General features: G+C 39.2%; 1 protein-coding gene across 1 annotated transcript; it reads right to left on the bottom strand.

Annotated features, from left to right (window-relative positions):
• Positions 1–49,587: 49,587 nt before the first annotated feature.
• LOC131619029 (uncharacterized) lies at positions 49,588–56,488 on the bottom strand. The gene is made up of 3 exons (XM_058890173.1): positions 56,191–56,488; positions 54,515–56,079; positions 49,588–50,604 (listed from the first exon to the last, which is right to left on the bottom strand). Exons 1-3 carry the CDS (start codon positions 56,486–56,488, stop codon positions 49,588–49,590), a joined length of 2,880 nt encoding a protein of 959 aa, XP_058746156.1.
• Between the last annotated feature and the right edge of the window lie 15,601 nt (positions 56,489–72,089).

The raw sequence follows: 72,089 nt of genomic DNA, 5'->3' as shown, positions 1-72,089 counted from the left end.
AAGACAGACGATGATGAATGAGACTCGACTATGCATATGCATGTGGTACCAAATCCGGAGTAAAACTCCTCCTTGTCATTATGACAAATACACCTGCCGAGCATTATGCTGGGACTTTATTCCACTCAGGAAGCCCGAAGGCTGTCGTCATCGAGCATTTAGCTCCCACTGATGACCTCTTGCCACTCAGGCTAATATACCGTTACCGAGCATTAAGCTCCTACTGGTAACCAATGCCCGCAGGCCATCTGTTAACAGCATTCCGCCATTAACGTATTGAAATGTTATGCTGTGCATACAAACGACTCGATTACATAACAACAACAACAATAATATAACTCGGTCACATATCCACATCACACCAGTTATATTAATCCACACGGATACATCACCAAAATTGCCACTCAGGCGTTCAAACTCACACAGCACACATATACCGTCAAAACATACTCGATTAGCAAATATCACTTCACAAAATACATTTATGAAAAATTCATTCAACCACCAATACACTCCTCTTTATCATAAAGCATACTCAAGGGTTCCCATAATACTTCAAACGGCGCGTAGAAACGACCTACGGTTCAAAAGATACAACGAAACGAAGTTTGGAAAATCTATATTTCGCTCAGTTCGCTTGAGCTCCGCTCAGCGGACCCAGACAGAAAATTATCAGACAAAAATGCAGAAACTCCGCTCAGCGGACCTCCACAGAGATTTTCCTGCAAAAGAACCTCCGCTCAGCGGACCCTAGGCCGCTCAGCGGACCTGCGTAAACCTAGAAAAATCAGTTCTGCAACAGTCCGTCTCAGCTCCCTCTAAACCATTCAAAACCCATTTAAACCTTCATCCCAACACCAATACAACACAAACATGCTATATATACACCTAATCTATGATTAACACATGGTTGAATCATCACATATTACCTTTGACCTATATTTCTTCATAAGCAAGGAAACATGGAGAAATGAAAAACAAACATGATCAATGAAGATATCTATCATCATACTACACATACACACCACAAAATCAAGTTTATAACTTGAAAACTCACAAAACACCCAATCCACCATTGTTGGTCAAACTTAGAAAAGAACAAGAATAAGAACAAAACAAACAAAACTACAAGAATCATACAATCAAGATAAACTAGATTCACCCCCTTACCTTGGTTAGATTCTTGGCTCTAGCTTGGTTTGGATTTCTACAACTCTCTTCTTCTCTTTGTTTTTCTCTTCTTTCTCTTCTCTTCACAAGTTTTCTTTCTTTCTCTCCAAAATATCTCTCTTTCTCTCTATAACTCTTTCTATTTCTCTACTTATCATTTTCACCCTCTTAACTCTCATTAATTCTTATTTTGGCCCAAATGTTACTAAACATTAATTCTAACCAATTAACACCCAAAACATAATAATTACACACATGGAAAGTAATAAGTAAAATATTAGCATAATTAATATTTACCGACTGACTCGACTCAAAAACGGTAAAATTTAGGAAAATGTAGCAAACATCACAATTAATCAGAAAAACACATTTACGGGCGTTACAACCCTCCCCCACTTAAGAGATTTTCATCCTCGAAAATAAAAATTACCTGCTACAAACAACTCAGGATAGGTGTTAGAACAAGATTTGTTCTGATCAATTATCTTAGTTTTGATGATAACAATAATATGAATTTTGCTTAAGATAATATGGTACTCTAATCCAATGCAATTTCCCTTTCAGGAAATATATAAAGAGTACGCATAATTCAGCGCTCAGAAGCTTTGTCTCAAAGGGTTCAGCATGCAACATCAGAACATGGTCTGGCAAGACATCAGAAGATGGTCGAAGCAGAATCAGAACATGGGTCTATGGAAGCATCAGAAGAACAAGAGAACAGAAGCACTGAAGTTCTGATGGTATCACGCTCAGAAGCACTTCAAGGTCAGACGATCAGAAGATGCTATGCACCAAGCTGTTTGACTCTGATGATATTCAAACGTTGTATTCACAAACATCAGATCAGAAGAAAGTACAAGTGGCAAGCTACGCTGACTGACAAAAGGAACGTTAAAGCTATTAAAGGCTACGTCAGTAGACACAGCGTGAACAAGGCTCGAGGTAGTTGACAAAAGCGTATAACATTAAATGCGATGCTGTACGGAACACGCAAAGCATTAAATGCACTCAACGGTCATCTTCTCCAACGCCTATAAATATGAAGTTCTGATGAGAAGCAAGGTTAACGATTCTGCACCAAAACAATTTATATCAAACTTGCTGAAACGCTGTTCAAATCAAAACTCAGAATCTTCATCTTCATCAAAGCTCACTACATTGCTTTTGTAATATATTAGTGAGATTAAGCTTAAACGATTAAGAGAAATATCACAGTTGTGATTATCGCTTTTAAGAAGCATTTGTAATACTCTTAGAATTGATTACATTAAGTTGTAAGGAACTAGAGTGATCGTGTGGATCAGAATACTCTAGGAAGTCTTAGGAGTGAACTAAGCAGATTGTAACTAGAGTGATCGTGTGGATCAGTAGACTCTAGAAAAGTCTTAGAGGGTATCTAAGCAGTTGTTCCTGGAGTGATCAGTGTGTGATCAGAAGACTCTGGAAGACTTAGTTGCTGACTAAGTGGAAAACCATTGTAATCCGTGCGATTAGTGGATTAAATCCTCAGTTGAGGTAAATCATCTCTGCGGGGGTGGACTGGAGTAGTTTAGTTAACAACGAACCAGGATAAAAATAACTGTGCAATTTATTTTTATCTGTCAAGTTTTTAAAGCTACACTTATTCAAACCCCCCCTTTCTAAGTGTTTTTCTATCCTTCAGTTGGCATCAGAGCGCCGGTTCTAAGGTGCAAACACTTAACCGTGTTTAGAAAAGATTCAGGAAGAGAAAAACGCTTCAGTAAAAGATGGTTGATGAAAGTGAAAAGTCTACACCTACACCTGCATCTACATCTGGCTCTGCTGAGCAATACAACGGTAACAATGGTTATACTAGACCGCCGGTATTTGATGGTGAAAACTTTGAATACTGGAAAGATAAACTGGAAAGTTACTTTCTTGGTCTAGATGGTGATCTATGGGATCTTCTGATGGATGGTTACAAACATCCAGTAAATGCTAGAGGCGTAAAGCTGACAAGGCAAGAAATGGATGATGATCAGAAAAAGCTTTTCAGGAATCATCATAAATGCAGAACTGTTTTGCTGAATGCTATCTCTCATGCTGAGTATGAGAAGATATCTAACAGGGAAACGGCCTATGACATATATGAGTCCTTGAAAATGACTCATGAAGGAAATGCTCAAGTCAAGGAGACTAAAGCTCTAGCTTTAATCCAGAAGTATGAAGCCTTCAAGATGGAGGATGATGAAGACATTGAAAAGATGTTTTCAAGATTTCAAACTCTTACTGCTGGATTGAGAGTACTTGACAAGGGATACACCAAGGCTGATCACGTAAAGAAGATCATCAGAAGCTTACCCAGAAGATGGGGTCCTATGGTGACTGCATTCAAGATTGCAAAGAATCTGAATGAAGTTTCTCTGGAAGAGCTTATCAGTGCCTTGAGAAGTCATGAAATAGAGCTGGACGCAAATGAGCCTCAAAAGAAAGGTAAGTCTATTGCATTAAAATCCAATATCAAGAAATGCACTAACGCTTTTCAGGCTAGAGAAGAAGATCCTGAAGAATCAGAATCTGAAGAAGAAGATGAACTGTCCTTAATTTCCAGAAGGCTAAATCAACTCTGGAAGACCAACCAAAGGAAGTTCAGAGGCTTCAGAAGTTCAAAGAAATTTGAACGTGGAGAATCTTCTGATGACAGAAGATTTGACAAGAAGAAGGTCATGTGCTATGAATGCAATGAGCCTGGACACTACAAGAATGAATGTCCAAATCTTCAGAAGGAAAATCCCAAAAAGAAGTTTCATAAGAAGAAAGGTCTTATGGCAACCTGGGATGAGTCAGAAGATGATTCAGACTCTGAAGACGAGCAGGCCAACTGTGCGCTGATGGCGACAGAAGATGACGAATCAGAATCTACATCAGAATCAGATTCTGAAGAGGTATTTTCTGAACTTACTAGAGATGAGTTAGTTTCCGGTCTAACTGAACTTCTGGAACTCAAGTCTCAGATTAGTCTCAAATACAAAAAGCTGAAAAAGCTATTTGAATTTGAAACAAAGAAGCTTGAGTTGGAAAATTCTGAATTAAAAGAAAAACTTTTAAAATTATCCAATAATGTTGGATCCCCTTCTGATTCAGAAAAATCCACTCCTAGTCTAAACCATATTCTGAAAGAATATGATTTAAGTTTCAGGAAGTTCTTATCTAGAAGTATTGGCAGAAGTCAGCTAGCTTCTATGATATATGCTGTGTCTGGAAACAAAAGAGTAGGCATTGGTTTTGAGGGTGAAACCCCAAACAAACTTGAACCTGTTGATGAAATGAAAATCACATACAAGCCATTGTATGATCAGTTCAAGTATGGCCACTCCCATGATATTAGGCACACTTCACATGCTCAAAGCTTTCACATAACACACACCAAAAAGCATGTGACACAACCTAGGAAATATCATGAAACTCACATTAAGAATTATCATGCTGTTCCTCCTATTGTTTACAATGTTAAATCCAAGTTCAATCAGAACTTGAGGAGAACTAACAAGAAAGGACCCAAGAAAATGTGGGTACCTAAGGATAAGATTATTCCTATTGCAGATATCCTTGACTGCAAAAAGGACAAAGCACAACATGTCATGGTACCTGGACTCTGGATGCTCGCGACACATGACAGGAAGAAGGTCTATGTTCCAAGACCTGGTGCTTAAGTTTGGAGGAGAAGTCAAGTTTGGAGGAGATCAGAAGGGCAAGATAATTGGCTCTGGAACTATAAAGTCTGGTAACTCTCCTTCCATTTCTAATGTACTTCTTGTAGAAGGATTAACACATAACCTCTTATCTATCAGTCAATTGAGTGACAATGGTTATGATATAATCTTTAATCAAGAGTCTTGCAAGGCTGTAAATCAGAAGGATGGCTCAATCCTATTTACAGGCAAGAGGAAGAACAACATTTATAAGACAGATCTGCAAGATCTTATGAGTCAGAAGGTGACTTGTCTTATGTCTGTTTCTGAAGAGCAGTGGGTCTGGCACAGAAGATTAGGTCATGTTAGTTTGAGAAAGATTTCTCAGATTAACAAACTGAATCTGGTCAGAGGACTCCCTAATCTGAAATTCAAATCAGATGCTCTTTGTGAAGCATGTCAGAGGGGCAAGTTCTCCAAACCTGCATTCAAGTCCAAGAATGTTGTTTCTACCTCAAGGCCATTAGAACTCTTGCACATTGATCTGTTTGGCCCAGTCAAAACAGCATTTGTCAGAGGGAAGAAATATGGATTAGTCATCGTAGATGATTATAGCCGCTGGACATGGGTAAAATTCTTGAAACACAAGGATGAGACTCATTCAGTGTTCTTTGATTTCTGCATTCAGATTCAATCTGAAAAAGAGTGTAAAATCATAAAGGTTAGAAGTGATCATGGTGGTGAATTTGAGAACAGATCCTTTGAAGAATTCTTCAAAGAAAATGGTATTGCCCATGATTTCTCTTGTCCTAGAACTCCACAGCAAAATGGGGTTGTAGAACGAAAGAATAGGACTCTGCAAGAAATGGCCAGAACCATGATCAATGAAACCAATATGGCTAAGCATTTCTGGGCAGAAGCAATAAACACTGCATGCTATATTCAGAATAGAATCTCTATCAGACCTATTCTAAATAAGACTCCTTATGAATTGTGGAAGAATAGAAAGCCCAACATTTCATATTTCCATCCTTTTGGATGTGTATGCTTTATTCTGAACACTAAAGATCATCTTGGTAAGTTTGATTCCAAAGCACAAAAATGTTTCCTTCTTGGATATTCTGAACGCTCAAAAGGCTACAGAGTATACAATACTGAAACATTGATTGTAGAAGAATCAATCAATATCAGGTTTGATGATAAGCTTGGTTCTGAAAAATCAAAGCAGTTTGATAATTTTGCAGATTGTGATATTGATATATCAGAAGTTGTTGAGCCAAGAAGCAACGCACCAGAAGCAGAGATTCTCAGAAGCAAAGAATCTGAAGATCAAGTATCAGCTTCTCTGGAGGATCTAAGCATTTCTGAAGAACCATCTGTCAGAAGATCATCCAGACTCATCTCTGGTCATTCAGAAGATGTCATTCTTGGAAAGAAGGATGATCCAATCAGAACAAGAGCATTCCTTAAGAACAATGCAGACTGTCAATTAGGTCTTGTATCTTTGATCGAGCCAACTTCTGTTGATCATGCTCTAGAAGATCCAGACTGGATAATTGCTATGCAAGAAGAACTGAATCAGTTTACAAGGAATGATGTTTGGGATCTTGTTCCTAGACCAGATGGATTCAATATAATTGGTACAAAATGGGTCTTCAGAAACAAGCTCAGTGAAAAACAAAACTTTCAAAAAAAGACAATACTTGGTATATATCCAAACAAGGATCATTACGAAGTTAAAGATCTTTTTTTCAAAACATCTTTCGAAAAACAAAACACTTTGTATACATCCGCACAAGGATCATTACAGAGTTAATTTGCAAAGGTGTTTTAAAACCACATACAAGCATTTAAAGGCAAGACAAACGATTCAAAGAAATGAGCCAAGCAACTAAGAGCCCATGGATAACCATGGATACAAAGGGTGCTAACACCTTCCCTTTGTATAACCTATCCCCTTACCCAGAATTTCTTAAAGGTCTTTTTCTGTTTCTTTTATAAACCTTTCCTTAATTGGATAAAATAAAAGTCGGTGGCGACTCTCTGATTTTCACAACTCAAAAAAAAGCAAAAGAAGAGTCAGTTTGCGTCTCACAAAACCGAGTGCATGACAGAACTGGCGACTCTGCTGGGGATTTCCAAAACAAAATGTTTTCAAAAAGGGATTACCTTAGAGATTAGGCCATTTCGATGTTTTCAATTGCTTGTCTTGTTTGCTTTATCTTTCAAAGGTTTGTTTGGGTATTTACTTGTGTGAAAGATTCTAACCCGAATCTCGAGATACCTTAAGTATGTGACAATAGACCAAGGAAACTGTACGACATGTACCGATACGGTTGATCTAGTAGTCACCGTTAGTGCGACACTTTGGTTTATACTGATGTCCCTTGAAAACGATCAAGGAGTATGTTAGGCTTCCGAAATGTCATTAAACACTAATTTGTCTTAGAACCTTTTAGTTGAACTTGACTTGTGGCCTATTAAGTGGCTAGCTTTGAAATTGATCGAAGTTAGTTATCCTCGAGGAATATTTTGATCGGCCGTCCGAGCGCCGTATTAAGATGTTGTCTCCAAGGATCATAGAATCCGAATACTATTCTAAGACAGGTTTTAACCAACTCAACTTCAGTTGGGAGGGTATCACCTATCAAACTCATGCAAGCTTTTGAACCTAAGGCTATTGTTTGATTTGTTTGTGTTTTCCACATGTTTGACATCATGACATCATAAGCATCATAAGCATATCATTTTTCACTAATCATTTCAAGGATCAAAGAGTTTACCTTTGTTATTTCAGGTAATGGCTCTCGCTACCAGAGATTATGTCTGAATCAACATCTCAACAGTGCCATCTGAGCTCAAGGACTTAAAATTAGAATTTCCCAGGAATGCTCAGTTCACCGAAAAGCATGGTCACCTACTCCATTTGGTTACCTCAAAATTTGAAGAAGACATGATACGGGTTTTGTTCCAATTCTTTGATCCCGAACATCATTGTTTTACATTTCCTGATTACCAGGTAGTACCCACTTTGGAAGAGTTCTCTGAACTGATTGGGTTACCTGTTCGAGATCGATTACCTTTCACTGGTTTAGAAAGGATTCCAAAACCTGAAATCATTGCTGCTGCCTTACACTTGCGAAAGTCAGAAATCGAGTCCAATTGGGAAACAAAGAGTGGAGTCGAGGGTTTGCTTGCTAAGTTCTTAATGTAAAAGGCTCGGTTACTACTAAAAAACAGAAGTTACCTAGCTTTTGAAGAAGTTGTGGCTCTTTTGATTTATGGATTGGTTTTATTCCCTACTCCCGACCATTTCATAAGTGTGCATGCTATCAACATTTTCTTAACCCGTAATCCGGTGCCTACTTTGTTGGGAGACATCCTACATTCTCTACACACTCGTACCATGAAAAAACGAGGAACTCTTATGTGCTGTGTACCACTACTGGCTAGATGGTTTACCTTACACCTTCCCCGATCAGTGTTGAGAAACGAACAAAGGATGCAATGGTCTCGTAGAATCATGTCTTTATCTCATTCAGATATCCGGTGGAACAACTTCTTTCAAAGAGACATCACTCTCATTGACCATTGTGGGGAGTACCCTAATGTGCCACTCCTTGGCATTAAGGGAGGCATCACCTACAATCCCTCTTTAGCTTTGCGCCAATTCGGATATGCACGGAGAAACGGTCCTCATGACATGATTATCCGTGGCATTGTGTTTGATTACGAGGATGATTCCCAAAGGTATCGACGAAGGTTTATACATGCTTGGGGCAGTGTCTACAAAGTAGAAAGCAAGACTTTAGGGCAGTGGAATTCAATTCCCGTGGAACCTTACCTCAAATGGGTGCGTACCCGTGCACAAAAGTTAATCATGCCATATCCCGCTATCCAACCTATGACTATTGAACCAGGAGTCGAAGGGGAGGAACCTCGAGTTATTCTACATCCGAACATGCCAACTGACCTGGAAGAGTTGCAGAAATCTTGGGTTCAGCTAAAAGAGGAAAGAGACACCTTCAAAGCACACTGTCAAGACTATGAGAGGAAAGCGTTGGAGCTCACCAGACAACTCCAAGAAGAACAGAAGATCAACACATTCCTGGGTGCAAAGAGAAAGCGTCCACGGGAGACCTGAGGGATCCTTCATTTTCTTTATTTTTCTGTTTTGTAAGCCCGAATGAGGCAAAGAAAAAAAAAGAAAGAAAAAGAAAAAAAGAAAAAAGAAATAATTGCTTAACTAACAAATGTTTGTTTTTTTTCTTTTTAACAAATCTAAACTCTAAGATCCTTGAAAACATTGCATATACATTTCATTCATAAACATTGCATATACATTTAATTCATAAACATTGCATAACAGGTTCACATGAGGGGTTTCTCATCTCTTCGCTGTTTATTTCAGTTAGAAGAGATGGAATCCGAAACAAGCATCAAGAATCTCGAAGCACAGAGCGCCCAAGTTCAGGTAGCAATTCTGGAATTAACAAAGGGGCAACAAGAACTGAAAGCCCTGATAATCAAGAAGAAAAAAAGCCCAAAGGATCTGTAGGCTTGAGTCACCTGAAAAGGAAGATCAAAATCCCAGTCAAAAAGCCCAAAAAGCCACCGATCCCTGAAATAGTCGGTGATGGTGATCAGGAAGACAATCACAGCAACCAGGGTTCTGCCAAACCCTTTCTCTCTTCTAATGAAGAAGATTATCATTCTGGAGACGAACAGGATGATGACAAATACCAGCAGTTGGAAGAACGCATGAAAGCCATGGAGATACAGAAAATACCTGGTTTAGACTTCAACGACCTTGGACTTGTCTCAGATATTGCTATCCCTCCAAAGTTCAAAGTTCCTGTCTTTGCAAAGTATGATGGATTCTCTTGCCCAAAGTAGCATCTAAGGTCCTATGTGAGGAAGATACTACCTCATACGGCAGATAACAAATTATGGATTCATTTTTTCCAGGAAAGTCTGTCAGGTACTCAACTCGAATGGTACTACCAACTGGAAAGTACAAAAGTTCACACCTGGGGAGACTTGGCTGCTGCTTTCTATAAATAGTATCAATACAATGCTGACCTTGCACCAAATCGTACTCAATTACGAGGCATAACCATGGCACCAAAAGAAAGTTTCAAAGAATATGCGCAAAAGTGGAGAGATTTAGCTGGAAGGGTTCAACCACCCTTATCTGATCGCGAGCTAGTTGACATGTTCATGGGCACTTTAACTGGCCCGTTTTATAGTCATTTGCTGGGAAGCTCATCATCAGGTTTCACTGACCTGATACTAACTGGAGAGCGTGTCGAAAGTGGCATTCGAAATGGAAAAATTCAAGTAGGTTCTTCCTCTGGTACTGCAAAGAGACCCATTCGTGGGAAAAATGAGGTCAATACAATGCAAAATTAGAAAAGTCGTAAAAGTGAACATCACCAATCTATAGGGGTTGTCTTGATCTCTGCATTTGCACCTCAACAAGATCAACCGCCGAAGTATACGCGTCGATGTAATAGCGTAGATTTACATTTCCGCATTTTACATTTCCGCATTTTAATTTCCGTTCATATAAAACTGCGTGTATGTCAAAGATAAAAAAATTGAAGCGTTAGGTCACTAACTTCAAAGATAAAATATCTGAATCAGAACACAATCACACTTGCACCTCTTAGGGTAATCCCTCTTTTACTCTTTTTAGAAATCAAAATCAAATTCTACTGTTTCAAATGCAAAAATCGAACTTTTGTTTACATCTGATAAAAGGAGAATTTTCTAAAGGAAATAGGAAAAGACCTTATAAATATAGGATAGACCTCCTAATTGCTTGCTCAAATCAAAACAACAAATGTCTCACATATTCACCATTTTTCAAAACAAAACTTTCAAAAAAAGACAATACTTGGTATATATCCAAACAAGGATCATTACGAAGTTAAAGATCTTTTTTTCCAAAACATCTTTCGAAAAACAAAACACTTTGTATACATCCGCACAAGGATCATTACAGAGTTAATTTGCAAAGGTATTTTAAAACCACATACAAGCATTTAAAGGCAAGACAAACGATTCAAAGAAATGAGCCAAGCAACTAAGAGCCCATGGATAACCATGGATACAAAGGGTGCTAACACCTTCCCTTTGTATAACCTATCCCCTTACCCAGAATTTCTTAAAGGTCTTTTTCTGTTTATTTTATAAACCTTTCCTTAATTGGATAAAATAAAATTCGGTGGCGACTCTCTGATTTTCACAACTCAAAAAAAAGCAAAAGAAGAGTCAGTTTGCATCTCACAAAACCGAGTGCATGACAGGATGCATTAAGGAAAGGCATTTTTGGCAAAATTCAGTCAACAGGTTAACGCACTAATACTACAGCTCAACCTATTGGTGGACTTAAGAAAAATTCTATGTTAAGGCAGAATGCGTCGACGCATTTCCTGTTCAGGTCGACGCATGGTACTTTGAGGAAATCTCGGGAATGCGTACGCCGACCCTAGAAGTCGACGCATGGAACTTTGGGAAAATCTCGGGTATGCACACGCCGACCCTACAAGTCAATGCATGTGTCACGTTTGCTCCAAAAACAAGTGCGGAATTGCAATAGGTCGATGTACACAGATGGACAGGTCGACCTATCGCTAAAATTACTGGTTTTTTACTGATTTTAAGTGGCAAATGAAAAGGGTGTCGTATATATTATCTTTGATAATTCTCAAGCAAAATAACAAGAAACGTGAAAGATATACTCAAGCTTCTTCTCATCTCATCCTTTCGCTTATTGATCGAAAATCACACATCATAATCTTTTTCGATCAAAGTAAGGAACGTGCGTTGATAAGGTTCTACGGTAGACTATTGTCTTGTTCGAGTGAACATTGTTGAGGCTGTTTCTTGTATAAAACCTTAGGGTTTTTCCTTCTACATCAAGGGTTTGATTTGAAGGTTTTTGACGATCGCTCCGCTTTGGGTTCAATTCAGCCGAGCATAAGGAATTGAGGGATTGTAGATTCGCTCATCAAATTTGCTACAACCGGAGGATTGAAAAGGAAGGATCGGGGTCTTGATCGGTGAAGATCATTGACATTGACTTGGTTCTACTTAAATCAAGGGGAGAAAAGAATTGTATTCAATTTTACTGCATGTGTGTAGTTGGTGATTGGTAAACTCTTTCCTTGTTAAACATTTTGCAATCAAATAAAACTTTCCTAGTTTCATTTGAAATTAGGGGCAGACGTACTCCTGCGAGTACGATAGAGGAACTGCCTAAATAAATATCGTGTTCTTTATCGTCTTTATTTTTATCTTTTCTATATTCGTTTTCGGTAAAAACTCATAGTTGAGCAAAAATTGAAGCTTGGTGAAAATCGCTCACCAAGTGTTTGATAAAATTACACATTCAGTTTTTGGTCAATTTGAGTTAAATAGTTCATTGCGAGTAGGACTCATTTAAGTGTGTATCCTAGCCAATTGATAATTTCGTTGAAGCGAGTAATTAAAATTCACCATTTTCATTCGTTTCGGTTATTGCACATATCCGGTCCCTGATAGTTTGATCGTTCAAGACGATAAGTGTGAATCTGGGGAATCACGTTTCAAAAGCTAAATTTTTCTTAAGTCGGAAAAGGTGGTCTATTCACCCCCCTCAAGACCATCCCTATCGTCTAACAATTGGTATCACGAGCGCCAGTTTATCTAGATCTTGGCATATAACTTTTTAGAAAATGGAGAACGGTCAAAAAGGGGCGTATAATAAAGCGCCTGTTTTCACCAGAGAAAACTAAAGTTATTGGAAAGACTGTATTTATCAATGAAAAACCTTGCTTTTATTTTATATCCTTGTTGAACTATCAATCGAGAGATAGGGTTTATACTTTCGCCCTAGGTTTTTACATTGACTTGTTGATTAATACTCAGAGATGAGGTTTTGAAGAAGTTTTCATAAATCACCGTTGTTCATTCCCTTTATCTTTATAGTTATTCTGAGAGATCGAATATCATACCAGTAGAGGTGGTTCTAGATTGATCATTAGACATAATATCAGTTTTGAGGATGAATGAAGATAATAACTTAGATAATGTTCACATGTGGATTAATTAATTATTGTATATGAATAGGTTGATGAACCCTAAAACTCAACATATTCATTCACCATTGTTATTCAATCTTTAAGCTTTTATTCATTTAAATCTTATTTTGTTAATTGCAATTCGAGATCACATAATCAAATCAATACTTTTCATGACTCATTATAAGTCAACTATAGAACGGCAGCAATATTACTCAGTCTCTGTGGATAAGATATATTAGAAAATATTTACCCAAAAATACTTTCAACAAATTGGCGCCGTTGCCGGGGACTGTGTCAATATTGCACGCATTGCAATAATTTTTATTTTGAGTAATTTCCATTAATCTGGTTGTTTCACGTGTTTGTTAGTTTTGTAGATTTAGTGTATGCGCAGCAAAGTTTCCAGCGATCAACTTCTTTTTGATCCTGAGATCGAAAGGACCGCTAGGAGATTGAATAGCAAAACACAAAAAAGAGCGAGCATATCAAAGGCAAGAGACAACGCAACTGCGACTTCGTCACAATCTTTAGAAACAATTGACAAGTCGTCTGAAGGACTTTATTTCCACGAACTGTTTGAAGAAGAGCAAGAAGCCATCATACAACACACTGTTGTTAACATGGCCGCCACAGCTCCTTGTGCAAATAGTCCGCATCTCAATTCGCAAGAACGGCCGCCAACGGGCGGACATCTGAATTGAAGACCAGTATTCTACAGCTCATCTGTGCAAGTCCTTTCGCCAGATTGGACCATGAAGATCCATACACTCATCTGACTCGGTTCTACGAGCTAGCAGGTACTACAGGTGTAGCCCAAGCGGAGGAAGAGACTTTATTCAAAATGTTGTTCCCACATTCTTTGCTATCAAAGGCTAAGGATTGGTATCTCGATCAACCTGAAATAGTTATGACTGATTGGAATACTCTGGAAGAAAAATTCTTGGAACGGTTTTACTCTCAAAACCGATTCTTTGATGCTAAAACAACAATTGCGGTATTCTCTCAAGGTAGTAATGAATCATTAAATGAAGCTTGGGAAAGATTTAAAGCCATGCTGAGAAAGTGCAAGGGGCACGGATTTGCGGAAGTCGATCAAATTCATATGTTCCGCAACGGTCTTACACCTACTAATAAGACACTATTGGATGCCACAGCTGGTGGCTCGTTAATGTTCAAGACAACTGCTGAAGCAATTGAGATAATCGAGAGAATGGCTTTGAATGACCGACAAAGTAATCATGAGCGTACTGTCAGAGATAAGAAACCAGGGTTGTTGGAGCTAACTAATAGTGATGCTCTACTTGCTCAGAACAAATTGCTAACTTCACAAGTGGAGCTTTTGACACAACAAATGTCCAAACTTCCACAACAATTCAAAAAGCTTAATGGAGTTTCAAATTCTTACCAGGTTGCTAAGTGTGAGTTATGCAAGGGAGATCATCAAACCGGATTTTGCCCACCAGTCTTGGCAGAAGAGGTGAACTATATGAACAACAACCAAGGACCAAGGCAAACTCAATACCCAAACCCTCCGCCGTATCAACAAAATTTTCCTCCAAGGAATATCAACCAAGGGTATCAGCAAAGACCTAACAATCAAGGGTACCAACAACAAACTTTTTAGCCTTACACACAGCCACCGCTGCAACAACAAGGAAGACAATCTAAGTTGGAAGAGACCATGAATCAATTCATGTAAATGTCAATGACAAGTCAGAAAAATCAGGAAGCAGCAATTAAGAATCTGGAAACTCAAGTCGGGCAACTGGCTAAACAAATTGCAGCTAATCAGTCAAATGCGATGTTCTCAGCCAACACTCAAGAGAATCCTAAAGAGCATTGTAAAGCAGTGGTGACTAGAACTGGTCAGAAAGGCGGTGAGAAGGAGATTGAAATTAATGATATCGAGAAAGAGGATAATAATCGTGCTGCGGAAGATGGGGAAAATGAAGTCATAGTGAGCGATATGAATAAAGAGGCTGAAAAAAAAAAGAGTCGCGGCACGCGAATACACAGTCGCGGCGCGCCAATGACAAAACAGTCAGCAGTGTGATTCCTAGTCAACATCTCCCATATCCACATGCACCGTCAAAAAAGGATTGTGCTAGGCAGTATGCAAGGTTTATGGAAATTTTTAAGCAATTACAAATCAACATTCCATTCTCCGAAGCCATTGATCAAATGCCAAAGTATGCGAAGTTTATGAAGGATATTTTGACAAAGAAGAAGAGACCAGAAGAAGAAGTAGTTGTACTTGATGCTCAGTGTAGTGCTATAGTCTCTCGTCTCCCTCAAAAAGCAAGAGATCCGGGACGAGTCACGCTACTTGTCACGATTGGTAACCAGCATATTGGTAATGGATTGATAGATCTAGGGTCAAGCATCAATTTAATTCCTCTATCAATAGTGAAGAGATTGGGAAATATTGAGATGAAGTCAACCAGGATGACCTTGCAACTAGCAGATAAATCCACCACGCTTCCTTATGGAGTCGCACAAGACAAGTTAGTAAAGGTAGACAAACTCTTATTTCCGGTAGACTTTGTTGTGATTGATATGGAAGAAGATAAAGAGTCAGCTATCATTCTTGGAAGACCATTCATGAAAACAGCCCGGATGATGATAGATCTTGATGATGGTATCATGAAACTAAGAGTCCAAGACGAAGAGGTATGCTTTAATCTCTTCGAAGCCATGAAACAACCTAAGGATAAAAGTGACTGCTTCCGGCTAGATGTCACTGAAAAGATAGCAATAGATGTGGCCAGTGAGATACATCTCTCTAATCCGTTAGAAAGATCCCTTGTTGATTCGTTTAATGTGCTGACTCAAGAGGAAGAACGGGAAATCGAAGGATTTGTGAAGGAACTAGAAAAGGGAGGAAGCATGAATGACAAGGATGGGAAAGTGGAAATATTAGACCCACCAAAAGAGGTGAAGGAAACCAAGATGGAACTAAAGCTACTCCAAACTCATCTGAAATATAGTTTTTTAGATAAGGAGGGAAAGAAACCAGTAGTTATTAGTTCAAAGTTGACTACACAGGAAGAAGAAAAACTACTTCAAGTTCTACAAAAGAACAAAGCTGCAATTGGATGGGTCTTGGCCGACTTAAAAGGTATAAGTCCAGCATATTGTATGCACAAAATCATGTTGGAAGAAGAATTCAAACTGGTAGCTCAACCGCAAAGGAGATTAAATCTAACTATAAAAGAAGTGGTAAGAAAAGAGGTGGTCAAACTCTTGGAAGCAAGAATGATTTACCCAATTTCAGACAGCGCATGGGTGAGTCCAGTACAGGTAGTGCCGAAGAAAGGGGGGATGACTGTCATCAGTAATGAGAAGAATGAACTAATACCAACAAGAACTGTCACTGGGTGGAGAATGTGCATCGATTATCGGAGACTTAATAAAGCCACGAGAAAAGATCATTTCCCTCTACCTTTCATGGATCAAATGCTTGAAAGACTATCCGGACAAAACTATTATTGTTTCCTAGATGGATACTCCGGATACAATCAGATTGTGGTCAACCCAGAAGACGATGAGAAGACATCTTTTACATGCCCTTTTGGAATTTTTGCATACAGAAGAATGCCTTTTGGATTATGTAATGCCCCGGCTACCTTTCAACGGTGTATGCAAGCAATCTTCTCCGACCTCATCGAAAAAAGTATTGAAGTATTCATGGATGATTTTTCAGTCTTTGGAAAATCCTTCGACATTTGTCTGGCTAATCTAGATGAGGCCCTAGGAAGATGTATTGAGACCAACCTAATTCTGAATTGGGAAAAATGTCATTTCATGGTAACTGAAGGTATTATCCTAGGACATAAAGTTTCCTCAAGAGGGCTTGAAGTGGACAAAGCCAAGGTAGAGGTAATCTCAAAACTTCCACCTCCTGTAAACATAAAAGGGGTAAGAAGCTTTTTGGGGCATGCGGGATTCTATCGAAGATTCGTAAAGGATTTCTCAAAGATTGCCAAACCATTGAGTAATTTACTCAACAAAGGTACGTATTTTACTTTCGATGAATCATGTATCCAAGCTTTTAATGAATTAAAAGAAAGGCCTGTAACCGCACCTGTGATCGTAGCACCTGATTGGAAAAATCATTTTGAACTTATGTGCGATGCTAGCGATTATGCCATAGGTGCGGTACTAGGCCAAAGAAAGGAAAAAATATTTCATGTCATACACTATGTGTCGCTACCGCGAAAAATGAATCAAAGTCGCCACTAATATATTTATCCCATCGAGGGAAAGGAATACCAGGAAACCTAACTCGAATAAGAACAAGGTCTTTCGACCAGAGAACAGGGTACGGGAGTCAGTTACGCAAGGGGTAGGTGCTAGCACCCCTCACGCCCATTGTACTCGATGGTATCCACCTATGTTTGTTTCTATCTAAAGGGTGTCTAATATCTAAACCTAAATGTGAATGAATGCAAAAGAAACACGGGGAAAAGAAGGAATTATTTACAAGTGTGCTCGCTTAGGCCCCGCGACCCAATGCCTACGTATCCCTTACAAGGAATCAGAGCTACCGTAGTTCGGCTCAAGATTTTCTGTTTGTTTTATGTTTTTTAGTTGAACAGAGGTTAAGGTCACAATCCACGATGCTCGACCTTTGGAGACTTATACGCCTACTTTTGGAAAGGACTTAACTTGTTCTTAGGCGCCTAACAAGGCAAAAGAAAAGAATCTTGGGTTTGTGTTTTTTATGTAACTACATGATGAACAAAACCCAATACAAGGTTTCGCACCACTTCATCACTTTGTTTTAATTCGAGCCTTTATTAAGTGTTTTGAATGTTTTTGGTTGGGTATTTTTTAAGGGGATTTACTTTGCGATTTGAATCACATAAAAATGTATAATGATTGAGAAACAGATTAGGGAATGAATCCCACTCATTTCTCTCCCATTATATAGTGATTGAGAAACAGATTAGGGAATAAATCCCACTCATTTCTCTCCCACTAAGTGAGTGAGAAACAGATTAGGGAATAAATCCCACTCATTTCTCTCTCACTTTTAGTAAGGTGTGATTCGCATATTTATTTATTAGTGATTTAATGTTGAAAAGAAAGAAGAATGAAAGAGGGGGGACTAACCTATTTTCTAGCCTAATTGTTATTTACAAGACTAATTCCTAGTTCAAGACTAAACTAGCATCTAAGGGGAATTACCTAAGAAAGAAGTTGCTTAAGTTGACTAAAGTCAACTTTAACAACTAGGGGTATTTTAGACATTTCTCAAAATATGAAAATATTCACAAAAATAAAGAATTAAAATCTAAACTGACCATGAAAATATTCACAAACAATTTTTATATTTTTATCATGTTTAAGACTATTTTTAAGAATTAAAACTAAAAACAATTAAGTATTTTTATTGTTAAGAACCAATCAAAATTTGAAGAAAATAACACTAAACAAACAATTAAAAGAACTAAAGTATACCTATAAAATCCTAAAATTCTAATTGGTAAAGAAATCTATTTTTATTATTTTTGTTTCATTTAAACTGGATTGTGAATTAAAAGTTATGAGGAAAATCAAAAATGGCAAATAAAAGAAATTTGAACAGGCAGGGGTGTAAAAGCAAAATCTGGCATGAGCTAATCCTTTTATAAGTAACGCTTGGGCCCAAATACAGGGGGTGTCGAAAGCATTGCGCCTGGGCCCAGCTCATATTCAATCGATTCTCTTTTCCAAATTTTATTTCATTCAGCATGTGGTTATTTGTAAACTATGGTTCTTTTTATCAGAATAAAATGTGACATTAAAAACCATGTGGATATGATATCAATTGGGCAATGCAAGTACATGAACAATTATGAACAGTTATATATGAACAGATATGAACAAGTATGAACAAGCACATATATATATGACAAAGTGTGTGTATATAATGGAGTTTATGAAGGAAATATACCTGTAAGCATGATCCATTTTGTATACACAGGGGCTCGGGACTCATACTCGGGGAGAGGCCCATTGAGTTTATTCAAAAGCTGTGTAAACAGGTATTTACAAAGGGCTTGGGACTTATACCTACATGGAGGCCCATGGTATTTTTTGGGAAGATTTAAAGAAAACCTTCATTTTTGGTTTGTTATTCAAAGTTTTTTTAAAAAAACACATTGATTGAGATATGTACAAAAGTGTGTGTACAATGAAATACCTAATTTCATGTACAGGAATGGGTATGTACAAAAGGGGCTTGGGACTTATACCTACATGGAGGCCCATGGTATTTTGAAAAGTTTTGAAGTTTCTTTGAAGTTTTGTTGTTTTGAAAATGATTTGAAAATTGTTTGAAAAGATTTTTGTTTTGAAGTTTTATTGTTTAAAGAAAAAAACAAACTGTACAAAAAGAAAAGAAATGGGACTTACACTCTCTAATATTCGAGAGGCCCCACTTCGTTTTGAAAATCAATTGATCAATTAAAAAAAGATTTAATCAAAAAGAAGTGGTTTATCGTTTTGAAAAAGAATGATCGTTTGTTTTAAAACAATTTGAATTTGACAAAAGTCAACTTAATTAAGTAAAAAAAATCAAATTTTAATGCTTAATTAAGACCTAAGTGATTAGGGTTTGATCACAAAAAATATTTACAAGTGATTAGGTTAAGAATCAAATGAAAAACAATATTTAAAAGTATTTAAAAAACTTAAAAACATGTCATTTTAAACCTATTTAAAAATGTATTAAATAAATCTTTTTTGATGATTTTTTTTGGTATTCATAAAATATATGTGTTAAATAAAGAGTGTACAAAAAATGAATGAAAAATGAATTAATTTGATGTGTTAATTAATTAATTGAAGTTGTAAAAGAAAATGAAAGAAAATAGTGTTAAAAAAAGAGGGTTTGGTCTCACAAGGGTTTGAACCCACGACCTGGAGGTTACCAACCAAAACACTTGCCAACTGAGCTGCGCGCGCAGCTTGTAAATAACACGCTTCCATTTAATTATATTTTAAAACGAACCATTTGAATTTCTGAACAAAAAATGGCGCCAAGAACACATCCCTAACTTGATTTTGAATTTTCTGAAAACTGAGTTGTTTTGATCAATCAAAGGGTCTATCTCACTCGGTTTTTCACGAGGAACATGATGGTGCCCTCATAATTCATTTATTTTCACTCTAAGGGGGTCAATTTTGTGATGAACACGAAGAACCCTAAAACTGAAATTCAATGTGAAATCGTGTATGATCATGATATGATGCAATTGATTGAGGGTTATTATTCAATGATGGTGCAGAAACAAGATGGTAACTCAGTTTTTCATTTATGATGCATGTATGATAGAGTTTGAAGTTCATGAGCACTTACCTCAAAAACGACCAAGCTGGAGATTGAATTTTGCAAAGGAGGTGTTCCAGTTGTTGTTTCTTGATCTGGACAGCATCAATGGACCTTATGGAACATGTTTGAATGCTTGGAACAGTTTGAATTCACTTGAGCAAGGCCATGGAACCCGATCTGCAGATGCTTTAAGAGTGAATCGAATTTGAAGATGGAGGTGTTTCAGATTGCTGGTGAGTGTTTGGATCATTCATATGAAGTATATGGATGGTGTTAGAAGTGTTAGTTTGGACAGATATAGCTTGGTATGGATTTTGGCATGATAAGGTTCAATATATGCAAATATGGAAGTGAGGTAGTGATTTTGAATTTTGAGGTGTTTTTGGGTGCATGAGTGATTCAAACACATCCCATATGATGTTTATGGTTTGCTAGAATCATCACTTTGGCCATAGCTTCAAGGATTTGGAGGTTGGGATTTCTACCTCACTTTGAAACATGAAACTTGCAATTCAAGAAAGAAAGAGAAAACCTATGCTTTGTGAGGTTTTGGTGTCATTTTGAATGAGGTAATGACCTCTATTTATAGGCCAAAGAGTCTGAACTCAGAGCTTTGCAACTTGCTTCAAGAAGTGATGATTTGGCTTAAGGGATAGAAAGGAATCTTTCACATTTAATGCAATGGTTAAAAGTAACTAAACCATGGTTATTTTGGCCAAGCTTCTTATCTCTTTCCTATCTGATCTTAAACCAGAAAATATCATTCAATCATTGCTTTGGTGTGTCATTACTTGCATTATTTGGCAAATTGGTTCATAACTTTGCAAAAATGGCTTGAAATTTCAAGTGAAATGGTCACTAATGTCAAAATTCAAAACCATAGCTATACTCCATATTTTTTCATGCTCTTGGACATTTTGGAAAGCTCATATTACATACTTCAAAACCCTAGTTGAAAGTTTCTTCAAGATCTTTAAGGAAGTGGGTGAAAAAGATCCATGAACTTTGAGAAAAATGAAGTTTCAAGTGAAATTTTCCAAAGATGCCAACTTTGAAGCTCCATATCTCTTAAATGGTTGATCTTATGGAAAAAAATTATATGTGTCAAAGTTGTTTATTGGATCAAAATCTACAACTTTCATGTTGGAAGTTTTTTTCAGTTTGTAGGTGAAATTTTGAGTTATTCCCTTCCAAAGTTTGGAAAAAACCATTGAAAAACACTTAGAAAATTTTCTAAGTATGAAAAGTCAAACTTTGACTTTTTGATTCTTGATTGATTTTCTTGATTTTTCTTGATCAAATGACTTCTCATATCATATATTGATGATTCAAAACTTCAAAAGTCATGGTTGACCAAAATTCCCAAAAGTCAAAGGTGTTCTTGTACAGTTGACTTTTTCAGACGAATCGCGTTTCTGGAGATCTCAAATGAAACAGGCTATCCTCACCAAATGAATGGTATGAATGGATCATATTGAGGCATTAGAGGATATTGAGCCATGGTTTGAGTTGTGGCACCATGTCCTGATTAAAAAGGCAGTTGTTCAGTGAATTAGGTCAAAAACCCTAATTGTCGACCTGATGAAATTGATGACTGTGGATCTTGAATTGAGATGTAATTTCCATTGGATATTGTCATAGGGATTATTTGAGGATGATTGAAACCTTTGATTGACTTCCTGGGGATTTTTAGGGTTTCCCAAATGTGATCCCTGATTTTGGTCCCTGATAGTTCAAAACCCTGATCTGAGGATTTGTCTGATCAACCTTTGTATAGGAGATGTTATGAGCCAATGGATTAGGTCAAAATGATGCACTTGTGGTCTTGAGGTCATGTCCCAAGTCATTAGGTCAATCTCTGAGCAAAAGTCAGGAGTATGCTATCTTCAGTCAAAACCCTAATCTGGTTGATTCAGAGCCTCTGAGCTTGTTGAGATGGATTTTGAGGACCAAATGTTAATTGTTGATTGAAGATGATTCATTTGAGATGAAGGGAGAACAAAACCCTAATTGATTGTTACTTGTACTGATGAGTGATTTCCTGATTAAATCCTGCTGAGTCACAAGTAGCAAACACAAGCTATGCGATTTGTTAGAGATGCAGATGATGCATATGCAAATGATATGAGGTGGTATCTTAGGTCAAAAATTGGGGTATGACAGATGCCCCTATTTAAGTTTCTTCAACCTGAGACATGAAGATTGAAAATCTTTGTTTTGATAGGGTGGAAGAGACTTAAATATCAGAAGACGCGAATTTTGGACCTAAGATACCAAAATTGCGAATGATGCAAAGATATTTTTACCGAGGGAATATCAAACTGACTCCACTGGGGACAAGAGATCGGGAAGGATGTCTCAATCCGTTTTAGGAAGAGAATCCGTTTTTTCAGGAAAGCAAGTGTATGCTTCACCTGGGAATGATAGCTTTGTAAGAAAAGCTTACCTATCGACATTATCGACTATCAGCATGGGGATAGACTCGTTTAATAATGCGAAGGTGAAAGGTATGAAATTGTGTGACCGACTACCAGCATGGTGATAGACTTGACAAGGTAAAAAGAGCTTCAAAAGTTTGGTTAATATTACCGACTATCAGCATGGTGATAGACATGTTTAATAATATAACCAGAACAAAAAGGTTATCGACTACCAGCCTCGTGATAGTGGTTTTAAAGACATGATCAATTATCAGCCGAGTGATAAAATGATCCCGGAGACTTTGTTAGGGGAATTACTGGTTATTCAGCCTTGTGAACAGTAATAAGGCCCTGATTTGTCAAATGGTCTTCATGATTGATTTCCTAGAGATGAAAAATCTTTTGAAAGAGAAATAAGCTGCTCAGACGATGAGGCTATTGCTTATTGTTTGTTTTTCACGACTCTGTTTGGTGGAATCGGAATTTGGATCTCTGGTAAAGACAAGGTTCTATCCAAGAATGAATTGGAAAGAGACAGTCAAACAGGACTTTGTACCCATGAGGAATGAACTCAAATGGGGATTTTCCCCTTTGTTTTGAGAGGAGAAACTAAAGCAACCTTCTTCCACGAGGAATGATCTCAGTGGGGAACTGGAGAAACAAAAGGTATTCTTTCTGCTTATGGGTGACAACCTACTTGAGAGATGACACGCCCATACTTGTTTCTTTTTCTTTTTCTTTTTTTTCTTTTCTTTCCCTTTTTTTTGGGATAGATATATCCTGACTAAATGATTTCGAAGCAAACATTGAAAAATGCAAGAATGCATAAATGGTGCAAATATGTATGAATGATGAATGTCATGAATGTAGCATGCATACTGACGATACTGACAGACAAAGAAGTATATACTGGAGAAGGACCGACGTCGCAATACAACCAGATACTTGGCAAATGTTCTTCAACACGGTGTAGATAACACGGGTGATGAATGGTGTTGTGTGTTTTAAACTTCTCTGGGGAAGATAAGCATCTTTTCTTATTGAGATGGAAGAACTTCTTCACTGGAGATGAAAAATCTTCGTCACTGGGGATAAAAGATCCTCTTCACTGGGGATAGAAGAGCTTCTTTACTGGGGATAGAAGAGCTTTTCCTATCATAATCTTTGATTCATCCTATGGGGATAACTGTTGATGTTCCTTCTGTTGTTCACAACTCAAAGGAAAGTTTCGCTTTTATTTTGAAAAAGAGAAGTAAATTCATTTAAAACTTTTTTTCTTTTTTTCTTTCAAAAATGAATAACATAATTAAAGCGTCATTTTGCAAGCTAAAAGAAATTAGAGATTGCAAACAAATGGGCACAAGGCTCAAATTTATTTAATAGGATGGTAATCAGCTAAAGGCGTGATTCCATAGAGTATTTACAAAAGTTGGAAATGGTAATTATGCGGAAAAGGCTACATTGAAAGCAATAACCACTATTCCCTTACAACTTTGAGTTCCAACTGTGTTTGTCGCTTCAGATTGGCGATGGTTTGTTCGAAGATTCTTCGATGAAGTACAGACTTTTCAGGTGACGAAGTATGGACTGATGCAGTTACTTTGTCATTAATCCTTAATTTTTGCCTAGATTGCCTTTTCAGGTTTTCAATCTACCAGGATGAATTTTTTCTGTTTATTGTCTCTAACTTTTGCCTGGACCGCCCTTTCGGGTTTTCAGTCCACCGAGACGCTCATTTTTGCCTAAGTCGCCCTTTGCGGGTTTTCAATTTACCGAGCTGTTCTTTTGTATTTTTTAGACAAAGTATTTCTTGACTGCATCAGCATTCAAAGGATATGGGAGTTCATCATCATCCATGGTCGCAAGAGTCATGGCGCCGCCAGAAAATGTTCTTTTGACAACATACGGGCCTTCGTAATTAGGAGACCATTTGCCCCTAGAATCTGGTTGAAAAGACAAGATCTTTTTAAGCACGAGGTCGCCTTCACGAAATTCACGAGGTCGAACCTTTTTGTTGAAAGCTTGTTTCATCCTTGCTTGGTATAACTGTCCATGGCATAGAGCAGTCATACGTTTTTCTTCGATTAAGTTCAACTGATCGTATCTGCTTTGACACCATTCAGCCTCTGATAACTTAGTTTCCATGAGGACTCTCATTGATGGGATTTCAACTTCTACGGGGAGCACAGCTTCCATGCCGTATACTAGAGAAAAGGGAGTTGCCCCTGTTGAAGTACGCACTGAAGTACGGTACCCATGTAAAGCAAATGGCAGCATTTCATGCCAATCTTTGTAAGTGACGACCATTTTCTGGACGATTTTCTTAATGTTCTTGTTGGCAGCTTCAACGGCGCCGTTCATTTTTGGTCTGTAAGGAGAAGAGTTATGATACTCAATCTTGAATTCCTCACATAATTCTTTCATCATCTTGTTGTTCAAGTTTGAACCATTGTCAGTAATGATCTTGCTGGGAATACCATATCGGCAAATGATGTTATTCTTGATAAACCTCACAACCACTTGTCTTGTAACATTGGCATAAGATGCTGCTTCGACCCATTTGGTGAAGTAATCAATGGCTACCAAGATGAAACGATGACCGTTTGAAGCTTTTGGTTCAATCATTCCAATCATGTCGATACCCCACATGGAAAAAGGCCATGGAGATGAGAGAACGTTGAGTAGAGTCGGTGGCACATGGATCTTATCTGCGTAGATCTGGCACTTGTGACATCTCTTCACGTGTTTATAACAATCAGATTCCATTGTCAACCAATAGTAACCTGCTCTTAAGATCTTTTTGGACATTGCATTCCCATTTGAATGAGTTCCAAAGGACCCTTCATGCACTTCATGCATTAACATGTCTGCTTCGTGTCTGTCCACGCATCTGAGCAAAACCATGTCGAAGTTTCTTTTGTATAGCACATCTCCATTCAGGAAGAAACTGCCAGAAAGTCTCCTTAGAGTTTTCTTATCTTTGTTTGATGCCCCAAGCGGGTACTCTTGAGTTTGAAGGAAGCGTTTGATGTCGTGGAACCACGGTTTATCATCGATGACTACTTCAGTTGCAAACACATAGGCAGGCCTTTCAAGGCGCGTAATTCTGACTTTAGGCATACCATTCCAGTGACTGACTTTGAACATGGAAGATAGAGTAGCCAAGGCGTCTGCCATTCGATTCTGATCTCGAGGTATATGATGCAATTCAACCTTGTTGAAGAAAGTCAACAGACGTCTTGCATAATCTCTGTAAGGAATCAAGCCAGGGTGGTAAGTTTCCCACTTGTCTTTGATTTGGTTGATCACAAGGGCTGAATCTCCATATATGTCTAGGATCTTGATCCTTAAGTCAATGGCTTCTTCGAGACCCATGATACAAGCTTCATATTCTGCGATGTTGTTAGTGCAATCAAATAGTAGTCTGGCGGAGAATGGGATATGAGTACCCTTGGGAGTGATGATGATTGCCCCAATTCCATTGCCAAAAGCGTTTACTGCTCCATCAAAAATTAGGCCCCATCTTGATCCAGGCTCAGGACCTTCTTCTGGTAACGGTTCGTCACAATCTTTCATCTTCAAGTACAAGACATCTTCATCAGGAAAGTCAAACTTGAGAGATTGATATTCATTAATTGGTTGATGCGCCAAGTGATCGGCGAGAATGCTTCCTTTGACCGCTTTTTGAGCACGGTACTCAATGTCATATTCGGATAACAGCATTTGCCATCGGGCAATCCTTCCTGTTAAGGCAGGCTTTTCAAAGACATACTTGATCGGATCCATTTTGGAGATTAACCAAGTAGTATTGTTGATCATGTACTGGCGGAGACGTTTTGAAGCCCAAGCCAAAGCACAACATGTTTTTTTCGAGCATGGAGTAACGAGACTCACAGTCTGTGAATTTCTTACTCAAGTAATAGATGGCATGCTCCTTCTTACCAGTTTCATCTTGCTGTCCAAGCATACAGCCCATGGATTCTTCTAACACAGTAAGGTACATGATTAATGGTCTTCCTTCAACCGGAGGAATCAGTATTGGTGGTTCTAATAGGTACTCTTTGATACTGTCGAACGCTTTTTGGCAATCTTCAGTCCATACAACCCCTTGATCTTTGCGGCGAAGCTTGAAAATTGGCCCACAAGTAGCAGTCATTTGAGAGATATATATGGAGATATAGTTCAATCGTCCGAGAAATCCTCTTACTTGCTTTTCAGTTTTTGGTGCAGGCATCTCTTGAATAGCTCTGACTTTGTCGGGATCTACTTCAATACCTCTTTGGCTGACAATGAAACCCAAGAGTTTTCTAGATCTAACCCCAAAAGTACATTTGTTAGGATTCAAGCGAAGCTGATATTTCCTTAGTCGTTGAAACAACTTCAAAAGGTATTCAATATGTTCTTCCTCTGAGCTGGACTTGGCTATCATGTCGTCCACATAAACTTCGATTTCTTTATGCATCATGTCATGAAAGAGAGTAGTCATTGCCCTTTGGTAAGTTGCGCCTGCATTCTTTAATCCAAACGGCATTACTTTGTAGCAAAAGGTACCCCATGGGGTGATGAAAGATGTCTTCTCCATGTCTTCAGGAGCCATCTTGATCTGATTATAACCGGAGAACCCGTCCATGAAGGAAAAGATGTTGAACTTAGCGGTGTTATCAACCAGCATGTCGATATGAGGTAATGGAAAGTCATCTTTTGGACTGGCCTTGTTCAAGTCACGGTAGTCAACACACATTCTGACTTTGCCATCTTTCTTCGGAACTGGCACTATGTTAGCCAACCATTGAGGATATTCTGAGGTGACAAGAAAACCTGCGTCGAGTTGCTTTTGAACTTCCACTTTGATCTTGTTAGCCATATCAGGGTGAGTCCTTCGCAATTTCTGCTTAACTGGCGGACATTCTGGCTTCAATGGCAAATAATGCTGAACAATATTGGTATCCAACCCAGGCATGTCTTGGTAGGACCAGGCAAACACGTCAACATATTCTTTGAGAAGGTCTGTCAACTTACTCTTGATATCAGTATCAAGCAGCGATCCAATGGTCACTTCTTTTTTGTCTTCTTCAGAACCCAAGTTGATCTTTTCTAAAGGCTCTTTGTGAGGCAGAATGGCTCTTTCCTCGTGCTTAAGTAATCGAGAGATCTCGTCCGGGATCTCCTCTTCTTCCTCTTCTTCGGCTTCGAACACAGGAAACTCAAAGTTGGGAGAGGGCATAGGGTTATTGCATTCAATGGGTTTATCAATAGTAAATCTGCACATGTGATTTATATTTATTTCAGAAAATTTATGAATGCAAGAGTGTATACAGATTTTTTTTTGAAAAGTTTTTTTTTATTTTTTTTATTTTATTATTATTTTTTTTTTGGTTTTTTAGGATTACCATTTCCAGAAAAAGCAAAAATAAAACATATAATGTAGGGAATTCAAAATGACACTTTATTTATGATTCATTTTTGAAACAAAGCCCTAAACACAAACTCATTTGTCTTGGGCAGGACAAAGAGGGAAACTTTTAAAACAAAGCCCTATACACAAAGTTATTTGGGCGGAACATTTAAAAGCAAAGCCCTATAAAACATCTCTCTGCTTTGGGCTAGGCAGGAGGTCAAAATAACAGCGAAGTGATTACTTTGAGCGGCGAACAACATTCGGAACGTCGACAGCTTTCCAGTAGCAACGAACTCCTCTGTGTATTATGTATTCAGGAAAATTCTCTTCAGAATTGTCTCCAGTATTGACATTGACCGCTGGTCGAGCAGGATTTGAAGGTCCTGGTTTGTCAACCTTGTTCTTTGTAGAGTTGAAACGGTCTTCTTCTACTTCTTGAAGAGCATAAGATGAGTCACAATCTTCAGAATTTTCAGGATGTATTTCCCAGTCTTCAGGATGAAGAGACTCATTGTCAGCGACACTTTCTGAGTCAACTGCGGGACCATCTTCCCCTTCATCTTCAAAAATGGCATTTATGTGATAATAACCATCTTCAGGCTTGTTAATCTTCGCAGATGCATTGAATCCGAAATCTCCAGTAGTTTCAGGCTGCTGAGAAAATTGACAGGGCTGATAAACCTCTTCTGATTGACTATTATATTCAAAGGAATCTCCCCATCCAGTTGGTTGGATATCCTCAATCGCAATCTTTGAACTTTCAGGCGCAGTATATTTCACCATATAATCATATTTTCCACTTGGTTGTCCCAAGGTATCCCAAACCTCTGCAGGAATAGGCGGAATTTCTTTACCTTTGGATTTCTGTGACGGAGGATATGGTTCTTCCTGAGATATGTATCCTGAGTCATTGAGATAACATTTCCATTCTTCTTCAGTATCAGGTAGACCTTCTTCGATGCATTCTTCGATAAGGACATTAACCTCTTGAGGAATTGGGTTAAGGAATCCTCCACTAATGAATGTTTCTTTGATCGGACGAAGGGTTTCATCCTTCTTGATGCAGTTTGAGAATGTTGGTGAACATCCGAGACCTGCTCTAGTTTCATTCTTGGTAGGGATCACAACTTGCCCCCAGCCAGTGGTAGTTCCATCTTTCACTACTTTTGCTGCCTCTTTGTAAGAAGAGATTGATGCTTTCTTTTTGGAAGATTCGTCTTCTAAAGAGAGACCTTGGAACTGAGTTCCTTCCACATCATCAGCACCAATGAAAGAGAAATTGGATAAATGGCTCACCATCAAGGCTTGTTCTCCACTTATTGTTACCAATTTTCCATTTGTTATAAATTTTAACTTTTGGTGGAGCGTAGAAGTTACTGCCCCTGCTTCATGGATCCATGGTCGTCCTAAGAGGCAGCTATAAGCAGCTTGAATGTCCATGACCTGGAAGGTGATTTGAAATGTATGTGGACCAATTGTCATGGGAAGATTGACTTCGCCGATAACAGATTTTCGCGATCCATCAAATGCTTTGACAACTACACCACTGAACTTCATAGGCATTCCTTGGTAAGACAAGCGAGCAAGAGTCGTCTTTGGCATCACATTCAAGGAAGATCCGGTGTCTACCAACACATTGGACAAAGAGTCTGACTGACAATTCATAGAAATGTGCAAAGCAAGATTGTGATTTCTACCCTCCTCGGGGAGTTCTTCATCACAGAAGCTTAAATTGTTACAAGCTGTTATGTTAGCTATTATCCCATCAAAGTGATCAACAGTCACATCATGATCTACAAAAGCTTGATCCAAAACTCTCATCAGGGCTTCCCTGTGGGCTTCTGAATTCAAAAGCAATGAAAGTATGGAGATCTTCGAAGGAGTCTGCATAAGCTGATCCACAATCTTGTATTCACTTCTTTTGATAAGTTTCAAAATTTCATCAAAGTCAGGATTCACATTGGTTCCACTGGATTGACCAAAATCAATGTTTGTATTACTGACAGGATTTTGCCCGGTTGCAGGAGCAACAGGCTGCTTTGGAGGTAGTGGAGTATACACACGTCCACTTCTTGTTACTCGACTTACATCAGCAATGTTTACAACGGATGAGAGAGTAGGTAAAGGAACTTCTTGTCCATTCTTTATCATTGTTGTACTGTAATTGTATGGAACTGCCTTGTCAGAGTCATAAGGAACAGGTCCAGGTAGACAAATGATCAAAGGAGCAACAGGAACCTTTGGCTTGTTGTAAGTAACTTCCATGCGCTCAGGCATGTTGAAATGAGGAACGATGACGTTAACTGTAGGCATTTCCGAGTTGATATCTGAGACTAAAAGCTCATGCGGATAACATCCTATCATGTTAACTTCATTTTCATCCCTATTTCTGTAGATCTGAATAGTACCATTATCCAACAGCACTTGGAGATCTCTTCTCACAATCGAACACCCGTGAGGATCCACACAACATATTCTACAGGAACCGTATTGATGTTGGCGAAAATTCTGCCCCCGACAAAGAGTGGCGTGTATTTGTACCAAATCGGCTCTTGAGAAATTGATATTATAGACTCGGTACTGACCAGGACATCCATATACCATGTTTACAACATGCCCTCCATGATTGGGCAGCGGATTTGCTTGCACATTAGGATTCAAATTTCTGAAAGAGAGGAGATTAGATCTAACCAACCTCTGAACTTCATATTTCAAGGCTATGCAATGCTCAAGATCATGGCCAGGTGCTCCTTGATGATAAGGGCATGAGACCTCAGCTTTGTACCACCATGGGAGTTTCTCAGGTACTGGTGGTGGTGCTTTAGTTTGAACAAGACCTCTTTCAACCAAAGCAGGGTACAATTCTGTGTAGGTCATTGGAATTGGATCGAACTGTGGAGCTCTTTGTACTCGATTCTGATTATTATTAAGCTGCTGAACCTGTGGTCGAGGCTGTTGTTGTTGAAACTGCGGAGTAAACCCCGGATTCGGTGCGGTATTAACGACTGGCGCAATAGCAGCTACCTGTCGTGGACGATTGACATTTCCTCTTGGCCTCCCTTGGGATACCATGTCAACACTTTGTTCCTTCTTCTTTGGGAAACCGCTTCCGAACTTTTTGGTTCCACTTGAAGATCCACCTTCTTTAGTTAGACGTCCGGTTCGGACTCCTTCTTCTAGACGCATCCCCATGTTTACCATTTCGGTGAAATCACTTGGAGCACTAGCAATCATGCGTTCATAATAAAACGGACTGAGAGTATTCAAGAAGATCTTTGTCATCTCTTTCTCTTTTAACGGTGGATTAATCTGAGCAGCAGTTTCTCTCCATCGTTGGGCATATTCTTTGAAAGCTTCATGATCTTTCTGAGCCATGGACCGAAGATGATCTCTGTCTGGAGCCATATCCGAGTTATACTTGTATTGTCGGACAAAGGCCTCACCTAGGTCATTGAATGTTCGAATATTAGTGCTATCCAAGCCTGTGTACCACTTCAGTGCGGCACCAGTCAAACTGTCTTGAAAGTAATGGATAAGCAACTGATGATTATCTGCATAAGTAGACATCTTTCTGGCATACATCACAAGATGGCTTTGTGGACAAGAACTACCTTTGTACTTCTCAAAGTCAGGGACCTTGAATTTAGCAGGTATTTGTACACTGGGAACCAAACATAGCTCCTGGGCATTCTTTCCAAACAAATCTTTTCCACGGATAGCTTTAACTTCCAACTGCATCTTGTTAAACTGCTCTTGGAGATCTTCCACAAGATTACGCTGATTTATGCTATCATCCTGATCATGATAAATCTCATTGCCACCATAAGGAACTGTGTGAACCGTAGGGGTCGGAACTGTCATAGTGGGTTGAGAAAGTGCCATAGTGATTTGGGAAAAAGTTACCCCTGAATGTGGAATAAACGCCGAACCCTGTGCAGCAGGCGCTTCAGTTGTAGCTGTTTGAACCCCAGAGAAATTATGACGGAAACCTGTACCAAAGCTGAAAGGCGGGCCCCAACCTTCTGGCATGGAGAAAGATGGAATACCGAATGCAACTGTAGAAACCGGAGTAGTGACTTCAGATGTTACTGTCACTTGACTGTTAGGTGGCGGCGGCTGATTCTGTGCGGCCATCAAAGAGTCAACCAGAGTCGTGAGACTTTCCAACTTTTCCTGAAGGGTGGTCACTGTACCACGAAGCTCAATATTCTCTTGTTCAGAGTGTTCCATTACTCTTCTTCTGCTTGAACGAGTATTGTATCTGTGATCTGATTGCGAGCGCGGTCGAGAAACTTTGAGACGCGACAGCTTGACGATATATTGGAGAAAGATCCAAAAGATGAAACTCTATACAACAGACTCGATATGCAGAATGATGCATGCAAAAAAGAAATTTATGATTTTTCCAAATATTTTAAAGATTATTTCCTTGCAAACATTTGAACACAAACAAATCTTTTATTCATTCATTTTTTTTTTATTTTTTTATTATTGCAATAATGGGAAATGTTACATTATTGGAGCGTAGCTCCTTACAAAAGCAAATGATAAATAAAAATCTAAACAAATCTAAGCATCTTCATCAGACGAAGAACCAAATGCATTGTGCAGCTTGAGCTTCATGATTTCTTTCCCATAGTGAGCTTTCAATTCGGCCTTTTCAGCTCTCAGCTTGTCAACAACATTCTTCCAATCATCAGGAGTCGGAGCGTTGCTTATCGAGCCTTCCAGATTTTTCTTGCTTTCTTTGATATACCTCTTGATTGCAGCGTCTTTCTGACGAATCTTCTCATCTTTACTCATGAGCCATCCATCTTGATAATAGAGAGTTTCTTCGTGATCTTTCACTCTTTTCTTCAACTTTCTATTTTCCACCTCAGTGCTACGAAACTTTTCTTCCCAAGCATCTTTTTCTGTCCTCATCTTAGCCAAAGTGTCTTGGTATTCTTCCATAGTGGGAATGTTGGGTCGTTGAGATACTGCAGGAAACATGGGTTTTTCATAAGCATAAGGCATTTGGAACTCCTTTGCTCTTTTCTTTACCCAGCAGGTGTAGGCGTCCATGGCAATGCAATTTCTTTCCTCACCTTTTTCTTTTCATCGGATGTCGTACCAAGCTCTCACCATTCTCGCTTTCAACCTTTTAGGATTATCCCCTTCTCGGTAGAAGTATCCTTCCACTGAGGGGCCAACAGGTTTAACTGAATTTGCATACCCGAGTTGTCGTCGGGCTAGGACCGGATTATAGTTAATTCCTCCTTGTGTACCAATGAGGGGTACGTTGGCGAACTCTCCACAACTTTCAATGGTTTCTGTACCACAGCGAGCCAAGGTATACCAATGAATATCATTATTAGTAAGAGACATTAGTCTTCGAGGCCAACGCAAGCCTTCTCGGTTTTCTGTGAAAATAGGAGACTCAGGTAAGTGTGAAACAATCCATTTGAACAACAATGGTGCACAACATACAATGATTCCACCGCCTTGGCGATTCCTATGATGGACAGAGAAATACATGTCACCAAGTAAAGTCGGAACAGGATTTCCAATCAGAAAGATCTTTATGGCATTGATATCAACAAAGTTGTCGACATTGGGAAACAGAACCAACCCATAGATGAGCAAGGCTAGTATAGCTTCAAAAGCTATCATGCTACCAGTTTCGATGAAATCAAAGGCTTTCTTTATCAGGAAGTGTGAAGTTAAACCCAGGAGGTTTCCTTTGGTAGTCAAATTACTCTCTACTTCAGACTTTTTCATGTGGATACTTGATGCAATGACGTGTGACTTAGGAATGGCTTCCAAACCATTGAATGGTATTTTGTCAGACGCAGGAATACCTAAAAGATTGGCATATTCTTCCAAGGTCGGTACCAACTGGTAGTCTGGAAAGGTGAAACACCGGTAGACGGGATCGTAGAACTGAACCAGAGTTTTGAGAAGTCCTTCATCAACATGAGTGTTCAGGATAGGCAAAAGCTTTCCATAACTTTTCCTAAAATTAGAAGTATCTTGTACAGAAGATGCTAACTCTATCAGTCTTTCTACATCAGGCGTTTTGAAACCGTACTTTTTGGTATACCTTTTTTCCATAACTTAATCCTATAATGTTTGCAAAGAAAATTCTCTAAATTTTTTTGGAAAAATCATGTTTTTATGGAAAAAGATGGGTTTTTTAATGAATGTATGAATGCATGGATGCGTGGATGCCACATATTCAAACATGGTAAGGCAAACATGGTAATGCAAACAGGGTAACGCGAACATGGTAACGCATACATGGTAACACAAACATGGTAACACAAACATGGTAACGCATAGGTTCAAAGGTCCAAAGTCACGAGCATGAGGTCAGAGAACCAAAAATGGGATAGATCTAGTTAATCACCTGCATGACATGTTCTACTGATACGTCAGAGTCTACATTTTTCTTTCGGATATTACCGGCCTTCCACAATTAAACTCATGAGCCAGTAATATTCTCAAGAAAAACTCGTCTGAGTGTGGTTCTCCGCATGACAACTAATCCAAGTCTTCACCTGAATAGTTTCTGCACCACAACCTAATAAGGCCAGGATGGGTTGGGGTTCTACGGTCTCTCAGCTTCTACAGTTCAATGAAAGTAATAATGTCTTCGCTACGAAACATGCTAAACATATATTACCAACAAGGAACCTCCACTGAGCGGAAGGATTCTCACGTGCGCCTGCACATGACTATACCCTCCACCTAATTCTTATGTGTACTTAATCCGGGTTAGGATTTGTCCATAATGTATCACTTGTAACAGAACCACACAAGTAACAGAACCAGAACCACACATATAACAAAAAAATGAAATGAAAAATAAAGCAAATAGAATTAACCCTTCCTTTGGAAACAATAAAAAGATGGTCCCCAGCAGAGTCGCCATTTTTCTGTCGCGGGCGAAAAATCGTTTTGTTCCTCTTTTTGTGGGATGAGACACCTGATGCCTTCTTTGGGCTCGAGTGCTCATAAAAAATGATTTTTCTTTGTTCGGACCAAACTTTTTATTATTTCCAAAGGAGGAAAAGGAAAAAAGCTGCAATAACCTAAAAAGTGGGGGGAGAGATCTTTGGGTAAGAGGGTTGGTTATACGAAGGGAAGGTATTAGCACCCAACGTATCTATAGTACTCTATAGGTTTCTTTGCTTTGTTTTTCATTCCATGTTATTGAGAGGTTCTTGTGAAATAGGTGGGACCAAAGGTGTTTGTTTGATTATGCTCGCAAAGATCATCGCGATCCTCTGCATACATATCCCCTAGAGGGAATCAGAGCATCTGTAGCTCGGGGTCTACGGGTGCTAAGGTTTGAATGGTTTTTTTTGTTTTGTTTTGCTCGCCAAGGATCGACCTTGTGCCTACGTATTCTCAAAGGGATGTTGAGAAAGTCAGAGCAATCGTAGTTCCCACTTATGCTAGTGGAAGCAAAGGAAAATAGACAAATGTCGTCTAAATGCTAGATGTATCTAATCTATATCATCACATACATCTGTTTGATTTTGTTTGAAAATCTTTTCATTATAAGCCCGGGGCCATGCCACTTAGGGTGCTTAGAATGATAAAGATGTTTTTGTTTAACCAGCCTTGTGGCAAAAGTTTCAATGAAGTCAGCCTTGTGACAAAAACTTTGATTAATCAGCCAGCCTTGTGGCAAAAGTTTCAATGAAGTCAGCCTTGTGACAAAAACTTTGATTAATCATCCAGTACGGTGGTAAAACAGTTTGATTGATTAGCCAGCCTTGTGGCAAAAAGTTTGATTGATTGATTGATTGTTTGTGATGATATATAAGAGATACTCCTAGCATAGAGATGAAAAATGTCTAATCTCCTAGGGTATTTGATTTGGATATTGGGGATGCTTATAAGAAGCCCGTGGGTCCTTGTACGAAGCCCAAGAGGAGGCTATCCGAGGGTCCTTGCATTGTAAGCCCAAGAGGAGGCTATGGGAGGGACAATCCAGGGTCCTTGCATTGTAAGCCCAAGAAGAGGCTATTGGAGGGTCACTCGTTTGTACAAAGCCCAAGGGGAGGCGTGGTATAGTTGGTTTGAGCTCTTAGAGCGATTTCACCGGGAAACCATACTCTATGTCCTAACCTAAACCAGTGGAGATTCTTTGCACAAAGCCCAATAGGAGGCTATGGGGAACCTAGTGTTGTACTAAGTTGAACAAGCATATATAACACAATCACAAACATGAACAAGTACGAACAAATATGAACAAGTACATGAACAATTATGAACAGTTATATATGAACAGATATGAACAAGTATGAACAAGCACATATATATATGACAAAGTGTGTGTATATAATGGAGTTTATGAAGGAAATATACCTGTAAGCATGATCCATTTTGTATACACAGGGGCTCGGGACTCATACTCGGGGAGAGGCCCATTGAGTTTATTCAAAAGCTGTGTAAACAGGTATTTACAAAGGGCTTGGGACTTATACCTACATGGAGGCCCATGGTATTTTTTGGGAAGATTTAAAGAAAACCTTCATTTTTGGTTTGTTATTCAAAGTTTTTTTAAAAAAACACATTGATTGAGATATGTACAAAAGTGTGTGTACAATGAAATACCTAATTTCATGTACAGGAATGGGTATGTACAAAAGGGGCTTGGGACTTATACCTACATGGAGGCCCATGGTATTTTGAAAAGTTTTGAAGTTTCTTTGAAGTTTTGTTGTTTTGAAAATGATTTGAAAATTGTTTGAAAAGATTTTTGTTTTGAAGTTTTATTGTTTAAAGAAAAAAACAAATTGTACAAAAAGAAAAGAAATGGGACTTACACTCTCTAATATTCGAGAGGCCCCACTTCGTTTTGAAAATCAATTGATCAATTAAAAAAAGATTTAATCAAAAAGAAGTGGTTTATCGTTTTGAAAAAGAATGATCGTTTGTTTTAAAACAATTTGAATTTGACAAAAGTCAACTTAATTAAGTAAAAAAAATCAAATTTTAATGCTTAATTAAGACCTAAGTGATTAGGGTTTGATCACAAAAAATATTTACAAGTGATTAGGTTAAGAATCAAATGAAAAACAATATTTAAAAGTATTTAAAAAACTTAAAAACATGTCATTTTAAACCTATTTAAAAATGTATTAAATAAATCTTTTTTGATGATTTTTTTTTGGTATTCATAAAATATATGTGTTAAATAAAGAGTGTACAAAAAATGAATGAAAAATGAATTAATTTGATGTGTTAATTAATTAATTGAAGTTGTAAAAGAAAATGAAAGAAAATAGTGTTAAAAAAAGAGGGTTTGGTCTCACAAGGGTTTGAACCCACGACCTGGAGGTTACCAACCAAAACACTTGCCAACTGAGCTGCGCGCGCAGCTTGTAAATAACACGCTTCCATTTAATTATATTTTAAAACGAACCATTTGAATTTCTGAACAAAAAATGGCGCCAAGAACACATCCCTAACTTGATTTTGAATTTTCTGAAAACTGAGTTGTTTTGATCTATCAAAGGGTCTATCTCACTCGGTTTTTCACGAGGAACATGATGGTGCCCTCATAATTCATTTATTTTCACTCTAAGGGGGTCAATTTTGTGATGAACACGAAGAACCCTAAAACTGAAATTCAATGTGAAATCGTGTATGATCATGATATGATGCAATTGATTGAGGGTTATTATTCAATGATGGTGCAGAAACAAGATGGTAACTCAGTTTTTCATTTATGATGCATGTATGATAGAGTTTGAAGTTCATGAGCACTTACCTCAAAAACGACCAAGCTGGAGATTGAATTTTGCAAAGGAGGTGTTCCAGTTGTTGTTTCTTGATCTGGACAGCATCAATGGACCTTATGGAACATGTTTGAATGCTTGGAACAGTTTGAATTCACTTGAGCAAGGCCATGGAACCCGATCTGCAGATGCTTTAAGAGTGAATCGAATTTGAAGATGGAGGTGTTTCAGATTGCTGGTGAGTGTTTGGATCATTCATATGAAGTATATGGATGGTGTTAGAAGTGTTAGTTTGGACAGATATAGCTTGGTATGGATTTTGGCATGATAAGGTTCAATATATGCAAATATGGAAGTGAGGTAGTGATTTTGAATTTTGAGGTGTTTTTGGGTGCATGAGTGATTCAAACACATCCCATATGATGTTTATGGTTTGCTAGAATCATCACTTTGGCCATAGCTTCAAGGATTTGGAGGTTGGGATTTCTACCTCACTTTGAAACATGAAACTTGCAATTCAAGAAAGAAAGAGAAAACCTATGCTTTGTGAGGTTTTGGTGTCATTTTGAATGAGTTAATGACCTCTATTTATAGGCCAAAGAGTCTGAACTCAGAGCTTTGCAACTTGCTTCAAGAAGTGATGATTTGGCTTAAGGGATAGAAAGGAATCTTTCACATTTAATGCAATGGTTAAAAGTAACTAAACCATGGTTATTTTGGCCAAGCTTCTTATCTCTTTCCTATCTGATCTTAAACCAGAAAATATCATTCAATCATTGCTTTGGTGTGTCATTACTTGCATTATTTGGCAAATTGGTTCATAACTTTGCAAAAATGGCTTGAAATTTCAAGTGAAATGGTCACTAATGTCAAAATTCAAAACCATAGCTATACTCCATATTTTTTCATGCTCTTGGACATTTTGGAAAGCTCATATTACATACTTCAAAACCCTAGTTGAAAGTTTCTTCAAGATCTTTAAGGAAGTGGGTGAAAAAGATCCATGAACTTTGAGAAAAATGAAGTTTCAAGTGAAATTTTCCAAAGATGCCAACTTTGAAGCTCCATATCTCTTAAATGGTTGATCTTATGGAAAAAAATTATATGTGTCAAAGTTGTTTATTGGATCAAAATCTACAACTTTCATGTTGGAAGTTTTTTTCAGTTTGTAGGTGAAATTTTGAGTTATTCCCTTCCAAAGTTTGGAAAAAACCATTGAAAAACACTTAGAAAATTTTCTAAGTATGAAAAGTCAAACTTTGACTTTTTGATTCTTGATTGATTTTCTTGATTTTTCTTGATCAAATGACTTCTCATATCATATATTGATGATTCAAAACTTCAAAAGTCATGGTTGACCAAAATTCCCAAAAGTCAAAGGTGTTCTTGTACAGTTGACTTTTTGAGACGAATCGCGTTTCTGGAGATCTCAAATGAAACAGGCTATCCTCACCAAATGAATGGTATGAATGGATCATATTGAGGCATTAGAGGATATTGAGCCATGGTTTGAGTTGTGGCACCATGTCCTGATTAAAAAGGCAGTTGTTCAGTGAATTAGGTCAAAAACCCTAATTGTCGACCTGATGAAATTGATGACTGTGGATCTTGAATTGAGATGTAATTTCCATTGGATATTGTCATAGGGATTATTTGAGGATGATTGAAACCTTTGATTGACTTCCTGGGGATTTTTAGGGTTTCCCAAATGTGATCCCTGATTTTGGTCCCTGATAGTTCAAAACCCTGATCTGAGGATTTGTCTGATCAACCTTTGTATAGGAGATGTTATGAGCCAATGGATTAGGTCAAAATGATGCACTTGTGGTCTTGAGGTCATGTCCCAAGTCATTAGGTCAATCTCTGAGCAAAAGTCAGGAGTATGCTATCTTCAGTCAAAACCCTAATCTGGTTGATTCAGAGCCTCTGAGCTTGTTGAGATGGATTTTGAGGACCAAATGTTAATTGTTGATTGAAGATGATTCATTTGAGATGAAGGGAGAACAAAACCCTAATTGATTGTTACTTGTACTGATGAGTGATTTCCTGATTAAATCCTGCTGAGTCACAAGTAGCAAACACAAGCTATGCGATTTGTTAGAGATGCAGATGATGCATATGCAAATGATATGAGGTGGTATCTTAGGTCAAAAATTGGGGTATGACACATTGCGCCTGGGCCCAGCTCATATTCAATCCATTCTCTTTTCCAAATTTTATTTCATTCAGCATGTGGTTATTTGTAAACTATGATTCTTTTTATCAGAATAAAACGTGACATTAAAAACCATGTGCATATGATATCAATTGGGCAATGCAAGTTTTAAATGGATAAAGACAAAAGTGAGTCCCAGCTAATCACATATAGCCACGTCACCATTCAATCATTAGAGTAAGACAAAAAAGCCAAGAAGTATGGGGGCTTATCCATTAGCGGTGTGCCACGTCCCGGTCAGAGAGAAAGGAAGGTCAAAATTCAGACGTCGGAGATTCCGCTCCGGTCATCTTCTCCTGCGAGCCTCCGCCGTGGGCATGGTCCAAACTTTCCAGAAAAACAAGACTCCACCATCGCCTGACGCGAAATTTCGCACTGAGTCCAAATCCGGTGTCCAAAATCACTAACGTTCCCTTAAAGTCCCAAACCGAATCAATCTTGTAAACCCTAAGTCTATGAGCTTCCTTCAAAATGCATACAAACAACTCAAACACCTCCTATACACTCACATATCCTAGATCTATGCTTTAAACCGATTATCATACATGTTTCAAGCACACAGATTCAAGCTCAGATTAACCAAACTTAAGCATAAACAAGAAGCAAGATCATACACTCTCAGATGCACATGTCCTACGTGTTATTACTATAATGCCAAGGGAGATTCGCGAACTTACCTATTGATGATCTTTGAACAAAAAAACGAGAGATCTCCAACCTTGTGTGCTACTGACTTGAGAGTGCTTTGGTCCTGGGAACTTGATGATAATGTAACCAGCTTCAGGAATCCATGAGGATTGTTGTGCTTGCTCGAATCTTTGTAGATGGAGAGCGAGGTGATGTTGATGGAGGCTTGTGGACGTTGAAGGTGTTGATGGAGGCTTGTGGTGGTTGAAGGCGGAGAGAAAGAAGTTGATGGTGGAGGAGATTGGTGAAGATGAAGATGGTGGTTGAGGAGTTTGTTACGGTTGTTGTAACAAACTTTTTGGAGGAAGAGAGTGGAGAGAGAAAAGGAGAGAGCAAAGAGAGAGTGGAAGAGTGGAATCTGAAAAATGAATCTGTCCTTCGAGATTTAGGAAGGGTTTTAGTTTATATATGGGAGGTGAGTGTGTATGGTGTTGTGGTGTGGAACATGTAGGGTAATATTTCTTCATCACACTTAAGGAGCAAGTTGTTGCATTTGAGTAAATCTCTGCGTGCCTTTCACGTGTGCATGGGTTTGCATGGTCACTTAGGGCAATATGTTTTGATAACACCTTATGGAGTGGCTATGGCAAACTGTCTTGGCTTGGCTTTACAAATATTTCAAATGGCCATGTTTGTGCTATCATATCTCTCTCATTGAGTCACTAATAGGCTCAAACTCATGATAAATATGAAGAGGGCGTGGAGAGGAAGAGTTTGATACTACATTTGGATCAAAGGGAAATCCGTAGCTCCCTAAATATTGCCTTAAAAATGACCCACCACATGCTTGTTCAAATGCCTCGTGCGTGCCCTAGCCTCTAGCCCATGTTCTCGACAATGTGTGTCTTGGTAAGGTCATGACTTTGAGGCTCTATAAATGATTCAACACCTATCCAATTTGCTTAGTTCTTGTATCAATGGATAGATAACATGGGGATGAAGAGATCCATACCAAGTTTGTACTTTATGGACCTTTATATTTCTCTAAAGTCAATCTCAAAGTCAGCACACCACATGCTTGGTGAAATGTGTCACGCTGCCCAGGAATTTGCCTTGCCACTTAATTTGTGTTACCATGAAAATGTTCAACTTCCATCCTCAATAACTTCTGATCCAAGCATCTTTTGAAAATAATGTCAACTACAAACTTGTAGTATGCTATGAGATGAACACTTTTGGTGTTGAACTTGTTTTGAAATTCTTCCATCTGCCACGTGTAAATTGATGCTGAAGTGGACTGCTCATTATGCTTTAAAAAGCCAAAATATTTTCTAAGTGCGAAGACTTTCTCTTTTAGGAATTTCTCATTTTAACCACCATTCCATTTTTGGCAATTTTGAATATTTCTTGATTTTTATTATTTCTTTGACTTTCTTTGACCGATTTTTCACCAAAAGTCAATATTTGACAGTTGACTTTGACTTTTCCCCAAAAGTCGACTTTTCCTGATTTTTCCGATTCCAGATGAATTTCCCGATTAATCAGTTTCTGATCCCATTCTCAATCAGTTTTCAACCAAAGAAGCTTCAATGAATATTTCTTCAAGGTGACCACACTTCACATTCAAAATCAACTCCTGATTAAATTTTGACCAAAAAGTCCACAGGGTTGACTTTGGTCAAAACCCTAGTTTGAAAACCCTGAATTTGAGGATTGCATCTTTTGATCAGAGCTTTGAATTGAAGAGGATGAAACCCTGATTTTAGGAGTATGTCAATGGAAATGAGGCCATGCAATCAGACTTCAAATCTTCTCTCATTTTGATCAGGAATTTCTTCTGCAGAAGCTTTTTTCTTATCAATTTTCTTGAACAGTAACTATGATATGGATGAATGTATTAGATGAATGACCTACATGAGGTATGCACATGAATGTGATATGAAAGTCAATTGGGTATAAATAAATGGGCAAATTTCGGGGTGCAACAGCTGCCCCTATTCAATCTTCTTGGACCTGATACAAGTTCTAGACATTTGAGGTGCAAGTGGATTGAATACCAAAGAACCCAAAAATTTGCGCTCTGGAGTAACAACTCAGAGGTGATATTTGTAATTGTGATTTTCAAAGAGGACACCAGTTACTACTGATTCCAAACAAGGGGTACTATTAAATGCTTGATATAAACAAGAAACGCCAATCAACTACTGGACCTTTGCCGATAACAACCGGACTTTGAAAGAAAAGGACCGATAACAATCAGACCTGACTGAAGGATGCCTGTAACCACAGGACTTTAAGGAAAAGGCTAGTAACCACTAGACTCAACCAAAGGATGCCTATAACCATAGGACTTTTTGCTGGTAACAACCAGACTTTGAAGGAAAGGACCAATAACAATTAGACCTAACTGAAGGATGCCTGTAACCACAAGACTTTAAGGAAAAGGCTAGTAACTACTAGACTTTTGCTGGTAACAACCAGACTTTGAAGGAAAGGACTAATAACCATCAGACCTAACCGAAAGATGCCTGTAACCACAGGACTTTAAGGGAACAGACTAGTAACAACTAGAACTGACCAAAGGATGCCTGTAACAACAGGACTTTTGCTGGTAACAACCAGACTTTGAAGGAAAGGACTAATAACAATCAGACCTAACCGAAGGATGCCTGTAACCACAGGACTTTAAGGGAACAGACTAGTAACAACTAGAACTGACCAAAGGATGCCTGTAACAATATGGCTTTTGCTGGTAACAACCAGACTTTGAAGGAAAGGACTAATAACAATCAGACCTAACCGAAGGATGCCTGTAACAACAGGAATTTTGCTGGTAACAACCAGACTTTGAAGGAAAGGACTAATAACAATCAGACCTGACCAAAGGATGCCTGTAACCACAGGACTTTAAGGAACAGACTAGTAACAACTAGAACTGGCCGAAGGATGCCTGTAACAACAGGACTTTAAAGGAACAGACTAGTAACAACTAGAACTGACCAAAGGATGCCTGTAACAACAGGACTTTTGCTGGTAACAACCAGACTTTGAAGGATGCCCATAACCATGGGACTTTAAGGAAAGATATGCCAATAATCATTGGACTTGACTGAAGAAGACTAGCAATGACTAGATTCTATTGGGGATGTTGATGAACTGAAGGTGATGCCAATAACCATTGGGCTTGACTGAAAGAAAAGCTAGAATCAATCAGGGGATGCCAGTAAACACTGGGCTTTCAAAAAGGCATTAATGCTCGCGAAGCATAAGAATTACATGGATCCCTCAGGCCAAAGGCGGGGTGTAACCCTTCAAGGGTGGCAATCATTCGAATTGCCACACACATAGTATGGATTTCAAATGATTGAAAAATGAGATGGGTTGAATGCCCACCCTCATTGGCACTCTTATTATGCACGCGGCATGCGGGAAAATAACCAAAACAAGACTAGTAACAACTAGACTCGACACGCAGATGACAGTAACCACTGAACATTCACAGAGATGTTGATGCTTGCGAAGCATAAAAGTTACATGGATCCCTCAGGCCAAAAGGCGGGATGTACTCTTCAAGAGTGGCATTCATTCGAGTTGCCACACACCAAGTATGATTACCCAAATGATTGAAAAATGAGATGGGTTGAATTCCCACCCTCATTCGCACTCTAAACTGCACGCAGCATACGGGAAAATAACTAAGGCAAACTTGCAAGAAGCAAGAGATATCCCTTATGCAAAAGGCAGTAAGGGGACTCAAAAAAAGTGAATACAAAGAGAGGACTGGTGACGACCAGACTCTATTAGATGATGCCAGTAAACACTGGTCTTTGAAAGAGGTATTGTTATTCACGGAACATAAGAACTACATGGTTCCCTTAGGCCGAGAGGCGGGGTGTAATTCTACAAGAGTGACAATCACTTGAATTGCCACACACAAAGTATGGGTTATCCGAACGATTGAACTCAGCAAATGGGAAATAACCATAGAGACAATGATCTTGACGAAGAAAGACTTTGTATCCAATCCACACTGGAGGGAGAAAGTGAGACTTCTTCTGGGGATATATTATTTTGTGCCTTTGAAGCACATACAAACTTGGCTTATGCATTGATGCATGTTTGAATTTTTCCATGGCGTAATGCTCCATATTCATGGAAATGCTACGCATTTTTGTAGATGCAATGATTTCTATATGCAAAAGAGGATGGATGAATATCGGAGAGAGTCTTTTGTCTAGAGAACTCCGCGGGGAATTCTTCTTGATGTCTTGACTCTGCCAGGCTACACCAGATGGTTTCTTGACCGACCCCAATATGTAACTTCTACCGAGGGATGACTCGCACCAGGAGACTTGTGAGGAAGGAAGCACGATGGCACTTTTGAGAGACATTACCGTCATCATGTTTGGAAACTTGAAGACTGCGTAGAATTTGGGCCACTGATGAGAGCTTCAAAGAGAAATAAACTCTAGTATTCGGAGGAAAAGAAACCCTGGGGTTCCATCTCGAGAGAGATGCCCGGTTGACACTCCTTGAAGCGTAGGTACTGGCATCTGACTGTGCTGAATGATCGAAGATTCCTGCAAAACAAATCGAACAAATATGCCCCAGGTATGGTGGCTCAACCTCGTCCACCATCCCAAGTACTCAAAGTCTTAAGCAATTCTATCTATTTTAGATCATGTTCCTTCTGTAGGACCTCAATGTTAGAAATGCAATGCTTACCAAAATAACTGGACATTTTTGTAAACAAAACAGTAAAAATAAAACGATGTAGGAATTTTTTTTGAGTGAAATATCTTTTCATTAATGAAAATTTGCCCAACATAGGCGAGTACATCAAGAAGTAGCCCCTTAAAGAGGTGGCTACCAAAAAAGAAAACAAATAGCATTTCAAAACATGGCAACGTAAGAAAAAGATTCCGTTGGGTTCCAATCTTGCTATGCCTTGTAGATCTTCAATATTCCTTCTGCTTTGCTTTCCGAAATGGATGAATGGATTGATCTTTACCCTTCTGAGTCCTCCAGTTGTGGTGACTAACTGTGCTCAAAGAACTAATGTGCGACGCAGTCATTCGCTTTTCGTCCCCCTTTTGCCTGGACTGCCCTTTCGGGTTTTCAATCCACCAGGACCCTTTTTTTGCCTAAGTCGCCCTTTCGGGTTTTCAACTTAGTGGGTGTACTTTATTTCTTTTTCATTCTTTTGCCTGATCTTTTCCTTTTCTTTTATTTTATTTTGACCAGGTTTATGCGAAGTATTTTTTAACTGCGTCGGCATTCACGGGAAGTGGGAAGTCTTCGCCATCCATAGTTGAGAGGATCATGGCGCCACCTGAGAAGACTTTCTTTACGACATAAGGCCCTTCGTAATTCGGAGTCCACTTGCCCCTAGGATCATTGTGAATAGGCAGGATCTTCTTGAGCATAAGGTCACCAACCTGAAAGTGTCGAGGACGAATCTTCTTGTCGAAGGCTTTCTTCATCTTCTTTTGATAGGCTTGCCCCTGGCATATGGCCGCTAATCTCTTCTCATCAATGAGGTTCAGTTGATCAAATCTGGTCTGAATCCAATCAGCTTCATTGAGCTTTACATCTGTCAATACCCTTAATGAAGGAATCTCGACCTCAACCGGAAGAATCGCTTCCATGCCATATACTAATGAGAAGGGAGTTGCCCCTGTGGACGTACGCACCGAGGTACGATAACCATGTAAAGCAAAAGGCAACATCTCATGCCAATCTTTATAGGTGACCACCATCTTTTGCGCAATCTTCTTGATATTCTTATTGGCCGCTTCAACTGCGCATTCATCTTTGGCCTGTACGGGGAGGAGTTATGATGCGTAATCTTGAAGTTCTCGCATAATTCCTTCATCACCTTGTTATTGAGGTTGGATCAATTATCGGTGATAATCTTCTCAGGAACCCCATAACGATAAATTATATTGTGCTTGATGAAGCGAGTCACTACTTGCTTGGAGACATTTGCATAAGAAGCGGCTTCAACCAACTTGGTGAAGTAGACAATGGCAACGAGGATGAAACGATGTCCATTGGAAGCGGTGGGCTTAATTTCTCCAATCATATCGATGCCCCACATAGCAAACGGCCAAGGAGACGTCAACACATTCAGAGGAACTGGAGGTACATGAACCTTATCTGCATATACCTGACATTTGTAACATACTACCACATGGCTGAAATAATCATGCTCCATGGTCGACCAATAATAACCTGCTCTCAATATTTATCTGGCCATGGTGTGTCCACTCGCATGTGTACCAAAGGATCCTTCATGCACCTCTTGTATGATCTTTGCTGCTTCGTGTCTATCCACGCATCTGAGCAACACAGAATCAAAATTCCTCTTGTACAACACACCTCCAGCAAGGTAGAACTTGGCAGATAATCTCTTTAGAGTCTTCCAATCTGTAAGGGAGGCACCCTCAGGATACTCTTGGGTCTCCAGAAATTTCTTAATGTCATAAAACCATGGTTTCTCATCAGGCACATTATCAATAATGCCACAGAACGCGGGCTCATCCAACCTTTTGATCACAATTGAAGGCGCTTCATTGTCCCATTTAACTTTGAACATGGATGCTAAAGTGGCTAAAGCATCAGCCAAATGATTTTCCTCTCGAGGGATGTGATCAAAAGTGATCTCATCGAAATATTGAGCCAGTTTCACAACATGTTCTCTATAAGGAACCAAGTTGGGGTGGCGTGTTTCCCAATCTCCGTTGATCTGACTAATCACCAAAGCAGAATCCCCATAAACCTCGAGATTTTTAATCCTCAGATCAATGGCAGCCTCAATACCATATATGCAAGCCTCATATTCAGCTACATTATTAGTACAATCAAAACAAATCCTGGCCGTGAACAGAATATGAAAACCTGTTGGAGAAGAAAGCACAGCACCAATACCATTGCCCAATGCATTAGAAGCACCATCGAACACAAGCGTCCATCGCGCCCCTGGTTCTGGTCCTTCCTCTTGATCTTGACTATTAGAAGTCTCTGCCACACACATTATATCCTTATCAGGAAACTCAAAGTGCATAGACCGGTAATCATCCACAGGTTGATGCGCAAGGTAATCAGCAATCACACTACTTTTAATGGCCTTCTGAGTAGTGTATTGTATGTCATATTCTGTGAAGATCATTTGCCATCAAGCAATCCTTCCTGTCAATGCTGGCTTCTCAAATATATATTTGATCGGATCCATCTTTGAAATCAACAAAGTGGTGTGAGTCAACATATACTGTCTCAGTCGGCGAGCAGCCCATGCCAAAGCACAGCAAGTTTTCTCGAGTAGTGAGTATCTTGATTCACAATCGGTAAACTTTTTGCTAAGGTAATAAATTACATGCTCTTTTCGACCGGACTCGTCATGCTGCCCCAACACATACCCCATTGAACTTTCAAGGACTGTTAAATACATGATCAACGGTCTACCTTCCACTGGAGGCATAAGGATTGGAGGCTCTTGCAAATACTCTTTAACTTTATCAAATGCCCTTTGACAATTGTCATCCCACTTTATTGCCTGATTCTTTCTCAACAGTTTGAAAATAGGTTCACACGTGGCGGTAAGGTGTGAGATAAATCTCGCAATGTAATTCAACCTTCCCAGGAACCCACGAACCTGTTTCTCAGTCCTCGGTTCAGGCATCTCTCGTATAGCTTTCACCTTAGCAGGATCGACCTCAATACCCTTTTCACTTACGATGAAACCAAGCAACTTTCCTGATCTCACTCCGAAGGTACATTTATTGGGATTCAACCTTAACCTGAACTTTCTTAGCCTTTCAAACAATTTTTTCAGGTGAACAAGGTGCTCCTCCTCAGTATGGGACTTTGCAATCATGTCGTCCACATAGACCTCGATCTCCTTATGAATCATGTCGTGAAACAAAGTCGCCATAGCTCTTTGATAGGTCGCCCCAGCATTCTTCAATCCAAATGGCATGACCTTGTAACAAAAAGTGCCCCAAGGTGTAATGAATGTTGTTTTTTCCATGTCCTCGGGCGCCATCTTTATCTGATTGTAACCAGAAAAACCGTCCATGAAGGAGAAAACCGAGAACTGAGCAGTATTATCTACCAACACATTGATGTGAGGAAGCGGGAAATCATCCTTCGGGCTCGCTTTATTCAGATCTCTATAGTCGACACACATTCGCACCTTCCCGTCTTTCTTAGGTACAGGTACAATATTGGCGACCCATGGTGGATAAACTGTTACAGCGAGAAAACCTGCATCAAACTGCTTCTGAACCTCTTCCTGGATTTTCTTGGACATGTCAGGACGTGTTCTTCTGAGTTTCTGTTTGACAGGCGGAGAATCTTCTTTAAGAGGTAACCTGTGCACAACAATATTAGTATCTAATCCAGGCATATCTTTGTAAGACCAAGCGAAGATATCAGAATACTCCTTCAACATTCCAATCAACTTTTCTTTTACATCCTCATTCAAAGAAGCCCATATTTTAACCTCCCTCCTCATCTCTTCGGTGCCAAGATTCACCGTTTCAATGGGTTCTTGATGTGGCTCGATCACTTTCTCTTCTTGTTTCAACAATCTGGCCAACTCATCAGGGAGTTCACAATCTTCTTCATCCCCTTCTTCAGCGGTGTAGATAGGATTGTCGAAGTCATAACGAGGCATAGCAAGATCGTTATCAACAGAATCTGGAGGAGAAGTGGATCTGCATGAATTATGATTTATGCTTTATTTTAGAATGGAGGGATGATGATGAATAAGAAACGTTGCCATTTTTTATTTATTTATTTATAACAAATGTAAAAAAATAAAAATAAAAAAGAAAGACAAGGAACAAAAATGTTTGAATGCAAAAACGTCCTTTTATTAATGATTTTAACATTGAAAAACAACAAATGATGCCCTACATGTGTTCACTGTGTCTTGGGCAGAACACATGAATTATTGCATGATAAACAAAAACAAATAGTATTACTCTTGATCAAAAGCAATTGAGATGATGTCCTCGGATGACCAGTTGAGAAGCTTCTGTCCCGGAACACATGGCTTGATCCATTCCTTGATATCATAATCGCTATCTGTATCATCAGCAGCACAAATATGATCCTTGACAGCACCAGCACTAGAGAACTTGATCGGAACGAAGGTTCCGGGCTTCTTGGGAGCCCCATTTGATGAACTCTGACCCACTTGATAACCAATCCCACATTTATCCTGCTTGATCGGTAAATCCAAAACTGGGCCCCATCCTTCAAGATGACCAGATTCAACCACAGCTTTAGCCTCCTTTAGTGAAGACATGGGAGCCTCCAACTTCTTATTTTCAGCATAAGGGATCTTGATAGTCTGGAAAGCCTCAAAGGCCTGGCAAGGTGTCTCGTGGACCTCTCCTTCCACCTCGATATACCTGAAAGACGCAAGATGACTTACCACGTGTTCTTCCCCACATATTGTGACTATCTTTCCTTGAGTCGCAAATTTGAGTTTCTGATGTAATGTGGAAGTCACAGCCCCAGCAGCATGGATCCATGGGCGTCCTAGGAGACAACTGTAGGACGGGTGGATATCCATCACGAAGAATGTGATAGTGAAGAGCTGAGGGCCTATCATTATTGGCAAGTCAACCTCCCCAAACACTAATCTCTTTGAGCCATCAAAGGCTCTTACTGTCAATTCACTCGGCCTTATCTCAACGCCAGAGTAATCTAGCCTCATCAAGGAAAACTTCGGTAATACATTCAAAGAAGATCCAGTATCCACGAGAACACGTGATAACATAGTCCCTTTACACTCCACTGATATATGCAAAGCTCTATTGTGGTTTCTGCCTTCGGAAAGCAAGTATGCATCAGTGAATCCCAATCCATTACCAGCATTGATGTTTGACACTACTCCTTCAAGTTGATTCACGGAGATCTCCGGAGGGACAAAGGCAGTACTTAGGAGTCTCAACAAAGCATTTCGATGTGTCTCCGAACACAAAAGCAACTGTAAAATTGAAATCTTTGATTGAGTTTGACCCAGTTAGTCAACCACTTTATACTCACTTTTCTTGATGATCTTTAAGAACTCTTCCATCTCTTTGGCCACAGTATCTTCAGAATTAGAGCTTTTCCCTTGCTCCACTGTGTCTTCTACCACTCTTTTTCCTTTATCTTGAGCTAGGTGTAATACGGTGAACTGACTTTATCGAAATGTACGGTAAGCAAGAGTCGCCACCGACTTTTATTTTATCCAAATTATAGAAAGGCTAAAAGAACAGGAAAAGACCTTTTAAATAAAAACTGAGTTCGGGGGGTAATTATGCAAAGGGAAGGTGTAAGGCACCCTTTGCATCCATGGTTTTCCATGGGCTCTTAATTGGTTTGCTCATTTTTGTTCAGAAATGTAGAAGAAGTGAATACGGACTTTAGCTCGTAAATGAGTGTAGCCAATTTGAAGGTTTATGAGAAAGAATATGAAAATGTTTTTAGCCAGAGCAAGGCAATTAGGGCAATTACCTTTAGTATTTAAAAAACGTTCTTTTAGCCTTTCAGGGTGAAAGGGTCTATCCATGCCAAAAGAGGGCAGGAAGCCTTTCATTTGGAGGTTGAAGGGTCATCGAGAGTTCGTTCGCCATAAGACTGTCCCATGCCATAGAGAGGCAGGTAGTCTAAAGGGAAGAACCAGAATAGCCTTTCGTAGGCAGCCAGAGGATACCTCAGCCCTTTCATAGGCAACTTTCGAGGGTCGAGGTCATATTGGTGTATCGAGGGCAGCATCATTAGGGTCGTATGACCTTTGCATAATCGAGGCAACATGGCTGAGGTATCCTCGTATTCGAGGGACAATGGCTATTCTGCAAAAACACAAGGCAACAAGGCAACAGGCAGCAAAGAGGTTACCCCAAAATTGTGCATGTGTGCAACAATCACGTGATTAGTTCAGAATATATTATCTTATAATTAGTTATTCTAGGTTAATTACAAGCTTGCACTCCCTAGAATTACTAACCACAACAATTAATATTAACAATTAAAGCAATAATGGGGAAAGGGAAAATGAAACCAGCGGGGTAAATAAAGCAATAGGTCTGAACAAGTAATAATTAAGATCAGGGTTTAGGGTTACCGACCATTCGAGCTTTGGCGGTTGGCAAACCCTAAAAATTAGGAAAAAAGAAAATAAAATAGGGGTGAGTGCATTGTCAGTTCAGAAATCAGGTACGGTTAACCCTAGTCAAAATAAAAAATAAAACTAAAAAGAAAAAAAAAAGGTAAAAGAAAACTTAGCTTCAATTGATGAAGGTTGATGGGCAAAGATTTGCCTTGAGCATTAAGCATTGACCCTGATCATTAAAGAAAAGAATAAAAAGAAGAAGTAAGTGTAGGAGGAGTTCATTGACAGCGGGAATTAAACCCTAATTAAATAAAATAACAGGCGAAAATATTTAAATAAGAAAGGTTAGAACTTAGCTTTTATTTTGACGTGGCGCGTAGTCGGAGTGCATTTGAACACAACCCTGAAAAGACACAGAAAAAGAAATATATTTTTTAGCGTATGGCAATGTTCTTGTAAACCCTGATTCGGGCGTTAAATAGAATTAATATGATTTATTAAAGATATTTAAATAAATAACTAATTTTAAATAATAATAAAAAGGATAAAATAAATAATACAAATATAATTAAAATAAATAAATATGATAAATAAGAAAATAATTTAAATAAAAGAAATTATTAATTATAAATAAATAAATAAGGATAAAAGAAAATAATTAAAATAAAATAATTATTATTAATTATATAGAAAAAAAGAGTTTTAAAAATAGTATATAGTTTATATATAAGAAACAATTTAAAAAAACAATTAAAAATAATATATATATTAATATATAAGAATAAATGGTTTTATGTAATTAAAAAGGAAAAAAATTAGAAAACTTAGCGTGGGATCCAGTGTGGCGCAGGCCTGAAGGAGTATGGTGTGCCTTCACTTTGGTAGGCGCATGATCACTGGATGATAAGATCTGACGGATGTGATCATGAGGGAACACTCTGCGCGCGTGGTCTAGCATGTACCAGACCCTTTTATTCAAAAATTCTGACGTGCGCGCTTTCCAACCAATGGAAGAGAGCCACGCGGTCGTCTTCTTCCTTGGATTTTTCAGAAACGCGTTTTTACAGCGCTTCTTACAAAAGCGCTATAAAAAAAAGGTACTTTTCACACCTGTGAAATCAACGAGCACAGAAAACACAACAAAAATATTTCGCGACCATGCTATTGCGATCGTCCGGACACCATGAATTCCATAGTGGCCATGAATTAACCTAATTTTCTTTTAATCAGAAAACCCCAATTCGAGGGCCATGAACCCTAACATGGCGAAACTCGTATTAAGCACAGATTCTCCAATTAAATTATCCAGAAACCTCACATACATTATCACAAACATTAATATGCAATCAAAACATGTTAAAGATGCATGAATCAATAGAATCGATCAAAGGAAGGTGGGTGCAAACCGTGGCTCTTTGGGTGCGATTCTGTAAGTGTTAGGCTTTGGTAATGCTTGGAAATTCTTCAATAATCTCCAAGGAATGTGTAGGGATCAATAGCAAACCAATAATCAGCCTGTAATTAGGATTCGAGTTTTTGAATTTCTTCCACTTTTGCACACGGATTTTAGGGTTCTTATGCTGCAATTTTTCTTCCCCCCTTGCTTCCACATGGTTTGTGTACTTATAGAGGTTGTATTAGGGTAACAAACTTGTGTCAAATCTCCCTAGAATCCAAGATTGAAATTTGATTGAAAGTGATTATGGATTCTTTCTAAAATTGATCAATTTCAATCTTTTTGATTCCAATTCTCTATGCACGAATTTTACATGATTATGGGACATTATTTGATTGATACTTGGCTTAGAATCAAAGCACAATCATATCTTTCATTAATTTGTAATTTTATATAATTAAATTATGATTTAAATGAGTAAAAATCATAAAATAATCAATAAAAAATATTAAAACTTTGAAAGACATATTTTTAGGTCGTGCATGGGCTTAATATAAAGATTGGATGAAAATAAAATGGACCCATTTGGAAATATTTGGATTTTGAACCTTTTCTCTTCACATATGCCCTTGAAAATAGTCCAACTTTGACAAGGTCTATCTCCCTCACTTTTTGAGGTATGGAAGAGTTCCAGGACTTTTTAGAAACCTTAGGTAGTCCTCTAACCATTTTCTTTGGTCTCATATCAAAATAATTTTCCATGCTCCTTATATGTCCTTTTGAAGAAAGTGACTTTTTGTTGACTTTTGAAAAGGACCTATAATGTTTTGATCCATATCTCTCAAATGAAGCATTTTTAGACTTGGTATGTGAGAGACAAATTTGTAGAGAATTCAATTTCCTTCAAAGTAAACTTTGGATGGAAAATTTCTGATGTTCCATGTGAGAGTTATGGCTGGTCAAAGTTCAGCTGACTTTCTCCTATGAAAACCCTAATTTAGAAACTTTCTGAATTGTTGATTTTTGGTCCTTCCTTGATGAACCATGATCAATACTTGATCAAATGGTGAATGATACTTCAATATTAGGATCTTGACAAAAAAATCAGGATTTTTGACTTTACTTTGCCCACAGTTGACTTTTAGGTCAACCCAGTCGACTATTGACTTTCTGAACATTTGAGTGACCAATTCTTTGAGCTGAGACTTGACACTTGTCATAGAGGTAATATGAGATATCTTGGGCCATATGGGATGCCTTGGAGCCATTGATTCATTGATTTTCCTTTGAGCAAACCAAACCCTAGTTTCTGAGCCTTGTATAGGAGAATATGTCTTGGAGCTTTATGTATTGATTTGAATTTGTATAAGAGAAATAGTATGGGCAAATTTTGGGGTATGACACTAGGGCTTCTGCATTATCATCGCGAGCATTTTGGGGAGGATTGAAAATACGACCACTCCTTGTCATTCTTCCAATGCCAACAACATTATCCACATCTTCTTTCTCAACTGGCATTTTAATCTCATATTTGGCCCCTTGGTAGAACACTTCTCCCCCATAATTCCATGGGATTGCTCTTTCACTAGTATACGGGACGGGACCAGGCAATGTAATAACCAGAGGAGGTGCTCTGGCAGGAATTGGAATCTTGGCAGGAGTATACGGAATGGATGCCACATTAATTTCGTTTTCAACCCTTTCAGGACGTCGCACACGCTCAAACTGTAGATACCCACTATTTATCAATTGTTGAACCCCACTTTTCACCTTATCATAAACTGAGGAAACGGCCATGCAATCAGTACAGAATTTTCCACAACTAGAGTATAGACCCATCCTCAATAATTCCTTCTTCAATAATGGCAACAGAGAGCCCAATTCGATCACATCCTTGACCAAGCGAGTGTCTTCAGCAAACTCGATGGCATTTGTAGCGTGAGCTCCATGAGGAGGCATAGGATTCTGGACAACATTAGGTCCTTGAGTAGGGGTGAACATAATAGCCTTTGAATCGATCAGATCTTGTACTTTATGCATGAATCCTATGCAATGTTCAATATCATGACCAGCAGCCCCAGAATGAAAATCACAGTGAGCATTTGCATCATAGTTAGGAGGGAGCTTAGCAGGTGGAGGGCCCATGGTACGAAGTTGCACCAACTCACGATGTAAAAGATGAGCAAGTAGTTGTGCATATGTCATAGGTATGGGATCAAAATTTCTTGGTGCCCTCGGCTTTTGCTGATACTGACACGGAGGATACCTCTGTTGTTGTTGTTGTTGTTGTTGAAGAGGAGCATTCGGTATGGTCACAGCGGCTACTTGTTGATAAGCCTGGTTTCTGTCTCCCCCATGGTGAGCAGCACTAGTCTCGCCATCTCTTTTCTTGGAAAACCCATTGTATGGCTTCTTTCCATTAGCCCTAGAGGAGGAACTAGCAGCACTTGGATTCTGTATTCTACCAGCCCTAATTCCACTTTCAATTCGTTCACCAATCATAACTAAATCGGCGAATCTCGAAGATGCAGAGCAGGCGGAGTAATATTGGCCCTCTAAAGTGTTAGTGAACATGTCCATCATCTCTCTTTCCAGCATGGGCGGTTGGACTCTAGCCGCCAACTCGCGCCATTTCTGCGCATACTCCTTGATAGACTCATTGTTTTTCTGGGCCAGATTTTGTAACTGAGTGCGATTTGGTGCCATGTCAACATTATACTGATACTGCTTTATGAAGGCCTCAACTAGGTCCCTCAAACTTCGGATATTAGCCCTCTCCAATCTCATGTACCATTCCAAGGACGCCCCAGTCAGGCTATCTTGGAAGAAGTGCATCAACAGTCCTTCGTCCTCAGAGTACACATGCATTTTGCGATAGTAAGCTCGGACATGTGTCTTAGGACAGGTATTCCCCTTGTATTTTTCAAAGTCAGGTACCTTGAACTTCGGTGGCACACGGACGCCAGGAACTTATCCCAAATCACTGATGTCCATACCAAGTTCTTGGCCTTCCATTGCCCTCATCCTTTCCTCCAGACCTCTAAACATCCTTCCAGCATCATGTGGAAGTCCCCATTCACTTTCAGGAAACAAATCTTTGTGTCGGTCCTCTTCCAACACGGGGATAGCAGCAGCCCTTCTGATTTGTTGTGTAGTTTGTCCTTCAAGAGTAGGCTGGGGAGGCCCACGAGGATTACCTTGATTGGCAGCAGGAGGAATTACACCAGGTCCTCCGTTCACAGGTTCACCATTGACACGGATATCAGCAGAATTTCTTTGCGGGGGGTCCGCCACAACCTGAGCAACTGTGTCCATTCGGATTCTGAGCTCTTCTTGGCGATTAGCCATGCCTTGCATGACTTCCATAAACTGAGCCATCTGAGAAGTAACCTAATCTCTCATCTGGATAAGATCATCCCTTAACTGATCCATTTGCAGTGATTGATTAGCCCTTGTATAGTAGCGATGCGTAGGTGGAGGTACAATTGCTGAAAGAGAAAACCTAATCAGTCACAATAAGAATACCATCTGGTGCACCTGCATGATAAATATGTGAATGATGTGCATGAGGTGCATGTGTGCATATGATGTGAGGTGCCATTTTCAGAGTATCCAAATTTTTTTTAGTATTAATCAAGAATGCTTAACAATGTGACAAAGGATAAGCATCAAGAGAAACAAGGGAACTAGTTCTTTTTTATTCGTAACAGAAATTTAAACTTGGGCAAAGCCATACATCAACAAGATAGTTCAACAAGGGAAATAAAAGACCCCATCCAACAAGTCTGGTGGTGGTCGAGGCATACAGACTCAAACATCAATCCATCTGAATATAAAATAGAGGCCCTCCTTGTCTGAAATGTTCATCACTCCACTTCTTGGTTTCGTTGAACAGTTTCTTGGTTACCTCTCGATCTGTTCCTTTGAGGAGAATCTGAATTACCACATCCTTTCGAAATAACTGGCTATCTAACTTCTCACAGTGGGCTACCAGGGTATCACATCCTTTGCAGTCAGGGAGGGAATCTTTCTCAGACGTACTTCCCATTTCTGCTATCTGGTTTCTGAGTTTCGCATTCTCTTCTGTTACACGAGAGGCGCGGAGGTGGCTACCCTTAAGTTGAATCTCAACCGCCATCCTTTGGGTGGTTTCTTCTTCTAGTCTCTTTATCAGACTCTTCACTTCAGCTCTAGCCTCCTTTTCTACCTTGAGTTTATAAGCCTTCAAGTCTTCTCTATACTCTCGCTTGAGTTTCTCTTCCGCCTCTTTTATTGCCTTTTTTATGATCTTCTGGTGATCCTCGACAACAACAGTAGTAGATCTTTCACCCTTTTCAGTTCTGGTTCTCTTTTGAACTCTGGAAGATCCCCCTTTCAGCATCTCGGCTTCGTGTATCAACTCAACCCTTCTCTTGTCCACAGGATAATGTCTTAGTTGTGTGTCTGGCCTCTTTTCACGCAACTGGGTGTTTTCTATATCCACTTGGGTGTAATTCTTAGCAGGCACAGTGGCAGTTAGAACCTTAGGTGGTTGCTCGTACAATGGGTTAACCTTCGGGAAGGGCAATAGGCGGTCCTTAACTCTATCTTTGACCCAATCTGTATAGGCTTGTTTAGCAACGACGTTCTTCTCACCTAGAGAAATCTGATCATCTGTATGGATGCTATTCCAGGCACTTCTTACTTTTTCCAAACCCTTTGGATCAATTCCCTTCTCAAAGCAAACGGATTCGAATATCTCTTTGTCTAAATGCTTGTCTTTAAGCACAAATCCCAACTGGCGTAACGCGAGCCTCGGGTTATAATTGATAACACCTTTCATTCCTATGAGGGGAACGTTGTCAAAACTGCCACAACTAGTTATAACTTCCTCTATGCCCATTCCGATGCGACACCAGACGATGTCATTTGCAGTAAGCCTCATGATCCTTTGAGGCCATTTCTGTGAGTCTCTTGTGGTGACAAATGCTCCACTTTTAGGCAAATGTGAAGAAAACCATTCATATAGTAGTGGTAAACAACCCCCAACTGATCCTTTCTTCCCATACCTAGAATGGATGGCATAATAAGTGTCGGCCAACAGAGTGGGCACAGGATTTTGATCCATAAAGAGACAGATAGCAGTAAGATCGACAAAGTTTGGAATATTCGGGAACATCACTAATCCATAGATCATGACGGCCAAAAGAGCATTGAATTCTTTCCATTTTTCCTCAACAGCAAGGGCTTCAGCCTTCTTCATCAGAAATCTCACATAGAAGCCATGGGTTCCACCATTAGGCTTCCAGTTATCTGTAACATCCTTCATGCTCAAATAAAGAGCACCAGCGATTCGATCCATTTTTGGCTTCTCAGGTACACATACAAAAGGGATTTTATGTTGAACCTTAATCTTGAGAATGTCAGCATACTCTTCAAGGGTGGGAACCAGTTGGTAGTCTTGAAAGGTGAAGCAGCGCAACTCAGAATCGTAGAACTGAAGAAGAGTATAGAGACCCCACTCATCAATACGAGTAGTCAACATAAGCAGAATGTGGCCATAAGTATTTCTGAACTCATCCAGATTGTGCCCAGTAACTAGGGTACTCAACTGAACCAAAGGTGTTGCATCCTCACGAAAGAAACTGCAAGTGAAGGTACGTCTCGTAGCCTTTTTGTTGACGGTCACACTGTTAGCCATTCTTGATGAGAAGTGTTGACTTTGGATACCCTGAAAAATGGCATGCATATGAATATTAATCTCTTTTTTCTTCTTTTTTTTTTTGAAATTAAACATGCTATGATGAGTATGATGCAATGAAGGCCCCTCCCCATATAGGAGAAGTGCATGTTGCTTCTGGACAAGATCGGACGTCACAGGATCAAAGGTCCGACGTAGGTACCACAGAACCATAAGAACAGCAGTCACCATCAGAACAAAATAGTCACCAACGGTACCTGTCATGTATATCCCTCCCCACTCACGGGTGAATCTAGGCCAGGGTAGGTCAAAAAAGCCAACAGAGGATTGAAAGTAGGTGCAATCATACGATATTGCCTCGTTCAACCAAGCTCTGCCCGTGGATACATGATCAGAGCAATCAGACATATGTCTTCTGTACGTCATGGCCACTCTATTCCTAGTTCCTAAGGTATCACTCAGGGCCTGGGTATTGGGCCTTTTACCTAATAGAATCATCCCACCCAACCTGCAAACAGAGAAAATATGTGGCCCCCACGGGGACCCATAATATAGTCTAGATGCATGCGGAAAGTAAACATGATATGCAAGCATATATACAAATGATGCAAACATATAAATAAACAAAGAAACACCCAATAAAACGAAACAAACAAAGGCTAGGATCGACTCGCTGAGAATGGACCAGCACAGGTCTATCACGTCCCCAGCAGAGTCGCCAGCTGTCGCTACCGCGAAAAATGAATCAGAGTCGCCACTAATATATTTATCCCATCGAGGGAAAGGAATACCAGGAAACCTAACTCGAATAAGAACAAGGTCTTTCGACCAGAGAACAGGGTACGGGAGTCAGTTACGCAAGGGGAAGGTGCTAGCACCCCTCACGCCCATCGTACTCGATGGTATCCACCTATGTTTGTTTCTATCTAAAGGGTGTCTAATGTCTAAACCTAAATGTGAATGAATGCAAAAGAAACACGGGGAAAAGAAGGAATTATTTACAAGTGTGCTCACTTAGGCCCCGCGACCCAATGCCTACGTTTCCCTTACAAGGAATCAGAGCTACCGTAGTTCGACTCAAGATTTTCTGTTTGTTTTATGTTTTTTAGTTGAACAGAGGTTAAGGTCACAATCCACGATGCTCGACCTTTGGAGACTTATACGCCTACTTTTGGAAAGGACTTAACTTGTTCTTAGGCGTCTAACAAGGCAAAAGAAAAGAATCTTGGGTTTGTATTTTTTATGTAACTACATGATGAACAAAACCCAATACAAGGTTTCGCACCACTTCATCACTTTGTTTTAATTCGAGCCTTTATTAAGTGTTTTGAATGTTTTTGGTTGGGTATTTTTTAAGGGGATTTACTTTGCGATTTGAATCACATAAAAATGTGTAATGATTGAGAAACAGATTAGGGAATGAATCCCACTCATTTCTCTCCCATTATATAGTGATTGAGAAACAGATTAGGGAATAAACCCCACTCATTTCTTTCCCAGTAAGTGAGTGAGAAACAGATTAGGGAATAAATCTCACTCATTTCTCTCTCACTTTTAGTAAGGTGTGATTCGCATCTTTATTTATTAGTGTTTTAATGTTGAAAAGAAAGAAGAATGAAAGAGGGGGGACTAACCTATTTTCTAGCCTAATTGTTATTTACAAGACTAATTCCTAGTTCAAGACTAAACTAGCATCTAAGGGGAATTACCTAAGAAAGAAGTTGCTTAAGTTGACTAAAGTCAACTTTAACAACTAGGGGTATTTTAGACATTTCTCAAAATATGAAAATATTCACAAAAATAAAGAATTAAAATCTAAACTAACCATGAAAATATTCACAAACAATTTTTATATTTTTATCATGTTTAAGACTATTTTTAAGAATTAAAACTAAAAACAACTAAGTATTTTTATTGTTAAGAACCAATCAAAGTTTGAAGAAAATAACACTAAACAAACAATTAAAAGAACTAAAATATACCTATAAAATCCTAAAATTCTAATTGGTAAAGAAATCTATTTTTATTATTTTTGTTTCATTTAAACTGGATTGTGAATTAAAAGTTATGAAGAAAATCAAAAATGGCAAATAAAAGAAATTTGAACAGGCAGGGGTGTAAAAGCAAAATCTGGCATGAGCTAATCCTTTTATAAGTAACGCTTGGGCCCAAATACAGGGGGTGTCGAAAGCATTGCGCCTGGGCCCAGCTCATATTCAATCCATTCTCTTTTCCAAATTTTATTTCATTCAGCATGTGGTTATTTGTAAACTATGGTTCTTTTTATCAGAATAAAATGTGACATTAAAAACCATGTGGATATGATATCAATTGGGCAATGCAAGTTTTAAATGGATAAAGACAAAAGTGAGTCCCAGCTAATCACATATAGCCACGTCACCATTCAATCATTAGAGTAAGACAAAAAAGCCAAGAAGTATGGGGGCTTATCCATTAGCGGCGTGCCACGTCCCGGTTAGAGAGAAAGGAAGGTCAAAATTCAGACGCCGGAGATTCCGCTCCGGTCGTCTTCTCCGGCGAGCCTCCGCCGTGGGCATGGTCCAAACTTTCCAGAAAAACAAGACTCCACCATTGCCTGACGCGAAATTTCGCACTGAGTCCAGATCCGGTGTCCAAAATCACTAACGTTCCCTTAAAGTCCCAAACCGAATCAATCTTGTAAACCCTAACTCTATGAGCTTCCTTCAAAACGCATACAAACAACTCAAACACCTCCTATACACTCACATATCCTAGATCTATGCTTTAAACCGATTATCATACATGTTTCAAGCACACAGATTCAAGCTCAGATTAACCAAACTTAAGCATAAACAAGAAGCAAGATCATACACTCTCAGATGCACATGTCCTACGTGTTATTGCTATAATGCCAAGGGAGATTCGCGAACTTACCTATTGATGATCTTTGAACAAAGAAACGAGAGAGCTCCAAGCATGTGTGCTACTGACTTGAGAGTGCTTTGGTCCTGGGAACTTGATGATAATGTAACCAGCTTCAGGAATCCATGAGGATTGTTGTGCTTGCTCGAATCTTTGTAGATGGAGAGCGAGGTGATGTTGATGGAGGCTTGTGGTGGTTGAAGGTGTGTTTACGGTGATTTCCGGTAAACAAACGCTAGTCTTCCAAACTATAATAAATATGATTTAGTTACTCGCAGGATCGACTAGATTGATCCTAGGACATAGTCAAAAAGGTTGTTATTCATGATAGTTCGAATTATGTCTATGATTGATATGTCTCGAAATAAGAAATACTTGAACAAAGAAATAAAGGTTAGCAATCACCTTGTTATACATGTAAATATAACACCAGTGAAAAGTGAGTTAAAGACAAAATATAAGACAAAACTGTAAAGGTGCAAGAATCTTAAAGTGCAGAAAAGTTAAATGCTTCAAAGATAAATAACATGACAATAGATAGTGCAGGAATGTAAATGACAGAAAATAAATGAAACTCAGTAATATCGAAAGATACTTGAATAAAGGAAAATACACATGTATTTAAAATGGTGTTGGTGTCATACGTACATTTCTCAGCGAACTCTTTCTCTTAACACTTGATACTTGAGTAATATGTGAGTGATTTGTACAAAATGAACACACGGAATCCTAACATTAAGACCCTTATTTATACTAGTTTCGACCCTAACGGTCCTACACTAATCTAATGCCACGTTGCCCGCAGAAAATCCAGGGATGCCATCTGTCTTCGTGCGGTTACATAAACTACTTCGAAATTCAAATCATCCCGCCTGAATATCCCTTCGACGCGTGGCAACATAATCGGAGTCGAGAATGCCACGAAACCATGCTAAGCTTCAGTACTTCGCATATTTCGCAAAAACGTCTAAGTCCCAAAGACTATTCTTTCCGAATTTTAACTTCAGTGCTAACTATCTTTGTTCCAACTTAAACATCATTCTCGAAGCATGGCCATCAGTAGCCATTTTTATCTTCAAAGATGATCATCAGTAACCATCTCCTTCGAATTTCAGACCTTCGAAGGACATTCTTTCCAAACGAAATCTTCAGCTAACAAATTGCCCCCAATAAATGCCTGTTTCGAAAAAGCAAGAGAAATAGGCATTTCTTGTTGTAATAAGATTTCTTTTTAGAGTTCCGAGACTATTGATTGACGTCATAATCATTTATGACTCTGTTTCCAAAACGTCTTGTCATTTTCAAAGATGTCTACTCATAACTTACATTCCCACGTTCTGGTCTTACTTCATGATCATTACTCCTACATACTAGAAGTAAAGCTAATAACTATTCGACCGTCGTTGGATTAAATCAACGTCTGCCACGTGTCTCTTGGCTTTTACCCAAAAGATTTGAAAGGGTTTCCGTTAAACCTTTAAATACCTGAACTTATACTCTCATATAACTTTCACCTCTATTTCCTCATTCTTTCCACGGAAAAGAATGTCTCTGGTTCCATTCAAACCCATTTCTCAAAACTTACTCATGGCGTCTTCCTCAAACGTTCTTCAACCCACTTTGAAACTTCAGAAATCTACACAGATGGGGGATCAAGAATACATACCAAACCCAAATACTGCAGAAGTGCGCGCCATTTATGCTTCTCAGGTAATCATTCCCTTTGAACTTTCTGGAAAAACTCATGCCTTCATGGGTCCTTTACCAGGAGAAACTAACTCTTCTCTGAATAAATTCTTTCCTACTTATTATAAAACTAGGCCCTTAGTTAGTAAGAACAAAATAGATGAAGATGGCCGTCCTATCTTAGCAGATCCTGATGGTGCAGAAGACACTTCGACCGTAACCCCTTCAGCCCTAGAGAAAATTAGGTTAAACTATGTAACCAATTTTGTGAAAGTTTTTAGGTCAATTCCCTTAGCAAAAGACCCTGAACTGTATTATGCCTGGCTAACAAGAGTAGAGAAACACAAGGCTTCTTTCTGGAAACAATTGGGCATTTACGATTTAATCCAACTGTCCAAGACTGGTTTAGAATACAACCAAACCATGTTAGTAGCATCAGTTCATTTCTGGGATGCTTCCCACAACACTTTCCATCTCCCGTGTGGAATGGTCACCCCCACTCTTTTTGACATAGCTGCTATCACGGGGCTTCGACCAACCGGAGAGACCTTTGACCCCAATGTCATGGATACCGATACCATTAACTTTAGCGAAGCAACAGTTACTTACACTGCGTTCATTTAACAATATCATGACGAAAACAATGAGGTAGTCTCAGATGAAGAGCATATTGCTTTCTTAGCCTTATGGCTTTCGAGGTGCGTTTTCTGCTCTAGGTCCATACAGGTAGCAAAGAGGTATCTTTGTATGGCCAATCAACTACATGCTGGAACACAACTGAACCTAAGCCAGTTAATTCTAGGGTTTCTCTATGAGAACCTAGGTGAAGCAACAGACCTTGTTAAGAATTATGAATCAGGATCTCTGCTCTTTGCTGGTCCTTTCTGGTTTTTGCAACTGTGGCTTAATGCTACTTTCGAAACTCACCTCCCATTTCGAGGTACTGTCAACGAAGAAGATCCAGACATCAAAAATCGATCTGTAGAAGGAACCAGGTTGGCTTTGCTAACTCCTAAAGAAGAAACTGGGAAGCTTCGTGAACACTTCTTAGCATATGTCATGATGTTTGCTCAGTGTTATCAATTTAGCCCTTCAATGGCTCCATTCGTACAAAGGACAGTGGGTCCTGAATGGTTCACTCGAAGGTTTCCAGCGATGTCCCCAGATCAACAGACTGAATCCATGATTATTTGGGAAGCTTTCCTTACCCCAAGGCTATTCTATCACCGTCTTCGACCCTCCAAAATCCAATGTGTTCTTCTCTGCTACCAACCAAATCTGGTATCGAGACAATTTGGATTGGTTCAAATAAAACCCAAATGCCTGTATGAGAAAAGGAACCATATGTGTCTACATACTTTGTATCTAGCTGAAGATGAGTGTGAATCAAAAATCGCCAGATACACTGGTGTTACCAATCTCTCTCCTATTCCTTTCGAACCTGCCTTTTATTCTACTCCAGATTTCCAACAATGGTGGATAGATTACTACACCATGCAAATCTTCGATGCTGAGAGCCTTACTCGAGAACTAACTGAAGCTTTTGCTGATGTGCAGGAAAACTTTCACAAAGGTACTTCAACCCATATTAAAGAAATACAAGCCTTTCAAAAATTCTTTGAGACTATCTACAGGCCTGATGATCTTAGTCGGACCGTTCGTGAAGCTGCAGTTATTTTACGCGAAAAGTTCTCTGCTAAACTGGATAAGTTGAAACTGCCCTCGTCTGTTCGACCAGAACTACGTTATGAAGTGGCTTTCAAACTTAATCCTCCAAAATTCCCTCCACTGCCAAGTGCTGATTTTGGTGTGGCTTTAAGCCCTCCTTTCCCAGACTGGTTCGTGTGTGGGAACGCTTTTAAAATTCTTCAGGAAAGCACTAAAAAACGCGCTGAACGAGTGGTCCCGACTAAGCATACCCTGGATACTTTCAAAGGACATCTTCATATAGATCTTGAACATGTTCGTGTCTTGACTCCAATACTTGAAGGTTTGGGTTTAGACAACTTTCGACTAACTTTTCTTTCTTTTGGCTGAAATACTGATTCCAGTTTCAACTACAGTCGTTGCTCGAAAGAGGAAGATCAAAGAAGCCGCTGTACAAAAGGATTCTAGAGTTTCGAAGAGCAACAAGGCAAGTAGGAGTGATTCTACCACGACCGGCAAGAAACCCACGGTATATACGCATTTTATATTCCAATTGGTATATTTCTGTGGATAGTACTTACTTTGCTCAATTCATATTCTTCAGACTTCGAAACCTCCGGTACATTCGAAGCGAAAAGATTCTCAAACAGTTGTTTCAGATGATGAAGACAAATCTCCTCCTCGCACCAGGCAAGGACACAAGAAAAGACAGAAGACTGTCACTCCTTCAGGCAAAGAAAAGGGGTCTGGTTCTTCAAAGATTACTTCACCGGCTGATAAGGTGTCTTCCGAAGAATCACCTTTAAATGGTGGTAGTAATGCTCTTGTTGTAGAGAGCCACAACTCGAGTCCAGATAACATTCCAACCAAGGTATTTGGATTTCACAACATAATCATCTCTATAAATTTTAACTTAAACAATTAAGTTAACATTTTACCTTATGGTTGTAGGATGATGCTGGCACAGCCACTTCTGATCTCAAAGCCTTCAACCTTACCATCGACCTTGATAGTCTCCAAGGTAAGTGTACGTTTTTTTTTTCTTATGAAAAACAAATTTCTTGCAATCTTCCCATCATAATGTGTTCTAATTACTTAATGCAGACAAACCTCACGTGCTTTCACCAGTTGTCGAAGATGCTCAGCCCTTAGCGACCATCATTCCTAATATGCCAGTTGAAGAAAGCCATTCAACTGATGATTCTCCTCCTACCCACAAAAGCGAAAATATGGGGGTAGATCGTCAATGTTCAGGTAGTAACAATGCAGCTAAACACCCAACTGGAAGTGAGGATACTGTATCTGAACGAGATGCTATGGACGAAACTTCCAAACTAGCCACAACTGGCCCTCACGAAACTTCATCCTTTGGGACCATAGTTTCTCCTGAAACTACTTCGACGCCTGCCCCAGCAAAGCCTACCCCTTCAGAGTTGGAGCAACTCAAACAGACTGATCCTCTCAGCTTCCTCAAGGCCATGATGAATATCGATAATATTTCGCCCTGTGAGCTCGAAACTTCTCCAGCTGTCCAGACAAAATCTGGTGATAAAGAGGACATTTCTGATCTTCTTCATCAAATAAAGGAAAAGTTCTTCGAAATCAACCTTGTCGAAGCTCTTAACAAGAATCCTACCAAATGTCATAGCTTGAACCAACTTTTGAAGAAGGTAGATCTATTTCTGGTCTCAAAAGAAGTCTCAGAGGTGATTGTACTGCTGAGTTCTCTAATCGATCAACTTCAGTCTGACATTCTTCGAAAGCAAAATGTTAACGAACAACTTACTGCGAAGATGGCTTCTCATAATTCTTCATGGAAAGCTGCTACTGATGCAACCAAGAAGGGTGACGCCCTTAAGCTTAAACGCTTGAAGAATCAAGAAGCATATGACGAATGCGAGAAGAATATCAAATCCTGGAAACAGGAAATTAAAATGCTCGAAGAGAAGATAAAGGAGGCTGAGTCTCATCAAGCAACAATTCAGCAGACCAATCAGCAACAATTAACTGAAGTGGCGCAGTCAGGGATCCAATACTTTGAGGTTGCACAGAGACTAGTGCCAGAAATTGAAGAATTAAAGAGACAACGAGCATTGCTTGATCTTCGGATGTCTTCGTGGGAAACTCAGTATTCGAAGATAAAAGATAATCTTCCTATGGATTTTAATTAGATGCTTCGAATCTTGTAATCCCTTTTTGTAATGCGCATTGATTTTGTCTTGTAATCGAATTCCACCAGGAACATATATATGCGCAACTTTTGTTTGCCAATTTACACACTCTACTCCATTTTTCAATGATCATGAGTAACATTCTAGCAATCCTTCAAATCTTGCCAAAAAATATTTTATTGTCACAGTAATCTTAATAAATGCAAGCACGTGACCTGACTATCCTTCGCACTCCTTTTAGTCTAGACTTGACGTTTCTACTCCCTTAGCCGTAACCATCATTATGTGATGACGTCACTTTCTTCAAAACGTCTCTTTAAGACGTGCGTGCACCAGTTTTTCATGATTACATCTCAACTTCCCAAGGCGGGAAACGACGGAAGCCATAACTTCTCTTTGGAATACTAAACGCAGTCTAATCAATCATTAAAATTGAACCGTCCCTTTATTGCCCCAGGTCTATATAAAGGATTAACATTACACTTCTTCCTTCACACTTGCTTCAAACTTTTGCTCCAGACTTTGTTTCTCTTCTTCCGTTTTCTCAACACACAGAGTTTAAAAGAAAAACCCTTTTCAAACTTTTTCCTCTCCACATGGCGCAACCTCTTACCTACAATAACATTAGAGCTTGCATAAAAAAGGAATTCAAACTCTCTGAAAAGGAGTTTGATGAACACTTCATAAGCATCAGTGCTCTTTTTGCCAATCAAGAACTCGATTTCTATTATGAAATCTTAGAGGGACCTGTTTATCCCAACATGCTAGCAGATTTCTGGATGTTTGCGTCTCTGCGCATAGATCCGGAGGGCAGAACTACTATAGTTTTTGAGGTTCGACATGCCCACATCAGAATCACTCCTTCCACCATCTCTAACTTGATGAGATGTAACAACTCTGGTGAGACCTTTGATGACAACAGCTTCAACATGACGACTCATCTTCTGTTGAGGACTCTTATGGAAAACGATCCTTACAGCGCCAAAGTCATCAGGGTTTGGCATCAACTGCTTGTGGGCAACTTTCATCCACGAAACCATGATAAAAACAGCATCATGGTGGAGGACTTGGAATTTATCCTCTGTGCCCTTCGTGGGAAGAAAATCAACTTCCCCTTAATGGTTTTCAAAGGGCTTGTCGAAGCAGTTTCTATGGCTGCTGCTCGTCAAGGGGCCGTAACGTGTCTTCCATATGGAAGGCTCTTGTCTTACATATTCCTCAAAAAGGGAATAGTAAGGAGGATGCGAAACTCTGGCTCCATGGACATGTTCGAGGCAGAGAGCTTGCCCCTGTTGCCCCTAGAAGGCTTAGACCAAAGGATCAACTAGGAGGTGGTTTAGTTTAGGTTTTTATTTGTTTTAGTTTTTTGTAACCTTCAATGTTTTGTGAACCACCTTTTCTGCAATGAATGTACTCCTCTTAGTATTAATGAAAGATGTTTTGAAGTTTCTTCGTCTTCTTACTTTATTTGCCATGCCTGTTTGTTTGAACACAATGCCATTTTGGTGTTAGTTCAACCATTTTGGCTTACGTAGTATACTTCAAATACCTACGTTTTTGTAATCTTTACTTCGTGCATGCTTGGTTTGTATCTCTTCAGATACTTCCCGTTTACTCTTAGGATCCTGCGATCTTCTGCTAATTCTTCTATCTCGTAAGCGTTATTCGAAAATACTTTCAAGATTCGAAAGGGTCCCTCCCAGTGTGGGGACCATTTACCAAGTGCTTGATTCTTTCGATCTATAGGTAAAATAACTTTCCAAACTAAGTCATTATTGATAAACGTTTTACCTTTCACCTTTTTGTTGTATGCTCTGGACACTCTTTCTTTTTGTCTTTTTATCATCTCCAATGCTCGAAGTCTGTCTTCGTCCAGATCTACTAATTCATTCATCATCAACTCCCAATACATGTTAGGAGGGATTTTTGCCTGTCTTTGTATCCAAACTGACTGCAAATATATCTCAACTGGGAGTATTGCGTCATGTCCAAATGTCAATTAGAAAGGCGTAGTGTTTGTAGCTTCTTTTGGAGATGTTCGACAAGCCCAAAGCGCTTGGTCTAGGGTTTTGTGCCAGTTCTTAGGCTTTTTTCCCACATGTTTCTTTATGAGACCAATTATTATCTTATTCGCTGCTTCGACTTGTCCATTTTCCTGAGCATAGTAAGGTGTAGAAGTAAGCAACTTGAAACCCATTTCTTGGGCGAAGTCTTGCATCTTTCGCCCAGTGAACACTGATCCTTGATCTGTAGTTATACTTTCTGGGATTCCAAATCTGTATATGATGTGTTTTTGAATAAACTCAATCACAGCCTCTTGGTCCACATTCGCCAATGGTATCGCTTCGACCCATTTTATGAAGTAGTCTATTCCTACTAGTATGTATCTTTGACCCTTAGATGATTTAGGGTGAATTTCTCCAATTAAGTCTAGTGCCCAACCTCTGAAAGGCCATGGTTTTATTATTGGACATAACTCATTTGCTGGAGCGTGTTGAATACCTGCATGTTCTTGACATTCTTGACACCCTTTTGCAAATTCTATGCAGTCTTTTAACATAGAAGGCTAATACATTCCATATCGAAACAGAAGCCATTTCATTTTGTGCCCCGCTTAATGTGCACCACACGCTCCACTGTGTACATTTGAGAGAGCCAAATATGCTTCTGCTTCCCCCAGACATTTCAACAAGACTCCTTCACGAGTTTTCTTGAACAATTCGTTCCCCACCAGGAAATATGACAAGGCTCTATACTTCACCTTTCTGTCCGTGTCTGTCGAAGGATCTTTTAGATAGTTCACAATTGGACTCCTCCAATTTGTGTCTTCCACAGAGTCTATATTTAATACTTCAAATTCTTCTTTGCTGGCGAAACCTAATTGTGAATTCTCCAAGTCACTTGGGGAGAGCTTGGTAGCCATTGCTCTTCCTCTTACTTCGATCAGTTCCTCTAATTTCTCTTTTGATACCCTATATCCTGAGGCTAACTGTGCCAGATCATTGGCTTCTTGATTCTTGGTCCTCGAGACGTGACTTAGCTCCACATATTCGAATTTTTTAAGCAACCTATTCGCTATAACAAAGTACATGATTAAGTTTTCTTTGATGCATTTATATTCCTTCGTCAGTTGCTTAATCACTAATTCGGAGTCTCCTTTAATTTCAACTCTGGTTGCCCCCAATTCTAACAAAGCTTCAAGTCCAGCAATCAGTGCTTCATATTCAGCTTCATTATTGGAGCATAAAGGACCTTCAATCTTGTACTTGAGCTTTGTTGGAATTCCATCAGGAGAAATTATTAGCATTCCAACACCAGTTCCCTCTCTATGAGTCGAACCATCGAAGTATAGCTTCCAAGGCTTCAATTCTACATATTGTTGAGGGTTCTCAACCACTGCATGGTCAACAATGAAATCTGATACAATCTGACCTTTCATTGCCTTAAGAGGTTGAAATATCAGTGAGTACTCAGTAAGGGCTAAAGCCCATTTGCCAATTCGACTATGCAATATTGGTTTTGATAGCATATGTTTGATAACATCACAATGAGACGAAACATAAACATCAACTGGCTTTATATAATACTTAAGTTTGATACAAGAGAAATATAAACAAAGGCAGAGTTTTTCTATTGCGCTATACCTAGTCTCTGCATCATTGAGTACCCTACTTAAATAATAAATGGCTCTTTCGATGCCATTTTCATCTTCTTGCGCTAACATGCTGCCTATTGTATTATCTGAAGCCGAAATATACAGGCGCATGTGCTTATTCCCATTTGGGGGAGACAAGATTGGTGGATGGATCAAGTATTGCTTGATTTTATCAAAAGCTTCTTGATGTTCAGCACGCCATTCGAGCTTTCCTTGCTTGAGTTGAAGTAGAGGGGAGAAAGCTTGCGTGCGTCCACTCAAATTAGATATAAACCTTCTCAAGAAGTTTATCTTCCCCAGTAAAGACTGCAATTCTCTCTTCGTGGACGGAGGCTTAGTTTCCATAATAGCCTTCGTTTTATTCTGGTTAATTTCTATTCCCTTTTTATGGACTACGAAGCCCAGGAAATCTCCAGCCTGCACAAAGAAAGCACATTTAAGGGGATTCATCTTTAAGCCATGTTTTCTCATTCTTTTGAATGATTGGCTTAGATGATCAAGATGATCGTAATCCGAAACGGATTTCACAACGATGTCATCTATGTATACTTGCATGAATGTTTCTATAAAATCATGGAATATAGAGTTCATTGCTCTTTGATAGGTTGCCCCAGCATTCTTTAAACCAAAAGGCATTAGAACCCACTCATAGGTGCCTATTGCCCCTGGGCAGCGAAAAGCTGTTTTAGACACATCTTCTTCTGCAATGAAAATTTGATTATATCCAGAATACCCATCCAACATACTCAGGTATTCAAAGCCTGCGGCTAAATCTACTAGCATTTCTACCACAAGCATAGGATATTCATCCTTAGGAGTCGCTGCATTCAGAACACGAAAATCTATGCATACTCTTAACGAACCATTATTTTTTATAACAGGTACAATATTGGCAATCCATTCAACATACCTTGTGGTTCGGATGAATTTGCAACGTAGAAGCCTTTCGACCTCTGCTTTAATCTTTGAATGAATCTCTGGCGCGAACCTTCTAGGAGTCTGCTTTATGGGCTTCTTCCCTTCCTTTATTGGTAACTTTAGTTCGACCAGGTCTCTTCCTAAACCAGGCATCTCGTCATAGTCCCAAGCGAAACAGTCTTTGTTTTCTTTTAACAATTTGATGACTTTTGATTTCAACGCTGGGTCTAATTTCGCACTGACGTATGTTATCCTCTTTCGATCCTCGTCTCCAAGATTTACTTCCTCGAGTGGATCTTGGGCTAACATTTTTATGTT

The sequence above is a fragment of the Vicia villosa genome, linkage group LG7 (genome assembly GCF_029867415.1).
Source record: "Vicia villosa cultivar HV-30 ecotype Madison, WI linkage group LG7, Vvil1.0, whole genome shotgun sequence".
NCBI classification, from domain to species: Eukaryota; Viridiplantae; Streptophyta; class Magnoliopsida; order Fabales; family Fabaceae; genus Vicia; species Vicia villosa.
Note: the sequence above shows the minus strand (reverse complement) of the source record. Positions and strands in the feature narration are given on the sequence as shown.

Bases quoted from the DNA above. Each gene is read 5' to 3' on its own strand.
- LOC131619029 (XM_058890173.1), bottom strand. From the start codon at position 56,488: ATGGCTCAGTTTATGGAAGTCATGCAAGGCATGGCTAATCGCCAAGAA. The intron at 56,080-56,190 runs GTGAATGGGGAC...ATTTGGGATAAG, and splicing joins CAAAGATTTGTTTCCTGAAA to TTCCTGGCGTCCGTGTGCCA. The intron at 50,605-54,514 runs GTGTCATACCCC...TCAATTTTACAG, and splicing joins ATGATAATGCAGAAGCCCTA to TTGCTTTTGTGTTCGGAGAC.